The sequence below is a fragment of the Lactuca serriola genome, chromosome 6, assembly GCF_051521515.1.
Source record: "Lactuca serriola cultivar US96UC23 chromosome 6, Lser_US96UC23_V15, whole genome shotgun sequence".
Lineage (NCBI taxonomy): Eukaryota > Viridiplantae > Streptophyta > Magnoliopsida > Asterales > Asteraceae > Lactuca > Lactuca serriola.
In genome coordinates, this window is record NC_136413.1 from 127346608 (window position 1) to 127418696 (window position 72089).

Below are 72089 nucleotides of genomic sequence, written 5' to 3' on the forward strand. Positions count from 1 at the left end.
TGTCTGCCAAGGCGAAAAGACATTTCTGTCCTTCATTTCTGGTAAACATGACGGAGTTTCTCTTTGGGTCAATCTTCCCCATCTGCATCATGTTGAGATCACGGGCAGAGCCAACAGGAGATATGGTAGGCTTTTTCTTGAATACACTCGCTATCTCCTGATCCATCTGGGCAACTTCCATGACATAGCATACTAGCATCCTCTTAAAGTGGTCGATGATCGGACCATATTCAACTTCGTTTGTAAGAAGGATGTTGTGCAAGATAATCCAGTTATGGGGATTAAGGTTGGGAAGATCTGCAAGTGAGATGGCATGTTCGGTCTTGGCAGATCCCCATAGTATCTTGAACCGAACGTTGGTGAAGTTGCCTTCCCTGTACGGCTTTAGGACCCGAACATTGACGATTTTCTGAGCGCTCCAAGTTTGATATTGTGGTTGAGTTGCCCTCAGATAAAATTCGACTAAGTCCCGATCAACCTTTGGATGAGGATGAGGGAACTCAGCAATGTTGTCAAAGGCATGAAAGATAAACGCCTTTCGGGTCAGTGGCATATCGAACTCAGAGTCGACAATGTTAGAACGATCTAAAGAGATCACAGGTTCTAGCCACAAGATACTGGGTGTTTCGATGGCTTCTTTAATCAGTTTCTCAAGAGTCCAAGGAGAAAAAAGGGTTTTCCTGCTCTCGAGAAGGTCGTGGGCTTCTTTCTGTCTCCTTTCGGCTTCTTCAGCCTCTCTAGCCACACGAGCACTGATGTTAGCCTCTTTATCTCGACCCTGTCGCTTCAAAAGGTCAGCAATTGTCTCCTTATCATCATCGTCACACTCCTCAACAATTTTCTTACCTTTGTCTTTCACACCGGAACATGAGGCTTGGCCGACTTGAGGTTCGGTTGTGTGAGTTGCTGAAGTAGGAGGTGGTTGAGACACTTGTTCTTTTTCTCCCCCTTGTTTCGGAATGGACACGAAATCATGGAGCCCTTCAAGTTTGCTTAGGAGAGATAGGGCGGGAGCAAGCTTCTCTGCAAGGGTACCCCTTACAGAATAATTGAGGATCGGGTCATGTGCTTCAAGGATGTTTGAGATAGCTGAGTGGACATCCGAAACACACGATTTAACCACCTCTCTTTCAGATCGAAGAGACTCAATCTCCTGTTGAGAGTTGGAGAGTTGAATACTCTTGAACTTCAGAGCGGTAGTTTTCCTTGCGAGAGCATCCATGAGGGTGTTCTCAACAGCTAAGTCTTGTTGAAGCTTGGCAAGGCGCTCCTTAATGGTTGTTCTGAAAGCTGAGTTGTCGTCAGAAATAGTTTGACGAAGTGAAGCGAACGACTTCAGCTCCGATGCAACTGTTGTAGCCAGCTGGTTAACAATTGGTTCCAGTGTTGTTTTGGTGGCTACAGCAGTTTCCTGTAAAGATTGTAACAGGGTAGAAGCATCAGTAAATAGTTTATCGACTTTTTCGGTCGCTGCCTCACAAGCTTTGGTTGAGGCATCAATGGCTGCAGTGGCGGAATCAAGGGAAACTTGATGAGCTTTGGAAAAAGCATCAACAATTTTCTGAATGGCAGCTTCAGAGATGGAAGATTGAGATGTAGAAGATGAGGCGATGAGCGAATCGATTTTATCATGTAACTCCTTAAGATGTTTCTTTGTGACAGGAGCATCGTCATCATCATCACTCTGAACTTGAAACAGACTGTAATAGACCGAATCGAAGGTTATGTCCTCCCCGCCAAGGAGTGGTTCTTCACTCTCTGTTGTATGAGTAGGAGAAGGTTGTGGTGAAACTTGAGGTTTGGTAGTAAAGGTAGGTTCGGGTTGGGTGGTGTGTTCAGTTGTTGGTATGGGTTCGGGTGCTGAGGTAGATGTGGGTGCGTCAGTAGGAGCCCCCGTATCAGATACGTTGGTTCTTACTTCGGCAGTGGTGGTGGTTGCTTCGGTAAAGATGGGTGGTGGTACTGGGATGGAAGTGGATGGTATTTGAGTGGTGGAGGTTATGGGGGGAATGGAAATAGGAATTGTAACTGGTGGAGAGGAAATTGGAGAAGTGGAAATATGAATCTCTGGTGTAGGAGAACGTGGTGGAGTGTTACCACGTTGAGATCCATCAGAATCAGAACCCTCTTCCTCATATTCGCTTAAGGACGAAGCGATGATTAGCTTTCGCCTTGGTTGGGTTTTTTCGCTTCTTCATAGGAGGGGATTGGGCGGCTTTGGTGGGTTTCCTCTTCTTGTGAGATGGTCCTTTCGCTCCCTTTGCAACCTGCTTGCCCTTATCAGCCTTCTTTCCTCTGGGACAGGCTTGTCAGCATCATGAATCGACTTGAGCATTTCTGGAGTAAGGTCTCTCGGACCAGACCGTCGGAACTCCTTGTACATTTTAATAATCCGGCTGTCGGTAGGAACACCATCATACATTGTTTCAGGGATAGAACTGTTGAAGGGAAATTTTGATGCGTCAGAAACAATGATCTTCGTGGTATTGAAGGTACCAATCGAAGACATTGGAGAACCGGCAACAATGGAGACGTGGTACTTGTCCATCACCCATTTAGTGACAAGAGTCCAGAACCGGGCATATGAAATCTCTGAATGGCGTGAAGTGGAAGATAGGCTCTGAATGAGCTGTTGCCAAAGGACCGACCCGTAGTCCATATTGATACCGTTGTAGATTCCGTACATGATGGAAAGGAACAGACGACTTGCCCCATCTGATCCAGCACTCCTTTCAGACAGCCCCTTGAAAAGCACTGTAAACATCCCATTCCACTGAGGGGGCAGGCACGATTTCTTGAATTTCGTGACCGTTGTGAGCACCTCAGTGTACCCCATGTTGTAGAACATGTTAAAAAGATGACCCATTGGAATGGTTTCAGGGTTAACCCTCGACGAATCAAGTTCAAACCCTAATAGTGAGCAGAATCTCTGCTTGGAAATCGACCCCTTGTGCTCAAATACATCGAAGAAAATCCGGTCGACGACCTTCTCGTAGTGAGCAGTCGCAAATATCTGGGACAGGAACTCCATGGGAACTGCTTCAGCTCTGGTGAGAGCAGGAGCAATCGGCGAGTACTTCAAGCATTCGATAATGGGAAACATGAAAGCGTCGTATGCTTGAGGAGTAAGATCAATGATCAAACTTTGCTGGGGACGAATCGGCAAGATGTGTGAAGTAGCATGAACTGATGAAGAATCCGCCATTGTTGTGAAGAGAATAGGAGAGATGATGAACAGGAGAGTGTTGGAGGGTTTTCTTGCTCTCTGGAAATATGGGTGCAGTAAAGAGGTAAACAAGGGGTTACGTTACCTTTTATACTGTGGGTTAAGGAGAGAGAAGAATCTTTCCCAAATCTTCGAGTGAAAAACGAAGAGTTTTTCGGAGGCGATTGACGCGTGACAGTTGTTAATGCCGATGATTATGCATGAGAGAGAGTGTCAGTCCCGATTTACATGCCTTCCCATCAAGCGCCATTTTCAGACGAAACGGTTCCAATTCGCACGCGTGGCCTTCTAGCGCCGTTTGAAATTAAATCGATTGGATTCCCGCCTGAGTCAGCTTTTTGTAATCTTATCCCTTTAGAGTTAACGACATCTTTAAAGCGAAATATTACCCACGTGGATTAATGTTGACCACAACCCGTTAATAACTGCCAACCGCATTAAAATGCCTTGTAACTAATGAAACCTGAATTTTGGAAAATCATAAAGATTTTCGTGCTAAGTGTGTAAAAGAAAAAGAAATAAAGCAACACATTTGAGGGATTGTGTGATGTCAATAAAGACACGAAACAATGGATCCCGGGCACGAATCTCTTCCTTCAAAGTCAAGAGAGACCTTAAAGTGTTTTTGTGGTTTCCCGTTGAATAACGATCAGACACTTATTAAGAAGTGTTGAAAGGCTTCTTTTAATTAGGCTTAATTGGGTGGGTTTTGTTTCAATTCAGAATTCCTGATCTTGATATAAGATAGAAATCGAACGAAGTACTTGTGAGACCAATGTAGTCTATTGAACAAGTACGTTGGAGACAATTTAAGTGGCAAGGTAAAATAATGTATGTAAAATCTCAAAAAGATATTAAAACTAGATTCCGAGGGAAGAAATGTTATAGGAATTAACAATTTCATAGAAATCACTCAAAAGGAAATTAGAGATTTTACTTTGTATCCCCATGGAGAAATCCATCAATTCATTAGTGAAAGCTAGACCAAGTTTATTGTTCACCGTCAATGCATAATAGGTATTGAATTTTGGGTTTCACTTAGCACGGAGTGACACGAGGCTAAGATCATTAACACAGAAATTGTGTAACCATAAACCTCAGTGGTAATTGTTGAGAGTCTCAAGGGTTACGTTTGTGAAACGAATAAGATGGAGAAAAGTAGTATAGACGGTGTAAAGAAACCAAAGTACCTTTGCTGTTAAAATAGGGACCAAGCAGAAAACTCTTATCTCATGTGAGAAGAGAGTTAGGTAGCTCGTGATTAGAATAAATATGAGAGCCTAATTGGGAAGACAGGGTTTGTGTGTACCAAGTCAGTAAGGCTATTATTCAGAATCAGGTGAGGCTTTGTACACATACAGCAGGATGCTTCTAGGGACACTTAACTAGTGAAACAAATTCCCCACAAATAGACGCACAAAAAGATAAGACATAAAAAAAAATAATGGAAAAAAAATATTTTTGGAATTTTTGATAAAAAGAAAATTGAGATATATAAAAAAAATTGGGAACCGAACCCAAGCGTTCGGTGTATTTCAGTTGCCAAAAAAAATAAGTTTGAAAAAGAAAAGAACTTTGACAATAAGAAAAATAAATTTGAGAAAATAATACAAAAGAGTTACAACCAAAGAAACTACCTTGGAGTGATAAGCGAAGAGTAGATGATACAACCGAACCCGAGCGTTCGGTTTATTTCGGTACACCAGAAAAAGACACGAACCTGAGGGTTCGGTCTATTTCGGCATACATGAGACCCGAACCTGAACGTTCGGTCTATTTCGCTTCTAACTTTCGATCTAGAGAAGTAATCTTTGGTACTGACTCCGATTCCATCATTCCTAGCCCTTGTAGAATTTTGTTGAATGAAGCTTCAGGAAGAGCTTTAGTAAAGATGTCAGCCAGTTGATCAGTGGTTCGAACAAAGTGAATTTCGACGTTCTCGTCTTCCACATGATCCTTAATGAAGTGATACCTCAGTGCTATGTGCTTAGTCTTGGAGTGTTGCACTGGGTTATGACAGATCCTAATTGCACTTTCTGAGTCGCAATATAGTGGGATCCTTTTCATATTGAGTCCATAATCCCGGAGCTGGCTTTGGATCCAAATCACTTGAGATGTACAGGAGGCAGCTGCGATGTATTCTGCTTCAGCTGTAGACAGAGATACACAAGTCTGTTTCTTTGATTGCCAGCTGACCAACTTCCCGTTAAGGAATTGGCAGCCTCCAGTGGTGCTTTTCCTGTCTAGTTCACAACCTCCAAGGTCCGCATCTGAGTAGGCTTGAACGAAGAAACCTGAGTGTGATGGATACCATAAACCGAGAGAGGTAGTTCGTTTCAGATACCGGAGTATGTTCTTCACTGCAAGCATATGAGGTTCATGAGGATTCGCCTGATATCTAGCACAGTAACATATAGAAAACATTATATCAGGCCTGCTAGCAGTAAGTTACATTAAAGAACCGATCATCTGGCGATATAACGTTATCTCAACTGCTGGTTTATCCAAGGATGGTGTGAGCTTGGTGTCGAATGCCATTGGAACCTTAACATTTGAGTCTCCCATCATGCCAAATTTAGCAAGAAGAGTCTTGGTATAACCTTCCTAGTTGATAAAGATGCCTTCGGGTCCCTGTCTAATATTTAAACAAAGGACAAAGTTAATTGGACCCATTGAGCTCATTTCAAATTTAGTCTCCATCAGCTTTCTGAATTCAGCTGTTAGGTTGGGATTCGTTGAGCCAAAGATGATATCATCGACATAGATTTGAACTATCATAAGGTGGTTACCTTCCTTCTTACGAAAGAAGGTTGGGTCAACCGAACCTTGTTTGAATTTAGACATCTTTAAAAACTTGGTTAGCGTTTCATCCCATGCCCTAGGTGCTTGTTTCAGACCGTAAACTGCTTTGTCCATATAGCAGTGATTAGGGTATTTTTCGTTAACGAAACCTGGAGGTTGCTCCACGTACACGGTTTCTTCTAGTTCTCCATTCAGAAATGCGCATTTTACGTCCATTTGGTAGACCTCAAAGTTCTTGTGTGCAACATAGGCAAGAAATATTCGGACAGATTCCAGCCTAGCTACTGGAGCAAAAGTTTCCTCATAATCAATTCCTTCCTCCTGGCAGTATCCTTTCACCACTAGACGAGCTTTGTTTCTTATCACATTGCCTTCTTTGTCCATTTTATTTCTGAATACCCATTTGAGACCAACAACTGAGGCGTCTTTAGGAGTGGGAATGAGTCACCAAACCTTATTTCTTTCAAACTCGTTGAGTTCATCTTGCATAGCTTGAACCCAGTCAGAGTGATCAAGAGCAGTATTTACTGTCTTCGGTTCAACTTTTGAGACGAAAGAGTTAAACATGCAGAACTCTACTTTTGAGAATAGAGATGCTTGCTTTGCCTTCAGTTGAGATCGGGTCAGGACCTTTTCGGAGACATTACCCACTACCTGTGAAACGGGATGATCTCTGGTCCACTTGACAAGAGGAGGGTAATTTGGATCATAGGATGGATCCAATTCAGCATTCACCATTTCTTCTAATTCAGACTGGCTATCATCGTCGTAAAACATGTCGTCATTCTCCCCCTCGACTGATGAGCTTTCAGGTGCAGCTGGACTTTCTGGTGCTACAGGACTTTCGGGTGGTGTTGGGCTTTCATGTGCGATTGAGCTTTCGGTTGCAGTTGAGCTTTCGGGTGGAACTGGAATGGAATTCTCCCCCTCAGTTTGTGAGCTCGGTTGTTTTGAAGAAGGGGGATTCTCCCCCTCAACTGAAGCACCATGCTTTGGAGGTTCGTTTGGAACATTTTCTCCTTCACCCATTCGTTTGGCGGCATCTTCGACGATTTGCTTCAGATAGTCGACTTTGTTGTCTGCTGCCTTGGCTTCCGATAGATTAGCTTTCTCCGGTTCATCGAACAATTCCACAAACTGCTCAAACAAATTAGCAATTGAGGCCGTGACTTGACCTGTTTGAGAGAAAATTTCCCCAATAGTTTTTGCAGAGGCCTTCAACTTCTTGACGTAGCTGTCATCGAAAGTCACATAATATGTTTCTTCAATCTTCCTCGAACGCTTATTTAAAACCCGATATGCTTTTGAAGTGAGTGAATATCCCAGAAAAATTCCTTCATCAGCTTTAACATCAAACTTGTTACGATGGTCTTTGGAGTTGAAGATGAAGCATCGTGAGCCGAATACATGGAAGAATTTAACGTTCGACTTCCTGTTGTTGATGATCTCATAAGGAGTAAGAGTGAATCGCTTATTGAGATAAGACCTGTTCTGTGTAAAACATGCTGCAGCAATAGCATCAGCCTAGAAATATAAAGGTAGAGAAGCGAAACTTAGCATGGTTCAGGCGGCCTCACACAAAGATCGGTTTCGTCTTTCGACAATTCCGTTTTGTTGAGGGGTGTAGGGTGCTAAGAATTTGTGACTGGTTCCTTTTTCTGCCAAAAAGTCTTCAAATTCTTTATTCTTGAACTCCAGTCCATTGTCGCTCCTGATGTTGCGAACAACTTTCCGCAGTTGCACTTCAACCTGCTTGATAAACATCTTTAGCTTGAGAGTGGCCTCAGATTTGTGCTTCAGAAAGAACACCCATGTAAAACGTGAAAAGTCATCAACAATAACAAGAATATACTTGCTACCACCAATGCTTTCGATAGATGAAGGACCACACAAGTCAATGTGAAGTAACTCAAGTGGTTCAACAACTTTAGTGTTTATAATGGATGGGTGACTTTGACGAATCTGCTTCCCCATTTCACAATCAGCACACAAATGTTCTCGATCAAACTTGAGCAATGGAAGACCTCGAACATGCCCTCCGGTGACAAGCTTGTTGATATCCTTGAAGTTAAGATGGGAGAGCCTTCGGTGCCACAACCAGATTTCGTCAGAATGTGCTTTGGATAACAGACAGATAGCTGGATTTCCTTTGATAGGTTTGAGATTGAGAGGAAACATTTCGCCTTTATGCTTTGATTTGAGAATTACCCTTTTTGTTTTCTTCTCTATTATTTCCGAACCCTCATCGTCAAATGAAACTTTAAGACCAGTACCTCCAACAAGCTGAGATACACTGATGAGGTTATGTTGTAGCCCTTCAACGTATGCAACCTTTCTAATTGTGAAATCACCATTGGTTATCATACCATAACCTTTTATTGTTCCATATGAGTTGTTCCCAAACTTGACATTCCCACCATTCTGAAGGGATCGAAACTCCCTTAGCTCCTCCTTCCTCCCTGTCATGTGACGTGAGCAGCCACTGTCAATATACCATTCTTCGTCGAACTGCTCGTCACTAATAACCTGCAAAATTTAAGCAGATTTAGGAACCCAAAGTTTCTTGGGTCCACGTGAACCTTTCACAAGAATAGGAATAGTAAGAGAAATGTCAACAAGATATGTTCTTTTTATTAAAGTTGTTTCATCTTTCTTCTTAATAGTGAATACTTTAATTTTGTTAGGATTTGTTACATTCAGTTTAGATTCAGGTTTTGGCGTTTGGGTCTTGGACTGCTGATGATCATTCTTGACTGAGGAAACTTTCGATTTTCCTTTCAAATCTGTTGAAGATTTTGGATTTTGAGTTTGAACAGAATTGGGTTTAGAATGAGGTTGAGAGGAATTAGAACTAGAGAATATGGACTGAGAAGTTTTCTTGACTTGAGATTCTAAGTGACCCTTTTGTTTTTGGTCACTAGTGGGACCAAACCTTGAACTATGGTAGCTTTTGCTTTCGTAACCGAACCTATGCTTTCGGTTGCTGGTGCTTTCGGAACCGAACCTGTCCCTTCGGTTGTTGTTCCTCTCTTGTGGCCTGACAGCACTTTTCTCTGACATTGAATTTTTGTCATGATAAGAGAAATGGGCGTTTTGAGATCGCCAAAATTGTCTTCGTTCTGAGAGATTCTTTTTGTATCTCAGATTCCTTTGCTGCTTTTGATCCTTCACTTGCTTCGGCTGTTTGTGGATGTTAGCCTTTTGATTCAGCTTCCTGTCAGCAGGTTCACTTTTAACAGATGATGTTTCGCTTTTAGAAGTGACTTCTTCTACAATAACTTCTTTTGTATCACTAGTGCTTGGCACGTCGAAGTTGTCAGGCTTGTTCAGTGGCTCTGGAACATATTTGCCTTTGGTTTTCCAGGACGTACGCTCTGACAGACCAACAGTTTCGTCAGCGTTATCTATAGGAGCATACCAGAAAAACTCATCACATCCATCTGCATTATCTTCATTCACTATGGCAGTGAGTTCGGCTGTTTGATGTTCAATTACTCATGTGACCTTACATACTTGATTTGGTGTTGTTCTCACCTTTTGGTATACTACAGCCTTTTCTTCAAGAATCGGGGACTTATTTTGGGACAATCGAGCAAACTCCACTGAATTTTCAGAAATAAGATTTTTGTGGTTTTCGGGTTCGCTCTTGACAAACTCAGAACAGTCGACTTCATCCTCTACAAAGATTACGCTCATGTCATCATCCTCATTAAGTTCAGATGCGTTTTCAACATCAATTTTGTTTTCTGAACTTAAATTGGCATTTAATGAGTCAAATTTTTGTATGGTTTCGGTCCTTAGTTTCAGCTTATCATTTTCATCTAAAAGGTTTTTCAACATGTCCTTATGGTCCTTGGACTTTATGAAAGATTCAATTTTGTCCAGTCCATACATATAAGTCGGATTCACATAATCAGACGAAACTACACTTTCACAATTATATGCTTCAGCATCAATTTCATCCTTCTTAAACTCAAGGAAGGGTAAAATCATGCGATGAATTTTCTGCCCTATTTCACAATTCAGATGAAGTTGAGTGATGTTAGCATAAAGACGTTTAGCAATTAAACAAAAAACATTCCTCTGTTTCAAAAGTTTTGAATTGTCTCTTTGTAAATAAATGTTTTTGTCCTTAGATTTAATCAGCTCCGACTCCTTCAGCTCTATCCACATCCTCCGTTCCTCACTCTTGGATGACACCCTGCTTATTTGGTCAGTTAGGTTAGAATTGGTGACCCGTGTTTGAGTTAAACAGCTATCTAGATTTGAGATTCTTGAATTTAAGCTTTTTAATTCTTTTTCATATGAATTTTGTGGGACTTTGAATGAAATAAAAAGGGATTGTACCTTCTTGATCAATTCATCAAGCTCATTGATTTGCACACTGAGAGGTTTTGCTGTGAAGCATAAGTCCTCTCTCTCCTTGGTGTCCTCTTTTCCGCCATCAGTATTGTATCCCCTCATGTGAGATGCATCAGTCACCATTAAACATTTCCCACTGCTCTCGTCACCTCTTGCCACATATGCTTTTCCATGTGAAGGCCTTCTCACTTCATCATCCTCAGAGTCGGTAGACCATACTTGCACGCCACCGAACTCATCATCCGCTGCCGAACCCTGTACAATAAGAGCATTCATGGAAGGGTTAGTAGCATTTTTCTTCTTCTTGATCTCATCCAGCTTTTTCATCAACACAGCTTCTTCATATTTCTCCTCATCCTTCTCTGCCATTTTCTTCAGGACACAGTCTTTGGCATAATGGTTCTTTCCTCCATAGTAGTAGCAGTTCACACCAGAATCTCCCTCAACCTTCGCTTCTTTCTTTGATTCTTTAGTCTTCGGTTCCTCTCTGACCTTTTCAGAACTATAGCTTCCCTGCCAATTTCGGTTCTTATTGGTAGGGAACCTTTTCTTGATAAACCTCTTTGGATTAGACACCATCATTGCATAATCTTCAGAAGTAATATCATAATCTTCTAGATTCAAATCTTCATCATCAACCGCATTTTTACCTTTAGACAGGAGGGCTAAGGAACCCAAACTTGAAACCACATTCTTCTCTTGCATGACAATCTTCTCTTGGGATTTCAAAATTCCCACCAGCTTTGCCAGCGAATAGGACTTGAACTGCTCATGAGCTTTGACTGTAGACACAACCGCTCTCCACTTGGGTCTTAGGCCATTCAAAAAGGTGACCTTCTGTTCAATCAGCTTCCTTTTTATATCATGTTTGATCATCTTGCTAAGAAGATGATTGAAGCCATCGAATGTCTGAGTAACAGTTTCATCAGAATTCTGCTTAAATTCACCAAACTCAGACAACAACAACGTCTGAATGGAATGCTCCAAATCTTCATCTGTGGAATAAAGCTATCGCAACCTATCCCAGATTTCTTTGGCTGTACCGCATGAGCTTACTAAACTGAATGTATCAGATTGAAGAGCGAATCGGATTAGTCTCAATGCTTTGATATTGCACTGAAACTTTTCTTTTTCGTCTTGAGCGACATCTTTTACGTCTTTTAAAAGATCATTATATTCTTTCTGAGTTTTGATGATCTTTGATGTCCCTGAGTGGGCGAATGGTCCAGACACGATAGCTTCCCAAATAAGATATCCATTATCTTCAGATCCGATGACATAATCTTCAAAATGATGCGCCCAGACTTCATAATCCTAGGTGTAGAGAATAGGAATCTTTGTCGTTGATCCAATGCTATTTGAGATGTTGATAGGATTGGATTGTGACTCGTCCATGCTTGATCGTGTAACCTATTTGAAAGATCAGACTTGTAATACGTAATATTAGGGCAAAACAAATAAATGCTGAGTTACGTCAATTATGGAATGACGGCTCAATAAATATCAGTTAATGCGGAAAAACCCTAATCGTAAACTCTTTCACAGAAAAGATGTGTATCGATTACACAACCTCCTGCTCTGATACCAATTGATGAGTTATAAAAAACTGTTAGATCGATTAGCTCTTCGTAACAGGTAAGTAAAGAACGTAAAAGCAAGGAAATAAAACACAAGTATGGATCACAAGGAGTCGAATGATTAGATTACTCAATCCTCAGCAGAGCTCGACTAAGAACTTCTGCTGTAGAGGACTTCTAGGGTTACAAAAATTAACGATGAATATGCTGAACAATACTTTTCTAATCGTTTCTAATTACCTACCCTCTCGGATGCATGCAAACATCTATTTATAATAAACCCTACAAAACTCACGGATGGACAGGCCCATACCGGAGATAAACATGGACTAGCTAACGAGCCCAATAGACGCAACACAACATTAGACCTAACATTAAGAAATGTCCAAATGCTCACATTCTTCATTCCTAGAGTAAAGATAGTTCTAGTATAGACTCTTTACTCCACCAAATCACTTGATTTTAACTTTAAACATGACCCAAAGCTCATGTAGTTCTTCAAACTCCATGGAAAAAGTCACAAATAGACCAAAACTCAAAAAAGTGGACAAAAACACCAAATACTAATAGGTCTAATGAAAAAACACAGTAAAGTAACAATCTTTTTAACTCACAAGGGTCTAGAAGGTGAATAAAGGATGAATACTCCAAATGCATATTTTCAAGGACCAATATTTTTTGTTCTTCTTCTTTCTATAGCACAATACCACATAGATATTAAGAGAGTATGAAATGGATTTAGGAGAGGATGAGTTCCAGACACTTCAATGGAGGCTAGGGTTTCATTAGGATTGTTCTAGAGGAGGTGGAGGATGAACATGATGAACTATTAGGGTTAATGGCCTTTAAATACCCCAAAAACCATAAAAAACGTGCAACCTAGTGGGTCGGGGGCGCCCCACGCTCCTTCGACAAATTCATGACACTACAAGAAAAAGACCCTTTTACGACGCGTAAACCACGACACTCGTTGATTTATGTTATGCAAAAGGGAGTGACATTAAAAAAGGGTCATCTCTTCAAAAAAAATTCAGGATTTAGGTCACGCATTATTGCGAGACCTTAAATTAGTGTCTCATGTAAAAAAATTAAAAACACGGAGGGCACTTTATCTAAAATGTGCGCCCTCTGTGAATGTCGCTTTATATTTTTTTTAAGGAACGCGCGTCTCTCTTCTCTAAGAGGGAAAATGAAATCACCAAAAATTTTGAACCCCGCTTTTTCTCCTACATTCGTATCGATCTGTTCTCTAACATCTCATCTGCTTCGTCTCCGCCCCTCACCCACCTCCACTTCCTCCAACCCACACCGACTCTTCAAGTCTGCACAACGTAAGCTAGGGATTTTTTTGATCGGAGGTTATGGTGTGGAGGAATTTGGGGAAAACAACGAGAAGGAGGAGGAACAAGGTTAATAATCTAATTCCATTCCTATTTGTGTTGCTTTTCTCATTGATGTTCGACGTCTTCTCCGGTGGTGATGGTCGTCGGACAGGTTATGGTTTTGTTAAAGGCGCCGTTGGAAAAAGCGATGGAGGTTCTGGTGCGATTTGGTGGATTACTGGTGGCGGTGTTGGTTCTAATGGTGGCTATGGATCCCAATCTAATGTCAGAATAGCTATCGCCATGGCAGTCATGGCTGGCCTCCCCGTGGCCACCACCCTCGTTTACTCTAATAGGTAAAAGACGAAGAGAACATGTACAATTACTTCAATTAGTCGTCCTAATTGAAATAGATCAATCGGAACACTAAATTTCTAATTTCATTCCCTTGGCTCGTATAGATTATAGATATAGTTACTTCACATATAGAATTTACTAGAAAAAGGAAAGATGTTGGCCTCACAACAGAAACATCATGTATTGAGAGCACTTCGGCGAAGTCACACTTCGTCACCATCATCTTCAAATTTGTCCTCTCTGACATCGTCATCATCGTGGATTCATTTGCGATCAGTTCTATTAGTCGTTGCTTCCTCATCATCATCCTCACCAATTTCTAGGTCAGTTCCCTCATTCGTCTTTCCTCTCCTTTCTAGATCTCGATCTCCAACTACTATCTTTTACTCCAAAAAAAATGCACCGATCTCTTGTTTCTCTACTTGCTTAGCCGATCTGTTCTAGGTTTTTTACTTTTGTACACCTACCTTTCACCAGATATTGTATTCCTCCTTTTTTTTTCAAGTTTCTAAGGGAAGAACCCCGCTTTTACAAGCCCTAGGTGTGATTGCACTAAGGTATGAAAAGGATGCTTTTACCCTGCCCTATTTCTTCAGTCGTTCAACAAATAAGAGGGCATGCAATTTCTCAATCATATCTCAACTTCATCTTCTCAATCAAGAAAAAAGCTTATGATTTTTCCCTTTCAGCTTATAGCTATTGGCTTAGAACTAGATGATGTTTGGGAAGCTATATGTCAAGCACATGTATCAGGTATCCAATTATTAATACATACAGGGACTATTTCACGTTTCTGCTCTATTTTACCTTTAACCAATTAACTGTATTTTTTCATCCTTTTCTTTTCTTTTGTTTTGCAGTTGTTTGAGTTTCTATTCACACCATTTGATGATGCTAGTAACCCTATCATAGCTCAGGTAAAGATGTTTAAATTAAATCCAGTTATCTTAATTCTTAACATTAAAGAATCAGATAATCATAATCATACCGAAAAACCCTTTAATTTAGTGTTTACAGTTTTAATTTGACTTTTTGGACTTAAATTTTTTTAGGCAGCTTTCCTTGCAACATTAACGGAAGTTGAGATTGCAGAAGCAGCTGCTTCTGCAGCTGTAAAGGCTTTGACCGAAGTCAACTATGAAACTAGTAAAGAAATTCTTGAATCATCTGCTGATGATGCAAAAGATCAAGGTAGTATATATTTGAGCACTATAAATCAACTTTTCTTTTTCCAAATTCTCTTTAAATCATAATTGTTTTTTATCTTCCTTTTCTTTAATACTTAACTGTCTGTTGTTGTTGTTGATGGTCAGAGGATGTCTTTCTTGCAGCTTCAACAACAAATACGAGAAAAATGCCAGGAGATTTGGGATAGACAAGTTCAAAACCTATCTGCTGTTGATGGTGAAGAAAACGAAAGCTACATTGAAGCACATAGTGACCTTGATTCATTTGCAGAAGCTTAAGATTGGGAAGGTTGGTATCACAGAGGGGATTGTTAATGGAATCCATGAGAGGTGGAGAAGGACTGTGCTCGTAAAGATTGTCTATGAGGATTTGTCTAGATTGAACATGAGGATTTGTCTATTCTTTTGTAGTATACAGTTATTGCTCACAAACACAACTAAATACTACCTCCTTCCAAACAACTAGTCTAAAATTCAAAATCAACTCAAATGCTTTAGTTTTTCTTGAAAGGATTGGGTCCAAGGTTCACTGATTGGTCCAAAATTCTCATCATTTATATTTTTCTGATAGAATCTATAAGTGGTTGTTAAAAGTAAAGATCTTTGGGTGATCGAATTCTTTGCACCTTAGTAATTAATCATTCCACTCTTGAACATAAATTCATAAACCAACATTGTCTCTTTACTTTCTTATAACAAATTTCAAAAAGTTAATTACTTTTTATAAATATATGTTATTTCTTTCAGGTGTGGACATTGTAAAAATCTTGCACCTGAAGGGAAGAAAGCTGCAAAGAATTTACAAGGAAAGGTGAAGCTTGGACATGTGAACTGTGATGACAAAAAGGTATTCTTGAATTTCTATCCTTTTTATCTAAACCAATATTATTATTTTTTATTATTACTAACTGATTATGTTTTTTTCCTTTCATTCTTTAATGAGCAGGTTTAAGGTACAAGGGTTCCCAACTATATTAGTATTTGGTGCAGATAAAGAGAGTCCAATCACATATGAAGGAGCAAGAACTGCATCTGCAATTGAATCATTTGCCCTTGTTCAGCTAGAAACAAATGTTGCTCCTTCTGAAGTGACCAAGTTGACTAGCTTAGTGAGTTTTCTGAATCCCTTTTATAAATTTTTAGGATTTCCCTTTTTGCCCCTGGTAAAATCATGAATTTTCCATTTGAGGATGTGATGGAAGAGAAATGTGGTTCAGCTGCCATCTGTTTTGTTTCCTTCTTCCCTGATATTTTGGACTCTAAGGCTGAGGGAAGGAATAAGTATATATAGATACTTCTATCAGTTGCTGAAAAGTTCAAAAGGAGTCCTTATAGGTATAAAAATCTGATTATAGCATTTTACTTAAATAAAAATAAGAGTAAATTACAAATTTGGTCCCCATGCTCCACATTCCACTCAATTTATATAATTATACCTTACTCGTCACTTTTTCATACTCAAAATGGAACAAACAGAATGCATTCTCCAAATTAAACAACACAGGGAACAATGTGCTTACTTTTGTGAACTATCCATAAAGATCGTCTTGTAGTGATTGTAAACTACCACTGAGAACACCTGTATGTATGTATTAATGGAATTATAAGCAGACATCTTTTCATATCCAGCTAAATATTTAATTTAGGACCAAATACACAAATTCTTTTTTCAAATTATTTGTAAACTGTTCCCACATAAATAAGCTTCATTATTTCAAAATGGTAAAGAACCATATATCAAAATCACAAGAAAACAAATTTTATTTTAGGCCATCAGAACATTACAGATAGAAGAAGGATAACCTTTTTAGCTCTTTCTTGACCAATAACAAACTTATCAAGTCCTTTACAGATCTTCTTTGGAGTTGGGAAACTGTTACCAAAATTAGACCCTCCCCAATTCCCATCTCCAGAACCTGACCTAAACCCGTCGGTTGTTGGGTTACCCGCACATAAATATTATTTATGTTGAAAATTCATGAATTTGATGAGTGATGAATTAAGCTGGAGATTTGTTCTAGCTGTCGTGATTGTGTACAGAATCAATCAGGGTACGAGCATTGGTCTGTATCGTGTGAGCATACAATACAAAATGAAAGATGTGCAAAAGTTACAACCATCCGAAGCACAGTTTTACTATGGGATTATGCAAATTCCATGGATTATTAAACCTCTTTGGGGTCTTATGACTGATATTGTTCCCATTTTCAGATTAAGAAAATGCCATATTTGCTGGTATGTTCCACCACTTTTCAAGTGCAAAATCAAACGAACATGTGTTGAAATTTTACATTTTTACCAAGTTTTTGTATCAATTTGATGGATGGTTATGTATATTCTCAGGTTTAATCGGTTCCATGGCCAATGGCGGATCCTGGAATTTTTTATGTTGGGAGAGCTTGGGGCCATTTATACGATAAGGTCGAGCTAAATGGTCAAAATATCTAGTCTGGTCTTGTGGTTTTTTGGTTTTTTTACCCTTTATTTGGCTCGAATTATGGTTTTTAAGGTTAGCTTTCGTTATATATTGCTAAGTACTTAAAAGTACATAAATAATTATTTTATAGAAATACATTTTAAACGAGTTCAAAATTGATAAATATAACCACAAATGAAAACATCTTAAAGAGTGCGTCCGCCCCTGTCCATGGCGATACTAGTACCCGCTTTTAGCACAAATAGCAGCATACTTTTACTTTTTTTTTTTAATAACAAGACATGTGATATTTAAATTGCAAATTTGTGGAAGGAATGGCTCCGGTTTTCTCCAGAGCTGCATGGCATTGTGGAAGGATCCCCAAGGGCGTGCACTTGTGAGTTGGTATGGGGGCGTTTTGGTCATTGAAAAAGGAGTCAAAGGTGGAGATATTCTCAGTGCTGGTATATGCGTTCTATATGGAGGATTGTAAGTATAAAAAAATCACCATTGTTTCTCAGTTTAACTAGGTGTTTGGTTCATTACTGTATTATTGGATTACAATCGAGGGCTTAGGTGTTTAGGTGTTTGGTTCATTACTGTATTATTGGATGATGTCTCCTACTTCTCTCATAAGTCGAATGGTATACACGAAGTAAAATCAGGCAAAATGTAGCTAGAGATTAATCTATGCTCTCTGATATAGTGATAGTAAAACTTTTATATTAGCATACATGTGTTAACTCATTTAAGATTTAGGGTGTAGATTACTTTCTTATTGTTCGGAGGTTGTGGAACTAAATAAGATGATACACATAGATATAGAATCATTTCTTGCTTATTTAAGTTTCATTTAGTTCTAAATGATAGTAAATGACCATTTTACCCTTTTGTCTAGAATTAGTACCTAATGAAAAAAATGACTTTCTTGTTTGACAACTGCTTGTAATACAAGTTATAAACGACAATAACTTGTAAATATATAAGATAGTTAATGGAAAATGCTTTGGGGTTTTGACTTTTCAGGTGAGTTAGCAAATAACAAGCAGCTTGTTGATCATTACAGCTCCAAGCATCCAAAGGAGAAGCGTCCAAGCAACTCTGAATGATCTGATCTGTATGCATTTGAATTGATGCAATGGTTTGTGTTGTCTGTTTTTGTTTTTCATTTGCATGATGATGATATGTCTAGTGTTTCTTTTGCTTTGACATTTTCATTTCTGCCAAAAACAAGTATAAAAAAGCTTAATTGATATAGAGATGCTTTTGTTTTGTGATGTGTGATTCTAAATAAAGGGATAAATCCAAGAAAAATCTACTCAATTATTATAGCAATTTTGTTGTTATAATTGGGTTGATCTTTCAAAGTATGATGTGGTAAGAAGAAAAAGATTGGAAGTATAACGTTGGAATTGGGTAGACTTTTTTTTTTTTTTTTTTTATCATATGATGCATCAATAATAAGGAAAAAATAAAATAAAAGTATAATGTTGTAATATAAAGAAATGGAAGTATTTTGCTATTTCTTGTATTTAGCCCTTACATAAAATTGTTTGTTAATATGGGTAATAAAATAAGTCTACTGAGACGATCAATAAAACTTATTGCAATGGTTGCTAAGGCTCCAAATTGTGAATTAAGTTAATTCAGTATGTTTATGTGTTTTTTGGGCATTCTGATCATGTAGGTGTTCAAAACAATAGAAAATTTTTAGACATATTTCTTTATTTTAAGATTCATTTCACCATTTTTTTGATTACATACATAATGGCAGGTTGGTGACTCGGCAGGACCTAAATGTAAAGTCGTATTACAAGAAGTTACTCAACTTGTTGAAGAAAATTAAGCTTGCATCAAATAGCACAGCATTGAAGACCACATTTGGTGCTACTCAGGTAATAGATATGGGGACAGTGTTTGACTTTATGAACTGTCATGTTTGACTACTAAAATATCATTTTCCTAAGCTTAGTGGCCTAATTGGCATTGGAAAAGAAAATAGACAAAAAAATATATAGTTGGATGCCATACCAGCTCTATCATATCATCTTGTATTGTATTGCATGTTAAGTTACTGATTTGCCATGTGTAGGTTCTGACAGCTCTAGCAACCTCCTTCCATGCCCTGAAGCCTTTCAAAGTTCCTGCATCAGGTTATTCTTTTTAGAAAGGAAATTGTCAAATGAGATTGTCAAAGGAGAATTTAGTCATGGGTTTCTTTTAATGTTGTACATGTTTTGTTTTCTATAATAAATATTATGAAATATTAGCAATGTGTTACATTTACTTACTATTGGAATAATTATTTGTATTTGACATATTAGTGAAATGAATTATCTTTGTTATTTATGGTATTTTATTTTGTATTATGAGATTTTTAATGTATTATTTAATTTGAAAATTAGTAAATCTATAAATGATATTTTTTTAAACATTTAAAATTATGATACGCAAAAATGTGTGTCATCTTCCTTTATGACATGGCCTTTCTTGACAGGGGCTTTGTTGATACGCATTGTGTGTCATTAACATGCACGTCATAAGGTTACGACACGCGAAGGCGTGTCGTCTTCCTTTATGACAGGGCCTTCCTTGATACGCATTGCGTGTCGTAAACGCGCGTCGTAAATGCACGTCGTAAATGAGCGTCGTAAATGCGCGTCGTCTCTCTTTATGACAGGGCCTTCCTTGACGTACATTTGCGCGTCGTCTGAGCCTTTTACGACGCGCAATGAGCGTCGTAAAAGGCTGTTTTTCTAGTAGTGTGATTTTTTAGTTTTCGACTTCAACTTCAAAGAATCATAACTTCTTCGTTCTAGCTCCATTTTCAGTGATCTTTATACGCATACAAAGGTAATGACAAACCCTATTATCATATCTAATTAATCTTCACATAACACATATCAAAATAAATTTATTAATTTATACAAGAATCCCGAAATATCACTTTTCCCATTTTACCCTTTGGCTCCAAAGCATAATTCAAGCGGTTAAATCACATAACCAATATTGTCATCATCCACTAGGGTCTAAAACCTATTCCCTTGAAGCCCAAAACATTTATGAGATCAAATTATAGTCTACTATCCTGAAATTAGGAACATCAAAAAACTGGATGTTACATTATGTAATTTTTATTTTTTTTAAAAAATAAATTATATTAAAATTAATGGTCTCTATCAATGCATCGATTAATCCCCACTTTGAACGATTAATCCCTTAACCTTGGCTGACCGCCCGACCATTATCTAGCGCCTTTTACAACCTTGATATGTGTGTGTGTACATATGTTCGTATCTACGTGTGTACATATGTATGTATGTATGTATGTATGTATGTATGTATGTATTTGTATACCTATGTATGTGTGCACCAAAAGACTTCTAACCTAACGGTATCAGATGTTGCCCTCCCTCTTTGAGGTCGGCGGTTCAAGTCCCATCGTGGACATATGTGGAATTAAGGAGTAGTTTATGAGTAAACTAGATCTGTTGTTCAAAAAAATGTATATATGAATGTATGTATGTATGTATCTACGCATGTACACACACACACACACACATATATATATATATATATATATATATATATATATATATATATATATCAATTGTTGTTGTGTTTAGTGTTTTACAATTTTCAGAGCATGAATAGTAGCCATTTAGCTGCATTAGTCAACAGTTATTACTATGTTAAATTATAAATTAAAAAGTTGCTTCAATAAAATTGTAACATCTGGATTTCCAGGTATTTTATTTTATTTAAATATATGGAATTTTAGAGAGGGACTCGACGAGTTGGTGCCTCAACTCGTCGAGTAGGATCGCACCTGGTGACATACTTTAATGACTGGACTCGACGAGACGGGGAGCTGACTCGCCGAGTCAGTGCTGCTGAGGAAAACCCTAATTGTTCGGGTTGTGACCTATTTAAAGGCCCTTATGGCCTTCATTTGGGGACACACTTCCCCTTTGAGAGACCCTAATCGATCCAGAGAGCTTAGAGAGAAAGAGGGAGCCATTTTCATCATCTTGGTGCGTTCTTGCAAGGAAGGAGGAGGTTGTTCAAGCCAAATCGTGTAGAGGAGCTCTGATCTACTTCTATCCCATTCTAGGCTGATGTTTAAGGTATAAATATGTACCTATTTTCGTATTATTAGTAGATGTCATGAAATTAGGGTTTCTTTACCCTCTTTTAGTTGAAGATATTGAGTATAAGAAGTCCTCTTGAGGCTTAGACTTCAGATCTGGACCTTGAGAGGTCCAGAGAATCCCATGATTCAAGCTTTATGCAGTCACATCGGATTATTGAGCCTAAAACACCATTATGAGGGTTATTTTGACAAAATAGAGCTAGATGTGCGATGCATGGGCGTAAAGATCGAACCTTTACATGAATATTGGATGTTAGGAGGTTAGATCTATAAGCTAGAGTCACGGTAGATGGCTGAATGAGAATTCAATGGGGGTTGACTCACCGAGTCTGTTGGATGACTCGACGAGTCGTAGTGGGTTTGTTCATATATCTTTGACCCATTATGAACTATTTGAGTTGAGGGGTAACTCGACGAGCTAAGTGGACCCTAGGATGAAACTCGAAGGAATGCAACTGGACTCAGCGAGTCACGGGAGTGCACTCGGCGAGTCAGGTCGGCTTGGACAGATGGAATTATGCAGACTTTTGTTGCCTGATGGGATGGGTCAATAAGGGATATATGAGGTCATGGAGGGGTAAAATGGTCTTTTACCCAAATCTGTAAGACAGAAAGAGAACGAGAGGGATTTATGAGTAAAAAGGTTAAAAAGGATGGAAAATGATTAAGATGTTTGTCTATTATGATAGGCTGAGGCTAGTTCAGGATCCCGAGAGCTTGTCTGTTATCTTCTACTTACAAGGTGAGTCTTCTCACTATACTTTACCTGGAATAGTAACTATGTGTGACTGGAAGGTCTTATGTGCTTGTATGAATTATACGATTTGATATGGTATGTATATGCTGTATGGGTTGGACCGGAAGGTCAAGCAGGGTTAGACCGGAAGGTCAAGCAGAGTTAGCACCAGAAGGTCAGCATGGTAGGACTGGAAGGTCTACCAGGATTATGGGATCGGAAGATCCCACTGAGACACAGTGACCGGAAGGTCTTGTAGCCTAAGCTGGCTAGTATGTGCATGTGGTTTTTTGGGGAACTCAGTAAGCATTTATGCTTACCATGTTACGTGTTATGTATTTCAGGTACTCCCGAGGATCGGGGGAAGGCTCCGACATAATTCTACATCTGCATAGAGATAAAGTGGTAAGTGGTGCTCCTGGATTGAATAATTGTTTTGAAAACTTATTAATTAATTTTTGAGAATTAATGATATGACATTTGACTTTATGATATTAAAAATGAAATTTTGGTTGAAAATTTTTGGTTGTTACAAAAATTCTTTAGTAAATTAAATGAATTACATAAGTAATTTCTTTATTAAACAACAAAGATACTCCATGTTAACTCTTATACAATAAAATTACAATAATGTTAGTATATACAATTATCAATTTGTAACAACCAAACTTATTGGTAGCCAAATAAGTTGGTTAGAACAATTTTTGGTAAGTTACTGATAGCAAAAAATTTGCGTCTAGCTATATTTGGTATGATATACAGTTTGGAAAAAAAAAATTGTATGGTGCCTTATTCATTCCTAGTATTTACAATTAATTAATTCATTTGTTTAAACTCAATGCCTTGTAGAATAAGTCCTTCAAGTGACTCGTTAGCGGAAAGGTTCAATCCGCAATCCATCAAAATCTTTTCAGAAGTACTGGAGGTCTGAAATTCCCATACTTCTACATCCATGGTGGTTTGAAATTCCCATATTATAACTTCCATCCAACCATCATTCCGTTTTTGTGGAATGCCTTTCATTTTGCGTCTCTTTAGTGGGTTGTAGGTGTTTTGATTAAGCTTTCCTCTAATAATTGGGAGTTGAGGACAAAGTAAATAGATATACCATGAATGATGGCCATAACTCACTTTCAAAGGCAACTCAAAACGAGAATGGTATGCTTGTAATTTGTAAACAAGGTAAACTGCATACGTTTTTTGAGGTGACGGCATTCTGAATAAGCAGTATATCGAAAAGTTGACACGAGGACTATAAGCCACTACTCCAAATCTACAAAAAGACATCATGTTTAACAAAAATGAGAGAATAGGACAATGTATTCATGCAAGTTTAAGTGTAAAAGAAAACAGGTTGGGCGAATAGAGGAAAGAACCTTGATTCAGGTAAAGACCGCCAACTCCACTGTCCTTTATTCAAAGCCACACTTGCTGGTAGCATATAGCATTTCTTCCCATCTTTTGCAAGAGAAAACCACTGTAATTCATAAATGTGTAACTACTTGTGTTTTGGAATTCTAGAGTTCTTCCCATTAACATAGTCAAACCATGTTCATAGCTAGACTACATATGAGAAATAAATAAGTTTACCAACTATATGTTTCAGAAATATACCTGGTCCCCATCATTGATGGGGAACCCTTTGCAAAGAACAGAGTAGAGATCCTTCTTTGTTGTCCATTGCAAACTATCTTTTGACGTTTTGATTATGTCTTCATAATCACGTGGCAACTTTTCTTCCCAATATGTGTCTGAATCAGATATTGTTTGCATATCTATTTCCTCATCCCCTACCACTTCTTGTTCCACCTATACAACTTACACATTAGATATTGTAAAAAAACTATTCTCCGAATGTGTTTTATTTGATACTACGAACAAGGTGACCCATATAGATTCTGTTACACTAAAAACAATATATAAATAAATAATCCAGTATTTGCGATCTTACTCTCTCCAGTGGCAGAAACGCGATGCCTTCAACTATCAATGGTTCCTCGGATAGAAATGTAATTTCATGATCAACATTTCTGTTGTCGCTAGTAAACTGATACAATTCTGCCATCAAACATCCATCTTCTCTCTTCTCTACTAAGTACGAAGTCCAAGATTTTGTCTCCCCAGCCAATCTGTAACAGAGGCCTAAATAGTCTGTGTACTTCAATTGGAACACAAGGTTTACAGTGTATGTGATATACTGTGACAAAAATTGTGGTCTGACATGTGTTTTGAATTCCATACATAATGGTTGATGGCCATTCACTGCAAATCTGCATGAAGATTCTATAAATCTGCACGAAGTTGCAGCAAATAACACATTACTATGTAATCATGAAACAGTCTCAAAAACATGGAAACAAAAAGTAGAAGAAAATGTAACCTTGGTTTAGTTCGCTGATAATAATACTCAGATACAGTGCGAATAGGAATCAAACATTCTGCCGCAGATATTGTTTCACAATGTTCTCCATTCTTATTTAGCCAAAACCTCTATCCATTAAAAGAAATCATATGTTAATTCGGCTGATGTAGGATATATCATATATATGAGTACATTTACAAGAGTAGGGGTGCATGGAATGTCATTTTAATATATAATTGTTGGAGCAATTTATACTTTACAAGCATTATTTGGTTTTAAAAGTGCGACAATCCTCAAATTAAGCTATTATATAATTTCATGAATCACAATTTACCATTCACAAATAAAAATATAAATTGGTGGTTTATACTTTATACAGACATAGCTAATTAATCACTACAAGAAAAATTTCAATTTAGCTACCGAAAAATTTCATAGCAAAAAGTTGAAATTCCGTAGCTAAAGCTGAATAACTACGGAATTTGCTACGAAAATTTTCACTTAAATTCCGTTGCTTTTTTCCTCGTAGCAAATTGTTTAGGTACAAAATTATAATTCCGTAGCGGTTTTTCTATGACAATTTCTACGGTATCTATTCGTTGCAAATTTAGTTGCGTAGCAAATTCCGTAACAATGTTTTTGTAGCAAATTCCATAACAATTTTTCCGTAACCAATTCCGTAGCAATGTTTTTGTAGCAAATTTAATAGCAATTTTTCCGTAACCAATTCCGTAACAATGTTTCCGTAGCTAATTTCATAGCAGTTTTTCCGTAACTAATTCCGTAGCAATTTAATCGTTGCCAATTGCGTAACAGTTTTTCCATATCATTATTCAGTAAATTCGGTTATTCAATTCGACTATTTATATCAATCTATAAAAATACAAATAATATAATACTGAAAGTAACAAAGTATTTTTATAGAAACTAAAAGAAGTATCCAATATATAAAAAAATACATATTTCAAAATAAAAAAAGTACACATTTACAATCTGAACATCTTTCTCTTTCTGTGGATGATTTATAATTTCCTTTTTCTTTCAATTCATTTTTTACTTGACAATAATCTTCACCTTCACTATGTGTTTGACCTTTCATCAACTTTCTTCTTTCAACTTTTGAAACATACGCTTTTGCACTCATTGTTCCTTCTCTTCTTCATTATTATTTTCAGATTTTGTTTCTAAAGCATCAAGCCGGTATATTTTCGCTGATGTGGCACCAGATTTAAGTTCAAGAGCTTTCTCAAGAAGATCTGAAAGTTCAGGAGACACAGTTAACAGAAACTTCTTGGGAATTGGTATTATTGATGCCATAGGTGGTAATTTCACAAACCGAACCAAATTTTGAGGTTAAATCCATTATTTTTTGGTTATGTGTTGATAAATTGGAAACATTTATGTGATATTTTGAATCGGGTGATTCGTTTTCAGAACCGGAATCGAATAATTCTTTGAAAGGCTCACTATCTTCGGAATCATTGATTCCGTCTTCTTCACCCCTTACTCTTCTTTCATTCATATGAGACCCCAGTGACGTTTCATGCAACCAAAATATATTGCCATATCCCGGAAGATATTCACCGGTAGCAGTTGTATTGCTGACCTGATAATGGTATACCAACTAGTAAAAATATTTGAGTTCTAGGCTTGACTATGGCAAACCTACATCATAATTCCCAAAACACCCTCTTAAGAACATGCCAAATACCAAATTTAATAGATTGTTGGTTGTTACTTACTGTGAAAGATCCTGCTTGATTTAGTGTAAGAGGAGGTATAGAGTTATCAGGTTTGTGATTTTTAATCACAGTACTAGAAGCTCCATGTAAATCTGTATGCACATACCTGTTTGTTTATCATCAAAAAGTTTAAAATTAGCATAAAATTTTATCAACAAATAGTATAGAAACAATATATACTCACAAATCTCCTTTTGACATGTAACGTTTGACTATCATTTCATTTTGTTGAGCATCACATACACTAATAAGCAAATAATTCTCATTGCTTATAAACTAATTGAACTTTTCAAACCAGTGCACTTTTCGTATCTATGAAATTGTTGCAACAAATATTTCTTGATGATTTCACCATAACCATAGTTAGTACAAAAAAAATAAACTTACAGATTATTATAAATTACATGATGTTAATTTACCTGAGAAAGTTGTTGATGTGTCTTGTTTTCAGTAGCCTTAAAGGCCTTTGCATGAGATGTAAGTGTCTTTTCTTGTTTGCTCTCTTGTTTCTTCTTTTTCTCATACCACATTCAAGCATTCACATGTGCAAAAAGTGCTATATCAACTTCCACCTAATATTTTTTTTACTAAAATGTGCATAAAAATGCCATCATATGCTTTTGACATCTTTAGAAGTCTTCAAAATGATAATGGATTCGGTTATCAATTGTTACAACACAAATCTGTATATATCCAATGCAATTAATCCATTATATAGTTTACGGTAGTAATAGATTCTTCATTAAAGCAAACTAATTCAGGCCCAAAATCCTACTAAATAAGTAAATATAAATCTATCTAAATAATCTCATCATTCATAGACCGAAGACGTGTTCAGTGATAATTAATGAAATCACAGGATAATAACATCGCTAAATTCATCGAACTTCATAGATTTTTTCTCAAAATTTGAAATGAAATCCAATTTATAGAAGATAATAGAATAATACAGAAAAAGAATAGATAGTTGAATACCAATGCCTGGATCGGTATCAATGATGATCTTGTCAGAGTCCCCACCATTGCCATTCAACATCAGTGGTGCAGAATCCATGAGAAATTAACCGGGAGAACGGGTGCAAAAAGAGGCGAACGGATGATTTTGGTTTGGGAATCTGTAGAGCGATTACTCTCCTAATTCCTAAAAAAACAAGATTTATTAAACATATTATACTATAACATTGCCGAAGAAATTACATATTATAGCGTTATAACGACAACTTAATATGCACCATTTAACTCTTATTCAATGTGCATTGAATAAAAAATGATTGTTTAACAATTTTAACACGAATCTGATGTATAAACCTAACTCAATTAACTTATTGGACTATAATTGAAGTAATAGTGTGTGTGTGTATGTGAGAGAGAGAGAGAGGGAGAGAGAGTACCATTGTAGCTTGAGGTAGGTGAGAATAGAACGATTACTAGACTGGATCTGATGGATCAACTCTGCCTCTGTGCTCATAAGATGCTCCTTTTCATCCGAGATCGCCTAATGTTGCTTCCAGATGTGAAATATTTATGATTTGGGGAAATATATCTAAAAGAGGGAAAAGGGGGAACAGGGGAAGGGGTATTGTATTGACCTAATGCGCATATGAGCAATGATTTGGGGAAACTGTATCATGTAAAAAATATAATGAGATGTAATTAATCTTTTCTTAAAATGTATAAATTATTATAAAACCTATATAATTTTTATTTATGTAAAGTAATACTGTATATAGCTAAATCGTCTCGTATACTTACTACATTAACTAAAATAACTTATATGTTTAATCAAATTACTAGTTTCCTATCCGAGATTATTTTGTATCATAACCTTTTTAAATTACCATGATATCTTTTTTTTATATATAATATTAGTAGTTTCTCTTTAAAATAATTTTCTATATTTTGCTATAGAAAAATACTTCGTAGCTACTTAACTACGGAATACATCGTAGCTAAATAGCTATGGATTTTAATTCCGTAACAATTTACAAATTCAAAAACCAACCTTATACACAAATAACTACGCTCAATAATTCCTTAACAAGTTTTATAGTAAACTAGCTATATAATTTAATTGTGTGGCAAATTTTCGTAACAAAATAACTACGGGTTTCAATTTCATAGCCACCTAACTACGGATTTGGATATCGTAGCCAATTCTCTAGCCAAATAGCTACGAATATTAATTTCATAGCAAGCTTTGTAGCGAGTTTCGCTACAACCAAAAATTTCATAGCATACTTTGTAGTAAAATAGTTACGGATTTCGAGTCCGTAACTACTAATCAAGGTTTAGCTACACAATGTAATTCGGTAGTCATTTCCATAGCAAATTACTTATGGCCAACCATTGTGTAGCATATTTCATAGTAAAATAATTACGGATTTTGATTTCGTAACAGCTTTACGTAGCTATTTATGATTTAGCTACGAAATGCACTTTCGTAACTATTTCCGTAGAATAATAGCTACGGCAAGCCATTCAGTAACATATTCCGTAATAAAATAGCTATGGATTTTGATTCCGTAGCAACTTTCCGTAGCAATTCAAGATTTTTCTTGTAGTGAATTACCAATCTGCCCCGGTTAAGGAAGATTCCTTTTGAAAGAAACATCTTTAGCTCTTCTAAGGATCTGTAGACAAGAGGAGGTATTGCAGTCTTAATGATCTCTTCATAGTTCAATGATTCTTCAAAAATCTCCTGAAATCGAAGAGCGATCTCAAGTTTTTCCACAACCTCACACATCTTTGGCCTTTCATCACGTGATTTCTACAAACATCGATAAGCAATGTCTGAATATGTTTCCAATGAACTTGGATCAATCTGTTGCTTCAAATCTTGAAAGATAATCTCATCCAATTTCTTTTGTTTGTAGTTTTTTTTTCCACAAATGCACTAAACTTCGTAAATGACCTTTGTTATATTCAAAACATAGTCTCCCACACAATACTTCAAATAAGACCACACCGAAAGAATATACATCTGATTCTTTTGTTAGAATGCTAGTGGCCAAATACATCGGATCTAAATACCCAAAGGTGCCTACAACATTGGAGACAAGAAAAGTGTGCTGCTGATTAGCAGGTCCAATTTTCGATAATCTCATGTCTGAAACTTTAGCATTCCAATTCTCGTCAAGTAAAATATTGGAACTTTTTATATCTCGGTGGAGAACTCTTTGTTGTGTCCCTTTTGGATCATGAAGGTAGCTCAGTCCCATTGCAGCCCCAAGGCATATCTTTAGGCGTTGTCTCCATGTGAGGGTAGGTCTACTTAACTGGAGATCGAGGCTTCCATGAGATGCATGTTCGTACACGAGGATCTTCTCACCATCTTCATCACAGAATCCAAGGAGAGAGATGAGATTTTCATGTCTGTAACGAGAAAGCATTAAGACTTCTTTCCAGAACTCAGAGTCTCCTTGCCCATATCTACGATCAAGACGTTTAAAAGCCACCACATTTCACTACTAGAAAAACAGCCTTTTACGACGCTCATTGCGCGTCGTAAAAGGCTCAGACGACGTGCAAATGCGTGTCAAGGAAGGCCCTGTCATAAAGAGAGACGACGCGCATTTACGACGCTCATTTACGACGCGCAATTACGACGCGCGTTTACAACATGCAATGCGTATCAAGGAAGGCCCTGTCATAAAGGAAGATGACACACATTTGCGTGTCGTAACCTTACGACGCGCGTGTTAATGACACGCAATGCGTATCAAGAAAGCCCCTGTCAAGAAAGGCCATATCATAAATGAAGATGACACACATTTTTGCGTATCGTAAATTTAAATGTATAAAAAAAATAAATTTATATATTTATTAATTTTTAAATTAAATTTGCATTTAATTTCTCATAATAGAAATAAAATACCATATACAAAAAATACAATCCATTGCATAATATAAAATAAAATTTCATACTCAAAAAATAAAATAAATTGCACAAATTGTAATGTCATACAAAGAATCATTCAAATGTTAAACAAAAATAATACATTGCTAACATGGGTTATACATTCCTATAAAACTAACAAATAATCATACAACTCTATTTCTTACTGGAAAGGAATGTCAAACATGATTTCAAGTCTCCCTTAATCTTGATTACTCACCTGCTTAAGTAGAATGTTGTTGTTGAGAGGGTTACCTAGCAACAGAGAAAAACACAACACCTCTCCCACAATCACAACATCATTTACAGAGAAAGGGTTGTCAATTACTTTCATTAAGACTTTCATTCAATCACAAAAATATTAAATAAAAGGGTGAAACAGTAACTTACTTTTGATAAGTTGATCTCCCTTATAGCAAACACAGCTAAAGCATTGAACAAGACCCTATTTCAAAATTTTATAAATACACAAATCATGATACCTGATATTGGAATACACACTTTGAGACATGAATAAATACGAGTAGATTAACCTGGATACATAGGAAGTAAAGATGGAAGGTGACAGAACTCCGGGGGCATTGGGTTGGTTCCTTCCCACTCGCACACACCAAGCCAGAACTCCACTTAATCCAGTACCAAAATAAGCCTGCATTCAGAAAGCTGCAGGGGTGAGTCACAATTCAAGAATCTGTTAAAATTTGAGGAATAACATGTTCAACCAAAACAATATTAGAAAACAGGGTTAAATGTGAAACATAGCAATGTAATAATTATCAAGGTGCTGGAATACTTGAAATCTAGATTATTTGTTTGTTTGTACATCCAGACGATTTGATCACGAACATAAGTCATGTTATCAACTTTCTGAAGAAGTATACCAAGACATTTGTAGGAGAAGAATACTCTCAGTAAGATAATTTAATTAAAAAAATGTAATGATAATGATAATGAGTTCATACCTGTGAAGTAGTGCAGAATGCTCATCATCATATGTATAAAGCTCATACTGCTTTGCAAAAGCATTTCCAAGAGAAATGACCCAATCAATGTCTTGAACAACATCCAAAGTTTCTGCAAGAAACTGCAAACAAAAAAAGAAATAAATAATAATGACATGAAAAGGAAGACTATCAGTCTATAACCTCAACAATAAAACAAAACAAATTATTATTAAAATCAAATAATGATAATACAAATTGTTACAAATTATGGGACAGCAGGGTCTTCTATGATGACATATAAAGCAGCCCTATTACAATATTACCCTTGTGGGACAGCAGGGTCTTCTTCTATGATGACAAATTGTGGGACAGCAGTACATGACTAAATGCATGTAGATTGATAAGGTTGTTTCTTTTTTACTTAATAAAATCAAAATGACTTGTCGTGCTAAGTGAGAGGTTGGTCACTTTATGTATTAAGACCCTCCCTATTACAATATTACCCTTGTTTATTTTTTTATTTTATTCAACTTTTGACAATCTCATGAAAAAGGCACTATCGACCTCGTTTTTTTTCAATGTTCACAGAATTTTAAACAAAATGTTGGCATCTATTTACCTGTTGTTGTTTGTTTTAGAATTTGGAGAGAGAGAGAGAGAGAGAGAGAGAGAGAGAGAGAGAATCTTCATGCCTTTATGGTGTATCAAAGGAGGGCGCAAAAAGACAACCCAGTTACCATCCTAAGCAATTAGTGGTCCTAGACCAATGACTTGAGAAGATGCCAGGGGTAAAAATGTAATTTAGGATCAACTTCCTCAGAAAAAAAGGAGCAAACATCACCATAATCTCCAGCCTTTAGGATCAACTTCCTAAAATATGGAACGAATTTAACATCTTGGAAAGATAAATGCTGTAGATAATTCTCTTGAAAAAAGGAGGTTAATCATAAATCATAATCTTACCTCAACCCAATCTCCAGCCTTTGCTACAATTCTTTTTATAAATACAACACCAGAACTATAGCCAAATTCCTACAAGATTATTGATACAAGACAATGAGCAAACAACAAAACACAGAACTAATCAAAGATACTTATAATCAAGAAGTGAAATCACACCTGAAGAATGGGAGGAGCCTTGAAGATCACAATATCTGAAACTTCTGGCTTCCGAAAGATGTATGAAACCTAAATCAATAACAGGCAAAAACTCAAAATCTTGCATACAATCACTATGTGAATTGAAAAGCCAAAATGGCGAAATTGGCAACCATCATTCATATATTGTGTAATAAGGTTAGAATTGGGATTATACCTTTTCGACCATTATGCGATCACCCACATCATGGGTAGGGCTCATGGATGCAGAGGGGATGGATCTTGGTTCATCCAACTGCGATCGGAATAAGATACTGACACTCAAAGCGGTGAAGGCAACCTTAGCATCATCGGAGCAAACACTTAATAGTTTTGAAAACCAATTGTTCCTCTCAACGATGATTTTGGTACTTGCAACATTGCAGGTTTTCACGCAATCAGTAGTAGTCTGATTGGACTTCGTTACTTGGGAGCCACTTCGACCTTGGAAAAACGAAATTATGGAAGACGCCTTCAACGGCGAAATCCCAAAAACCCCAGAACCACCACCAACGCCACCACCGGTAGCCGTTGACTTTACCAACGAGATCAATCCAACAACGAGGGGAGAAGGTTTGGAGGAGGTCTCAACGCCAAGAAAATCACATGCGAGAGTGGCATACGCCGAAACCGAACACCTTGAACTCGCCGTTGCTGCTGGACCGTACCCGGCGACGGGATCTCGGTCGGGATTCTGGAATATACGAGGACGAGAAAAAACCTCATGAAAAATTCGGCATGTATTGGATTTTCCGGAGGCGGTGGCTAGGTTTTGGGCCACGTAGCCGGAGTAAGAAACAGTAAATCTGATCGCCATACACGCAATTTTGATTAACAACAAAAAGATTTGGAAAATTGCTTCTTCGGTGATCAACTGTTGTGACGTGAAAAGAAAACTCACAAAGAAAGAGATCCCATTGAAAATGAAGAAATCAGTGAGATTAGGAGGGTGAGGTGGAATCGAAGGGTAAGATTAGAACAAGAAGGGAAGAATCGGGAGCTGAAAATTGGGGAAAATGATGAAATCGAAAAACCCCAAAGCTGAAAACAACCTGAGATTTCCTCCGGGAAGCGATGGAGAGATCTCAAGGGTGTGGAGACGAAAGAGACTTCCGGTGAAAAACATTGTGGGTAGGTCTGTGTTCAAAATTGATAGATTCTTTTTCAAAATTGATAGGGGGTTGTGATTCTTTAGGCTTCAAAATTGATAGATTTTTTTTTCTATTCTTTCAAGTTTGAATCAGAAAATGAGAAAGAGTTAGGGAAATCAAGAGTGCAATGCTCGTCCTTGTTAGGTTGAAGATGAAAGATAGATAGAAGATAGAAAAAAAAAGGCGGGTTTTCAAAATTTTGGGGATTTCATTTCCCCCCTTGTATACTAAAAGCACGTTTCATTAAAATATAAAGCGACAGGTACAGACGATGCGCGTTTAAGATAAAGCGCCCTCCGTGTTTTTAATTTTTTTTTCTTGAGACACTAAATTAAGGGCACGCAATAAAGCGTGACGTAAATCCTTAAATTTTTTGGAGAGATGACACTATTTTAAGGGCACGTCCTTTTGAGTATCGTTAATTATCGCGTGTCGTAAAAATCGCGTCATTAAAGGTCTTTTTTCTAGTAGTGTTTCTCTCCTCACAGTGAGAGCTTAGTACTCCTTTGTACACATTCCCAAATCCACCTTTCCCAATAACGTTGTTGTTATCAAAGTTGGTCGTGGCTAACTTTATCTCTTCCAGTTGGAATTTAAGATGTTTAAACTCTTCCATGAATGCCTCCATTAGAAAACAAAAACTCTTGATTATAACTATAATCAGAATTGAACTAATAAGACTAAGAAGTCCTGTTAATGACAAGATGATCTAATAGTGTATAGAATCCACAACCCACTTACAGTAAAAGACAAAAGCTAAAACTTTATCAAAACAACTGAGTTAAGAAACCTTACTTACTGAGGTTGAGAGAAGGAGAATTGAGATAGAGTTTAAGGACTTTGTATTTGCTTATAAAAAATAAAAAACCAAATTTCCCACATTTAAATTTTCAGAAGTTTCACTAAAGTCCAAATGTTTCTCAAGTTGACCCTTTTAGAATTTAGACCCTAATTAGCTTTTATTGTATTGTTACTTTGTTATAACGTAAAACACAGAAATTCTTATTTATTAAGTGTTAAATATTGGACCTCGTAATGGGTGGTCTAAAATCCAAAGATCTTATATATTGATTTGGCCTCAATTTAATATATACGAGTAATATTTGACATATTATAATGGTTAAAATATCATCAACAAATTTAGTAAGTTCTTAAGATGCAATGATATAAATGATGATGTCTTAGTGATTAAGCACTAGACTCTACAGTCCACACGAACTAGCTTTTTAGTTTGCTTTTGATTTTGGCACTTTCCAAATACCAATAATTGATGAATTGGACGTTAACGATAGCCCGCTTTATCGATAACACGTGCTGTATACATAATAGGCAATAGCTTTTCTGGTATAACGTTTTTTTTTTGTTCTTTTTGGTGTCAATCAACATTATTTTCCTTTATCTTATATACCACTAAACAACCATTACATAAAGTTGTTACATTCACATCTTTCTCTTTGTTCGGCTTTTACCTGTTCCACTTCACACTTATCAGAATCAGACCGCACATAACCCTAGCTTTGGATGCAGCAAAGCAAACTAAAGAGATTTACTATTCAAAATGCTTTACAACTATGTTTATTAATAATATAAAAATATATAGAACTTGTAAAGATATTCAACATATTGATTTTTATAAAATCCAAAAAAACGTCGGTGAGTCACGTATCTTGCCCCTACCCATTTTAATTCATACTAAAAAACTATCCAACTAAACCAAAACGTGTTTATACTTGTACCTAGTTCATTGAATCCGCTCATTTGAGTTCCACCGGTGAACATTTGTACTCCATTGAAAACAATAATATACATATATTATGGTAACATGGATTAATTTATTAAGTTTATGATGAGCAAGTTAATTAGCTATCACCTAATGGCTCACCTGGTAAGACATGGCTTCTCATAGGAGATCCGAGTTCTAATTATGTGGGTTTCAATCAAGGTGGCCAGAAGGGTGTAATGCAGCGGCGAATATCATCTATAAGAAAAATATGAATAAGTTGATTTACTAAATCTGTTGCATAAAATGCATTATTCATCTTTATTATATTAAAAATATTTAAAATTTGTTATTTAATATTTAATAGCTATTGCAATAATCATCACATAAATGCAATAACAATAATTATTCAAAAATGACCCCCCACAGACACATCAACATCTAATTTATAAGTTGATAGCAATTGACATATCAACATCGGTCGCACTCCTTGTTACCCAAAAGTCTTACCACACATGCAAAACGTAGACATGGCTACAAGTTGATAGCATATGACATTTATTCCCATTTTTTGCAAGACAAAGCACTAGCTAGCAATCAATGGATGTGTAACTACTAGTTATCATTATCCGGGAGTCCTTAATTCCCTTTACTTTGGTAGAGCTGTGTTCACGGGCTCAACAACAACCATGCACACATGAAAAGTAAGCAACTAAAATGACTTGAAAATCATATCTGATCTACCTCTTCACAACTTTTGCGTGGAACCCTTTGCAAGGAATAGAGTAGAGTTCCTTCTTTGTTGTCAATGCCAACTATCTTTTGACCAGTTAATTATCTCTTCGTAATCAATTAAGAATTTTTGTTCCAAATAAGTGTAAATGTTATATGGCATATATCAACCTCCTCATCCTCTTACATTTGATGCTTTACCATAAAACTTACACATTAGACTTTGATCGACTATGTAAGAGAACTCTTATTCTACATTACTAACCCGGTATTTGTCTGCTTATTCCCTCCAATGCCTGACATTCGATGCCTTCTACGGTCAATAGAAGTCGGCATCTTAACGTAATTTCAAGATCAAAGTTTCTCCACTTGCGTAGCAAACTGATACAATTTAGACATCTTTTCTCTCATCTACACAAAGTATTATGTTAAAAAAATTTTCTCCCAGCCAGTCGAACACAGTATTGTATATATTTACCCTGTAAGTGATATGTAGGGAAAAAATTATGTTCTCATATGTGTTTGAGTTCTGAACAAAATGGAATTTTGGAAAATTGTGTCCATTAGGAGCGCTCAAGTTGGTTTAGCTGATTTTGCTTTTTGTTTTATGATGCATGCCAACATTTAATGTAAAGGGAAATAACGCATACATGTATGTGTTGGTTCCTAATTAAAGATCTATGAAAAAACAGTTTGTTAAATCATTTTTGGTGACCCGGTGCATTGCAATTGAAATATATAGTGCTTTGCGAGTGTAAAACAAGAATAAATTGAGAGTGAAAATACCTTATTGACTGTTTACTTTACAATGAGGCGGTTCAAGACTATATATAGATGCAAGATCCCTAGACAAAGGAAACCGTACGGGCCCATGGGTTAGCTAGGCCAAAACTAATATATACGTTATTTACATTCTAATACTTACCCTCAAGATGGATCATATATGTTAATCTTGCCCATCTTGCAGAGATGCGAGAACAAAGTAAAGCTTTGGTGAAGACATCAACTAGTTGACTTCCTGTTCGAACATGAAGAGTAGATATGGTTCCATCTTCTAGCTTTTCACATGTGAAATGATAGTCTCCTTCGATATGTTTAGTCCTTTCATGAAACACGTGATTGTTTTCAATACATATAGCTACCTCATTATCATAATACAAGTTCATTGGTTTTGATTGAGCAAAACCAAGTTCATCAAGTAGATTTTGTACCCATATCAGCTCGCATGTAGTCTAAGTAGTCTCGGCCCTGACGGTAGGCGACCACCCCAGGACCCATGCCTCTTTAGGGGCCCAAAATTACTACTCTCTCCGTCACAAAATTATTGTCCAGACAAAAAAAAAATAGATTAAGAAAAACAATCATTAGTTTTGTCTTTTTGAGTAAAATGACCCTCTTGCCATTTTCTAAAAACAATGGGAAATGTGTATTTGTAATTATTCAAGTTTACATTATTAAATGTCAGGGGTAATATGGTAAAAGTGTATATCTACTTTTGGTAGTGGACAATAATTTTGAGAGAAACTAAAATAGTACGGTCGACAATAATTTTGGAACGAAAGGAATAAAATATATGGTATAATTATATAGAGAAAAAACTAACTTATCTAAAAAATTTAGGATAGATACTCTTCTTTAGATTAGTTCTTTTTATAATGTTTTGACCATATTTATGTTTTATTTTAATATTAATAGGTAATTCTACAACGGTTTATCTATTTTCGATTTAAATTTTATTATATTTAAGACTTTGGGGACCCATTTTTTTCATTTCTTCCTAGGCCAACTATATCTTTGGACCGGTCCAGAGTCTAAGCCAGAGCCCAATATTCAGATTCAACAATCTGTCTCTTAATTTTCCATGAAACTAGATCCCCGGACAAACACACAATAAACTATAGTAGACCGCCTAGTTGTAGGATCCCCATTGTAGTCGACATCTGTGAACCCTTCGATGACATGAAGTAACGCCCATGTTTCGAGGCTACGTATTGATACGATGATGTAATAGTTAGGATCAACAAATGTAACTCATCTTCAAGTATTAAAGAGGAATTACTTAAATGTACATGAATTATGTGAATTTATATGTATTAAACTTGTTTAGAAAGATATAATAAATTAATAATGAAAATAAGCGTCAAAAATAAAATAATTGATAAATCCAATAACTATGAAGAAACTTGTAATGGTCGTGACAAGGATTCCGGAGATATAAAGAACGCTGAAATCCGAGTTATAACGAAGAAGTTATGACATGTCAAAGTTTTACTACTAAACCGGTATGACACTGCATAACATAAAAAGTCAATTTTTGATAAATTACCTTTTAGTCTTCACAATCTAAACGAAAGTCGTAGTATACGTTAAACCGAGAGCGTGCATAAAAAGAATGTCCAAATCCGACTTCGTATGATGAAGTTATGATTTTTCTAAGATTTAGTATAGTAGTGCACAACTCAAAATTTGAATTTTAGATCAATCAATTTTTGGCCGACGCAACCTGAATGAGAATTGAAGATCTCATTAATAAAAGTTCAACGATAAAAAGACACATGAAAACAGACACTGTATGTAGAAGTTATGAATTTTACACGGTCGTTTAACAGTGTAAACTTCTCATACTGTTAAATTTGAAATCGGTCATAGGTTAGCCGATGAGTTCAAAAGAAGAGTTGTAGATCTTGTCAATACATACGTGTGGATATAAAGAACATCAAAAACATAGCTCGTATGCGAAAGTTACGGGATGACGTGGCACAATATAAGCCACTACTTGACCTCCATCAGAATGGTGACCCTTGGCACCTACTCGACGAGTTGGAGGCCCAAAACTTTTTGAGTCGAGCCAAAATTCAGCTATAAATAGAGGTGTGAGGCTTGCTTCATTCTTCACACCATAAACCCTTTCTTTCTCTCTTTATTCTCTCTCTAAACGTCCCAAACACCCCCAAGCCTAGGAAACTTCCTTAGCGCTAGAAGAAAGCCCCGGAGCGCCTGAAGGCACCAAGAAAAAGAGTTTCTAGGCTCGAAACTCTGCTCCCTCAGAGCCCCGTTTTCAACCAAACCTCCTGGTTTCGTCAAAGCGAAGCGTTGTCGAAGTTGGAATCACCACCTTATCAAGTGAGTGCATAGTTACTTTCATCATACACATAGATATGAATTATTTTATATAAATTACGTGATATGTGTGCATATTATCTGTATATCTTGAGATCTATGCTGAATGAAAGATTTAAACATTTTTTTAGATTTAAACCCTTTTTTCAGATCTGAACTGTAAAATTATTTTATATCTTGAGATCTATGTTGGATGAAAGATTGAAACCTTTTTTTTAGATCTAAACTGTATATGTATTTTATATGTTGAGATATATGCTGGATGAAAGATTTGAACCTTTTTTCAGATCTAAATTGTATATATATTTTATATCTACAAATATGTTAGGTAAAACATGGGTAAATGAAATAGTTGATGAGTGATGCAATAAAATAATGAGAGGCCTTGATGTTGACGATGATCCAGTCATCTAGCAGAGTATAGATGACGACCGTATATTTTTCTAGACAGTCTAGTGAAACGCTTGCAGACTCACAACCTGTAAGTGTTTATTTGAACCACGCGTTCACCAGATGTTGTGACATCCCCAAATTCATGGCCATAAAAGACCGATTTTTTTATGCTTTGTGTTAAAATCAGAGTAATATTTATAAAGAAAACAATTGCGTAATTTGTTCCCAAAACAAAATATGATAAGAATCTATCAAAACTTTTCTTGAAGAAAAGTATTTTCATTAAATAACAAAATCTCAGTATGTCATGTTCCGATACTAACCAAAAGCATAAACAGGACAATACAGACCTTACAACAGTTATTTATAACTACTGGTCTATAATCCAAAATCTCTCATGAAGTCATCAGACTTATACTCTTGTGCCATTACCTATGTCAGACCCCAAAACCGATAAGGGCGGAATACGTTCCGGGGTGGAGGACGTCATGTACAGTATCATCACAATTGCATAATAGTAAAAGCAAGAAACAACAACCATTTCATTTACATAGTGAGTTTAATTACAAGCGTGTTCTGTAAGTTTTAATAGACACCAAAAATATAACAAAAATAAGAGATGGATCTTGTATGCTCCATCTTCTCCAAAATGATGCACCAGTACCTGTCTATCTTTGACCTGAGGATACAAGTTATTTTGAAAAAGAGTATCAACATAAAGCTGGTGAGTTCATAAGAATTTAGTGACATTGTTGAATAAAAGTGTTTCCAACTTATAGAATAAAAACTGAAAGTTTATGTTTATAAGTAGTATAAATCCCTAGAAAATCCTATATTTTCCAGACAAGTACTTTGTAAGTTAAATCCTTTGAGTTGTGTGTAAGCATTTTCATTGAAAAACCTTAAGTCGCAAAAGTATAGTAATAAATCTTGTGTGAGTAACATAGGTGAGGAGAAGTTATGCCTGTTATCAGTAATAGTGGTGCATACTTCCATTAGTAATTTATATTTACTTACTTCAGGATGTTAGTTTAGACTTAAGTCTTAGTGTATTATGTTGGATAAAGAGGGTAACCCCTCAGGTGACCAGACTGATGTAGCAGTAGAGAACCCGATGACCTTCCCGATCATGCGTAGTGTAGTGAAGTAGTGCCACCCCTGAGCCTAGCCAGCTCAAACTGTAGCTAGCAGTTGGGATGTAATAGTGTCTTTTCCGTATAGATCTATACGTGTAGTGATGCCTTCCATCCGGAAAGCCCTGGTCACATCGTGTAAGCGTAGTAGAGTGTCTTATAGAGAGATAGTGTGTTATACCCTGGATTCATGTGTTCTTTGGTATTATAGTATAGTAATCTTTTGTATAGTTCTTAGAGTGTTCTCTTATACGTGTATTAACTTGTCGTAATAGCCGTTATTGTGAGTATAGCAGTAGTAGAGGTAACAAGTAGTGGTCTTAGCTATACCTATTATAGCTAACTAGAGTGTATGGTTTCCGACCTTTGATTAACAAAGGTAGTGTATGGTATGAAGACTTTCATATCTAACACTAATATATATGATATATAACTAAGAAATCAATGACAGTCGGACGGATAACAAATACCCTAAGACCACATCAAACAAGAACAGGAAATAAGGCGAGTTATCGGTCCTAAGCCCTTCAAGTCTTACTTATATAAATATATTAATGTAGATATATTTTTAAAAAGAAAAGTAATTTAACACAGTTTTAAAAGCAGTTAAATAACAATTAAATCTTAAAATGCATTTGAAAATCATCTAACACAGTTTTATTGGAAAGTAGTTAAAAGTGTACAAAATCCCTTTTTGATGAAAATTTGCGAATCACATATGATTTTAATAATAAAACTTGTATAATTTATACTTGTATCCCCCCTAAAACATGTAAAAAAATTTAGAAAGGTTTATTGAGGGGGTATGAACTCACTTGAAATGAGTAAATCGGGTGAATGTGTCGGATGTGCGTTTGGTGACAAGTGAGGACTTGTACACCCTAGTAACATATGAGACATATGTTTTACAAGTAATTAGTGAATTATACTCTGATTAAAACATTTAGACATCCTAATTTGATTTAAGGTCTTATGGTTGAATGCTAGAAGGTTAATGAGTTGTATGGAAGGAGTGTATGACCTCACATTAGAGTTTACTCTCCTAAAACCCACCCTAAGTGAGTTTACGGTTGGGAGGCCACATCCCCCATGAGTTTACGGCCGTAAACTCATGGGAGGAGTGTTTTTGATTGCTTTCAAGTCTCATGTGGATTTAAAAGTGTTTCTAAGGAATTATACCAGGCTATAGGGGTGTTTAGGGGTCCAAGAGCATACTCCCTTGGAGTTTACGGCCCAAAGGCCACTCCTTGGGAGTTTACGGCCGTAAACATTAGCGTTTATGGTAGTAAACTCTTGTACACCCCATTCCTTGATTTCTAGGCCTTTTGTTTAATTTCTAATAAATTCTAGTAGATGTTATAAGGCCTTTTAGGGGTTTAAACCCCCCATTTTTCATGATTTAGGGGAGTTTATGGCCTAAGCACATGCTTGGGCCGTGAACTCTATTTTACCCTTCAAATGTATGTTTTTGAGTGTTCTAAGTCCGAAATGGCAAGTCCTTAATCCATATCTTAAGCCTAGGGGTGGTTTGGAAGTGTTTTTGGGCATGTTTTGCATGATTAAAGGGTGTTTACGGCCTAAGCATGTGCTTGGGCCGTAAACTCTCTTTTATGCCCTAAAAATTGATGTTTTATGGTTTAAACACTCCTAGGTTAAATCCCCAACTAGTTTCTAAGCTTAAAGGAAGGAAATTTGGCCTCATTTAAGGGGTTTACGGCCTAAGGAGGTTCTTAGGCCGTAAACACCTTTCTCTCAGATTTCTTGGACGATTTTGGGGTTAGAACAACACTAATTAATGTATAGAACAAGTTAGGGTAGAAGATCTTACGTTTTGGAGTCAGAAGCTTGCGGTTTTGAGTCGAAAATGAGCTAGAGAGAGAGTAGAGAGAGAGTGGATCTTGAGTGGTAAAAAGATTCTATGAAGTGTTCAACCTTCTTTATATATGTCTCGGGCGTTGCACCCGGTATTCGACTACCCGATGCTAAAGCTTAACGAGGTTTAAACTTTTTACCCGGGTTAAATGGTTGAAATGAAAATAACATTTTCCAAATAAATGGAAATGAAATTTATTAGTTTTATTTGTTTTGTTACAGCAATAACAACATAAGATATAAATACATAAATAAACATTTATTTATTTGACGATCCCAATATTAACGGAATTTTTATGAAACGACATATTCCATTAGCGGAAACGGTCTAATCTAACGGAACAAACTTTGGGTTGTCACATCATCCCCCCGTTAAGGGAATTTCGTCCCGAAATTTGGAATTCAAACAGTTAAGCTATTACAGTACTACTAAGCGAAGAGATGGGGAGATTTGAGTTTCATTTGATCCTCGCGCTCCCAATTGAATTCCGGTCCTCGTTTGGCGTTCCATCGGACCTTCACAATTGGGATGCGATTTTGATTCGTTCGTTTGATTTCCCGGTCCATAATCTCTGCAGGCTCTTCCACGAAGTTGAGGATCTCGTTGACCTCGATCTCGTCAAGTGGAATCATGAGAGTCTCGTCGAACAGGCATTTCTTCAAGTTTGAGACATGGAAGGTGGAGTGTATGTTACTTAGCTCGTGGGGTAGGTTGAGTTTGTAAGCTACGGGGCCGATTCTAGCAAGAATCTCAAAAGGCCCTATGTACCTTGGATTTAACTTCCCACGCTTTCCAAAGCGTATCGTGCCCTTCCAGGGTGAGACTTTCAAAAGGACACGGTCTCCCACCTGGAATTCCAAGGGTTTTCTTCGTTTATCTGCGTAGCTTTTCTGTCGATCCCTAGCGGCTTTTAATCGTTCGCCAATATGCACAATCTTTTCGGTCGTTTCTCTGATAATCTTCAGACCCATGAGAGCGCTGTCAGGAACTCGTCCTTTAGCTAACTGAGTGTCACCCACCTCAGCCCAGCACAGAGAGGATATGCACTTCCGGCCGCAGAGGGCATCAAACGGAGCTTCCTTGATGCTCGTGTGATAACTATTGATGTAGGAGAACTCCACCAGGGGTAAGTGTGTATCCCACGCCTTACCAAAGTCAATCACACAGGCTCGCAACATATCTTTTATGGTTTGGATCGTCCTTTCACTTTGCCCGTCAGTCTGCGGGTGATAGGTTGTACTCATGTCCAGCCTCGTCCCTAATGCTTTTTGCAGTGATTGGCAAAATCTCGAAGTAAACCTACTATCTCTATCAGAGATAATAGATATAGGGACACCATGCAGCCGTACTATTTCCTTAATATATATTCTTGTGAGTTTCTCCATCTTGTATGTTTCCTTGATGGGTAGGAAATGCGCGGACTTGGTCAATCTGTCGACGATGACCCATATGGTATCCAGTCCACCCGTTGTCTTGGGTAGCTTAGTTATGAAATCTATAGTGATCCGCTCCCACTTCCACTCCGGTATCTCTAGTTGTTGGAGGAGACCTGATGGCTTCTGGTATTCAACCTTGACCTTTGCGCAAGTAAGGCATTTACTCGCGAAGGTAGCAATCTCTGCTTTAATGTTAGGCCACCGGTATAGCTTTTTGAGATCCAGATACATTTTATCTGAACCCGGGTGAACAGAGTATCGAGTGTTCTACACTTCCTTCATGACCGAGTCTCTGAAACCTCCATGGTGCGGAGTCCAGATTCGGTCCATGAGATAATAGGCTCCGTCACCCTTGACCTCCAATTTCTTATCCATTCCACGTAAGGACTCTCCCGCTACATTCTCGTGTTTTAAGGCTTCAAGTTGAGCCTCCTTAATCTGTGCGGATAGGTGCGAATGAATGGTCATTGTTAATGACTTGACTCTTCAACCGAAATACTCTTTTCTGCTTAGAGCGTCTGGTACTACATTGGCTTTCCCCGGGTGATACCGAATTTCGCAGTCGTAATCACTGAGTAGTTCAACCCATCGTCGTTGTCTCATGTTGAGCTCTCTCTGGTTCAGTATGTGTTGGAGGCTTTTATGATCAGTGTATATTATGCTCTTTGTTCCATACAAGTAATGTCTCCAGATCTTTAGAGCGAATACAACCGCCCCTAACTTGAGGTCGTGCGTGGTGTAGCTGATCTCATGTGACTTCAGCTATCTTGAGGCATAGGCGATGACCTTGCCTCGTTGCATCAAGACACATCCGAGCCCTTGGTTCGATGCATCGCAGTATACCACAAAATCTTCTATTCCTTCTGGAAGGGATAACACTGGTGCGGTGCATAGGGCTCGCTTCAGGGTCTGGAATGCCTTCTCCTGTTTCTCTTCCCAGTCAAATGTCACTCCTTTCTGTGTCAACGCGGTGAGAGGTTTCGCAATCTGAGAGAAGTTTTCAATGAATTTGCGGTAGTAGCCAGCGAGGCCTAGAAATTGACGAATCTCCGTAGGTGTCTTCGGTGCTGACCAGTTCTCGATAGATTTGATCTTGGATGGGTCCACGTGGATTCCTTCTTCACTAACCACGTGTCCTAAGAATTCAACTCTTTGGATCCAAAATTCACACTTAGAGAACTTCGCGAATAACTTCTCCGATCGCAGGGTTTCTAGGACTCATCGTAGATGATTCCTGTGTTCTTCCTCGCTCCGAGAGTAGACGAGTATATCATCAATAAAGACGATGACGAATTGATCTAATTATGGATGACACACCCTATTCATCAAATCCATAAATACTGCGGGTGCATTAGTTAGTCCAAAGGGCATCACTATGAACTCATAGTGCCCGTAACGGGTTCGGAAGGCTGTCTTCGGAACATCCTCCTCAAGCACTCGCAACTGGTGGTACCCGGACCTAAGATCAATCTTGGAAAAGTAACTCGCCCCTTGCAGTTGGTCGAACAAGTCGTCTATACGAGGAAGAGGGTAGCGGTTCTTGATCGTGAGTTTATTGAGCTCCCTATAATCGATGCACATACGGAACGATCCGTCTTTCTTTTTCACGAACAAGACCGGAGCTCCTCAGGGTGAGAAGCTCGATCTTATAAAGCCCTTGCTGAGCAGCTCGTTAAGTTGACCGGATAGTTCTTGCATCTCGGCAGGTGCTAAACGATAGGGCGACTTAGCTACGGGGGTAGCTCCTGGACTAGGTCGATTCTGAACTCAACCTGACGTTTGGGAGGTAAACCTGGAAGGTCCTCTGGGAAGACGTCAGGGAAATCGCATACAACGGGGATGTCTTTTGGATCTTTCGCTTTCTGGCTTGTGTCGACGACGTGTGCAAGAAAGGCGCGGTATTCCTTACGCAAATACTTTTGGGCTTGAATACTTGAGATGATACGAAGACTCGTTCCGGGTTTGTCTCTGTAGATTAACAGAGTTTCGCGATTTTGTGGATTTTGGCAGATGGCTTTGTCGAAACATAGAATATCAGCGCAATGAAGACTCAACCAGTCCATGCCAACAATGACATCAAAACTCTTGATCGAGACCAGTATGAGATCTATTGGGAATGAATGATCGTCTAACGTGAGGGTACAACCTATGTAAATTTCATTAGAGCTTTCGGTCTTTCCATTAGTCATTTCTACGACGAATGTTTCTTTTAGTGGTTGCGGGGATTGTTTAAGTAAGTGTTTAAAGTTTTGATTTATGAAGCTTCTTTCTGCACCATTATCGAATAAGACACATGCATAAGAGTTGTTAAGAAGAAACATACTGGTGACTACTACGGGATCTGCTACTGCTTCGTTGTGGCCAATAGCAAGTAGTCTTCCTGTTCCTCCCGCATTTCCAGCCTTTGGAATTTATTTCTTGAAGTGGCCAGCTTCACCGCAGCCGTAACAGGTCTGGGTCACTCCCGAACCGGGAACTTGCGAGATAGGTTTGGGTGGGGCTCTACAAAACCAGACAGTATGGCCCTTCCGGCCGCAATTGGTGCATTGCAATTCACGGCAGGGGCCGTTGTGATGGTAGGGGCACTTAGGATACTTGGGCAGGTTCCCAACATAAGCTTTTGCCGATGCAGGAGTGGCTGGAATGGTGGCAGCATGGACAGCCACAATTTGTTGATCGTTGGAGGAGGGTCGAGCTTTCTTGCCCTTTTTCTTATCCCAATGCTTTCTCTTTTTGTCAGTTGATTTGGGTGGTACAGTGGTAGTTGGAGTTGCTATTGCTGGAGTGGAAGAAACCTCATGATTGATTAAACTCTGGACCAATTCCTTGGCGCTGTCAAAGGTTGTAGGGCGTGAGGCTAGAACTTTTCCATGATACGGGGGCATTAAGCCCCAAATGTATTGCTCGATCTTCTTGCTTTCAGAAGGGATCATGTTGGGACACATAGCCGCCAAGTCGCAGAACCTGGCTGTGTAAGCTGTTATGTCGGTCCCTTTCATCTTGAGGTTCCAGAGTTCCTCCTCAAGTTTCTGAATTTCGCCCTTAGGGCAGTACTCCCTTCTCATGAGGTCTTTCAGTGTGTCCCAGCCCATGGCGTTGGCTGTTATCAAAGAGAGTGAACTGACATGGCCGTTCCACCATATCAGAGCCCTGTTAGTGAGGGTGGCAGTAGCGAACTTTATTTTGCTCTCCTCGGGGCATGAGCACATTTCAAAGACAGCCTTAGTTCTCTCGAACCACTGAGACAATGTTAGGATTCCTCCGGTACCATCGAAGAAGGTAGGTTTGCAGTTCGTGAAGTCCTTATAAGTACATCCCTGCACTCGTTGATGGACTTCGCCAAATGTAGAGTTGCCACCGCTCGCATCACCAGAGTTCATTTGAGCCATGGCTGTCGTCACAGCTGCGGTCACAGCCGTTTGAAACAACACTGGATCGAACTGCGGAGGAGGAGGTGGTGGAGGAGGGGTTTGAGTTGCTGGTCTGCCTCTGTTTGGACGCTTGCGTGGAGGCATCTTTCACTGGAAATTTATAGAAATGATAGCAATAGTAAGAGTCTATTGCTAATATGAATAGAGTGTTTTATGGATTAATTCAACATGTTCCAAATATCAGAAAGAGAGTCATAGGAATAGAGTAGTTAACTGCCAATTTACTGGTATTAATGATGTAATACAAGTTCGGGAAAAGTGACCTAACAGTAGGTCTTACATCAAACCAAAAGGAAAATGTTGGCAGTGTAGGGGCCTAATTAGAGTACTTTCAAAGTTAGAAATGTTTACAGACAAGTGCTCTATTGAGCATAGAAAGGAAAGGCTAGTCCTTAAACAAAAGAGTGAGATGATTAGACATCTTCTACGGGCGACGGGCACTCGTTAGGCAAACCCTCAAATCAGCTAGTTGACGCATAACTTCCTGAAGATGTCGTTCATGAGCCCTTTGACGTGCTCGGAGTTTCCTAACTTCGGCTCGGGATGCAGCTAGCTGTCGCTGCAGAGCCTCGTTGGTCCTCCTTGTCCTATCCATAGCTTCTTCAAGTTGGCGGCTGCGAACAGTGTTGAGATTCGAGTTGGCATCCACTTCTACGACTCGGCCTATGGCTGCTTGACCCTGCTCGACATTCCTGGAGATCCTTCAGATCATGATGGGTAGAACTCGGTCCGCTGATCCTCCCTCTCTTATGTTGTAGAAACTTCGGTCTCTCCATCGTATGGTAAAGGCTGACCATGATGCTCGCTCCATCGGTTCAAGGTTATTGCCCACATGGGAGTGGGACCCTGAAATGTCGGACGGGGGTTGGGATTTGGAGCTTCAGTGGGTAGGTTGTTAACTTCTGGTTCGGAGCTGGAGCTATCCGAGAATCCTTCAGCATGATGATCATCCAAAGGGATCGGGTGATCATCATCTGACTCCTCATCCAGCCACCCTCCATTGCCCTGGTTTGGATAGTACGGATCACCGGGATGGTGGAAGCCAGCCATGATATCTACGCGAGAAAGGGGGAATAGAAAGGTTAATAGACGTACTAATCTAGGATACTTATAAGATGAATTGTTATTTAGTTGACCCAATACTTGCGTAGTGCATACCAATTACATGTAACCGAAGCAAGATAGTCCTTCGAATAAGCAACCCTAACTTCAGACCCCCAATTAAACAAGAACAGAAAATGAAGCAAAGGCCACAGATTCTGAGTCTATAGTGCCCTAGTCACATGTAACCAAGATGTATCCACTTAGCAACAATTGTCCTACCAGTAACGACCCTTTTAGTTATCACATATGTAGTTAGTAGTATATAGAATACTCCTATAGTATTCTTGTTCTAACGTTCTTGTGGTAGTGTTGGTAAGTTTTTAGACTTGTTGCAACACCACAATCACTCTTAGGCACATGTTAGTCACTTCTGGATAAATGTAGTTGGTCAGGCTACATCCCCCCAGGAGTGACTATATGTCTCTAAGCTTAATTGTGTTGTTCAACAATCTAAATACTTTTGTTTTGTTCTAGCATGATACTGACCCTTCTGTAGTGGTGAGTGTATATATATACTTAATTAAATATTTTAGTATTTAGAAGTATATATTCTTGGTCAGAGTGTTTTAGTCCCGAAGTGTTTATAGTTCGTATATCTGTTTATAGGTTGATATACTTGATTCACTATAAACAATGCTCTGATACCAATCTGTCACACCCCAAAACCGATAACGGCGGAATATGTTCCGGGGTGGAGGACGTCATGTACAGTATCATCACAATTGCATAATAGTAAAAGCAAGAAACAACAACCATTTCATTTACATAGTGAGTTTAATTACAAGCGTGTTCTGTAAGTTTTAATAGACACCAAAAATATAACAAAAATAAGAGATGGATCTTGTATGCTCCATCTTCTCCAAAATGTTGCACCAGTACCTGTCTATCTTTGACCTGAGGATACAAGTTATTTTGAAAACGAGTATCAGCATAAAGCTGGTGAGTTCATAAGAATTTAGTGACATTGTTGAATAAAAGTGTTTCCAACTTATAGAATAAAAACTGAAAGTTTATGTTTATACTCCAATCTTCACTGATTCCACAAGCCCACCCACTACTTCAGCCACACCTACAGTCTCAGTCAACGTATTTGATACAGGGGCTAAAACTTCCGGCTTTTCAACCCATGTTTCACCTCCCATCTCCCATATCCTCACTGATGATCCAAACATGGCAGCTTTAGTCCCTTCATGAGAAGACTTACTAGCCGCTTCTTGCTTCCAAGGCTTCATCTTCAGAAGCATATTCCAAAGGAGCTGTTGAATCTCTATTCGAACACATAACGAAGGAAAATGCAGATAATGCTTCGAAGATGAACAAGGCAGTGATTGATTCTGCCGAAATCTGCAAGAAAACGACCGAAAAAGTCAATAAACTAATTTCTGACACAACTGCATTTATGGAAGCTTACCAATCCACCTACGACACCAGCATCGCCTTTGCGTATGCAGCTCTACAGAATTTAGGCTCCATGTTCAAAGCGGAGAAGGGTGACTGGCAAGATATTCGCAAAGGCTTACAAAAGGATCATGAAACATTTCAAACCTCCATCACTTCGCATATCACAAAACTTCAAGATGATTTGGCGATGGAGAGTAAGGTCATGGATGCTCTCGCTGTGAAAACAGAGAAGGTCAAAGTGTTGGGTCTTAAACTAGAAAATGTTGAGAAAAAAGGTCAAGGATCTATTATCTGGGAGGGCAGTCATGTGAAGCTGCATTTTAGATCTTACATGCTTACTCTCAGATATCATTGAGAACAGGGACTCAATGATTACCATCACAGTTCGGAAGCATTTAGCTAAAAAAGTTCATATTGTATTTGCTATGGCTCACCGCCTGGAGGGTGTTTCACCATGGAAGCTTGATCCAAAACGAGGGGGAGAAGGTGGATCTAGAGTGTCAAGAAACAAACCTCCTAAAGCCCCAACCAAACCCATTGTGAGGAAAGAACCTAAGGGAAAGGAAAAACTGATTGGTGAAGAGCCCATAATTGACAATGATGAAGAGTAGGAGCCTGATGAAGCTGAGCTTAAAAGGCGGAAGGCTCGTGTTACAAAGTTGAATGAAAATCAATGTATCATCATGGAGGTTGAGGAAAAAGAAAGGGCCAAAAAAGAAGCTCAGGCTACACTCAAAATCAAAATGGTCTTATTTCTCAAGTGGACCCTAAAGCGAATCCAACATGATGCTATGGATTTGCCCAACCAGCATTGGTTAGATCTTGTTGCATCCTTTAATCTTCAAATTTCTCAGGATTCACAACTGGATCTTCCCATTACTCCTAAGGCTATCAGGTTTCGTGCTTTTGTGAAGGTTACATATGCTCCTATCATACATAGCGGTGTTGATCACATGTTGTTCTCCTTCTACTAGAAGCACATGAAGCCCCAATATGAAACTTGGTGTGCAAACAAAGGTATTATTGTGAAAGTCGATGGGCCAATTGAGACTGGTACCTTTCCCAACGCGAAGTTTAAAGTAGCGAGAGGTTCGGATAGTCAGGTCTACGAATTCACACTCATAGACTTGCCCTGTCTGAATCCTTACAATTGGATCGTGCTTTACAACATGTTGCTAAGAGAGAAAGAGAAGAACGAACCTATTATGTCCCATCTCCAACTGATGATCAAGTCCTACATTCAATAAGTTGGTGAGATGGATGTGGATATTGCCACCGTTTTGAGGAAAAAGCCTACTGTCGTTCCCAAGGAAGCTCCAAAAGACTTTGAAAGACTAAACCCAGGAAAGATATACAAGGACAGATGGTTCGTGGTGTATCAGTCTAGAGAAAGAACTGGAGCTGACTTTCGCAAGTCATGCTTCTTTCCCGATGACAAACATTTGTACACTTCTTCTTGTCTGGAATTTATATTTGACTTGGTTACCATGTGCAAGGGAAACTGAAAGGACGACATCAAGTGCTTTTTGGATATGATTTTGTGGTATATGCTAGTTCGCAAAGTCCTGCTGAGCTTCATTCCTAAAATCTATGCAGTATAGAAGCGTATCACCGGTTGATTGGGCTTCTAGTTTAGTGTTTTGTATTCACGAGTTGGGCCTGTCCACTTGTCTTTATTTCTAGGGTTAGATTATTTATGGTGCATGCATGCATCTTATTTTAGTTAACTATGATTATTTTAGTTGTAACCCTAATCATGCCTCTACAGTAGCAATTCTTCATAAAGTTCTTCTGAGGCGTGACTTTGAATCATTCAACATAAGTTTGATTATTGTTGTGGTCTTGCTTTGACTGTTTGAATCTAATCAATCTTAAAGGATTATCATCCTAGCAAAGATGTTATTCCACTAGACGATCAAAGGTGAAAGATTAATCCCTTCTTCGTGCTCTTGTGGAATTTCACTTCCTCCCCCTCCTCCAATTATTCTCCTTAACCCACATGTGCAAAGACTTGAAAAGGGAAGGTCATTCAAGCCTTATTGGCAAGAAAACACAATGATGGAAATTATTTATATGCTTATGTCTTGGAGATGAAGTTACATATTGACAGGCTGAGAGTGTTGGGTGTCGAAGTATCGAGTAAGTTGGTTGTTGATTGGGTTCTTCAATAACATCCTGAGTCATATAGAGGGTTCGTTAAGGACTACTATATGACAGATCACGACATGACCCTTATCGATCTTGCCTATTTGCTTGCTGGTGCTGAATGAGAAATGATTTGGCCCACTGGTAAAGCAAATTTGATTAGAAGATCTACTCTCCAAGCTTCCATGGACATTGATAATGGAAACATTAGAGGTCCAGAAAAGCTTTCTCTTCCTAATGGAAAGAGATCGGCCATGGTCATGTCATTTGACCAAATGGTAAATAGAAAGGCTAAGTCTGAGATAGTCTCGTGTACTATTCCCAAAGAGTCCATATGTTTCTATTTCCAAGAGAAGGGGCATTGGTTGCGAAGCTGCTATATTTACCTGAAAGTTCATAAGGATGGTAAAGTCAAAAAGTTTGACTCTACTTTAGGTAAAGTCTACTATCTAACTCTATTACGTTCATATTTGGAGATTCTTAATACATAATGTAATGTAATTACATTTTGATGTTTTGTAGAATCGAAGAAAAGAAAAGAAGCTTAGAGGAAGAGTAAGTTGATTCTGATCACGAAGAAATGGATTTCATTCACATGGCTCGATGATCAGAATTTTGAGTTGTTGCTTAAGAGGTATGATAGATTGCTAAGGAATAGATAACAACATAGTTTTCATTTGTATTTGCATTGTAAGGAAAAGTTTTTCAGCAGTTTTATAAATAAAAGAAAATTTTTGATTTTATTTTATTTTAATGTTTCCTTGCAATGTCATTTGTGAAAATTGATGTTTGTATGTTTCTATTGTTAGCAGTACGGATTTGATTCTTTCGTTTGCGGTAGAGTCAAAATTTAACAAATAAGGAAAGATTCTCATCACCCAAGTTTCAGTATGATAGAAAATTGGTATCATACAACTTGTATTGTGTGATGAATGAGAAGCTTTGTCTTTAGGATATTAAGACTACTTCCTTGTTCACATGAATATGTGAGTTAAGTGAAGGACTAGGGGATCGAGTACACTTGGTTGTGTGCTGGTTAGGTCCACCACAAACAACGATAAGACTACTCTTCATGATTTACTAAAAGTTTAGTAAATATGGTTACATTTATAGGATTAAGTATAATTCTGAATCATTGAAAAAGTTTCAATGTGTAGCAAAACGAATAAGAAGAATCAAATTAGGCAGAAAGATAAAAGTTTCTTCAATCTGAAAAGAAGGGAAAGTACTTGAGTATTGTGTTTTATGATTATCTTAGTGATTATGAAACCGTATCACAATTGATTCTCTAAAGACATCTTAGTGAGGTTGTATGACTAAGAAGAGGAATCATGAATTGCTTAAATAGTTAAATCAAAAAGGTGAATCATACTTCGTTCCCAAATCAAGTCTTAGAGTCAAACTCCAAGATTGTAAACTAAGTGACATAATGTTAAGGAAGGTTTATAACACTTGTCAGATGTAGAGTAAAATGTTTTCTACTCTAGTACATTTGAAATTGCTAAGTTGTGATGTCTTGGATAACACAAAGACCAACTAATAGCAATTATGTGTTTTTCTTGATAAGAATCCACAATAACTCTTGAATATTTGTCTTGTCAAGGAATGGTTCATGACAAGAGAATCTTATATGTCAAGTGGTCAGTGCGAGTCTTAAAGATCTTGGAAAAGTTTCAAGAACTAATCAAGAATAAAACATATTGTTTATCACTAACGCATGACTTAAGGTTTGTCACCTATCGTGTTGACATATTCTTGTTTTTGTGCCTATTCCAGTTAAAGTTAACTATGAATTTGAGTACTATGTGTTCTCAATTGATTGCATAAGGCAAAGCACCTGGATCAATGAAAGTTTCATTGATCAGTATGGGTGAGCTGCTTAGCTACTTGGAAGACATGGTAGGACTTTGTGCTACCAAGTGGCAAAAAATTAAGATTGAACAAGTTCAGTCCATATAAATTTCGATTTATTAGTCACCTTGTCTTGTGATTATGGTTTTGACAAATTCAGATGGATAGGAACACATACACCATAAAAATCTATGTTTCATAAGGTTCCTCTCCAATTCATGAAAATGATTGTGAGGAAACGCTTTCACTAAGTAGATTTTATGGGGATAGCAATTGTGACATTTGCATTCTCAAATTCGATTATAATTACGGAAACCCTCTTGATAGTTCGAATTGGGATAAATGGAAAAAGTCTAAAATTTGAGACTTATTGTTATAAGTTGAAAATTGTTTTGACACACATGTGAGTTGTCTAAGTAAAAGTGTATGGTTTTGAGAAGCCTAGGTAAAGTCTTATCGAAACATTTCGTATCAAAAATTTGAACTTTGGTAAGGAAGTCAATAAGTGTTTATTTCTAGAAGTCTAGCTTATTTCTAGGTACATTTCAAAGCTAGTGGGAGAATAAGAGTTATGCTCATAAGAATGCAATTATTATACTAGTGGGAGCACAATTATTACGTTAAGTGTTGCGAGTTAGCAATGCTAATTATAGAAAACTAAAGTTTCAATTCGCAAAGTTGCAGGATTTGAACAGTTGTTTTTCTATAATTAAGGGAGTGGAATTCATACTTCAATTCAATTCTAAAAGCTTAGATTGAGATTTTAATCAAATTTAGTCAAGGATATATATGAATACCATGTTGAAATGCTTCAACATTGGAAACTCTATATGTGGAAATATTATAGCAAGAGACTGGTAAAGTATCACGTCTTTATGTGAGACATTATGAATCGTATCCCATATACTTTAGGTATAGGATTGATTGTATATGATATAATATTTATGTGTTCTAAATTTTCCAAATGCCTAGAGAATTAAGAGGGAAAAGCGACTAGAATGAGATATGAATAAAATGGTTAAGCAATTGTCGAGGATAATATGAGGTTTATCGAAGAGTGGTTTCTTATAGACAGTTGGAAGTATATTTTAAATTTTTCTGAAAAGAGGTAACTCTTGTTCAGAAGTGATAGTCAATATGGGAATATGGAAATGTTTCCATAATTGGAAGTGATTGATCTCCATTGGAAGACTTTTTAATGTTTGCTTGAATGTTTAAAGGATGTTTAAAGGAATGCACTTTGAATGTGAGACTTCATTTCCATGGAATTGATCTCCATTGGAAGACTTTGCAATGTTTGTTGTTGAGTCTCTGTGACTTTTATGCATAGCCATTATAAGAGGATCATTGCATGTAAGTTTAGAATCTAACATATTAGAGTAAATCGCAAGAATTTGGTATTCTTCCATTTACGGTAAGGATGTGGAATTGTGAAATTTCATTAAAGATGTGTTCAATTGATGTATTTCACAAAGAAAGGAACATAGGCAAAAATAGTGCGCATGCTTGAAGCATGTGATAACTATTGTTTTAATTCAAGTATTAAGTTGATTAATTGAAATAGTATACAATGAATAATGCGTAATCAATATGGTGATTAAATAAAAGGTGTTTTATTTATATTCATAAGTTCTGAGACCGTATGCGATTTGATTATTCTTGTGTTTCACTTTACATGTTTTTGACTTCCTGAATAACTAGGTTATTCAAACCATCCACAGTCGATCATACTTTGGAAGTAGGTATTGAAGCTAGACTGTCATCAATGGGTCTGTAGATTTGTCTAAAAGGCGTTTATGCATAGCACAAGTTTGTTGCAGTGTTCATGAATACTCCTGGAATAAGATTCGAGTATTAGATTACACCCATGCTTATCTGAATCACTTCATGGATTTTATCACGAGTGATTGTGAAACGATAATATCTTATATTCTTGAAACGGATATGTATAGTAGCAGTTTACAACTCGGTTGCACATTAATGATATGGAAACGCACCGGTAACTCGATGTTATAAAACATATCATTGTGTGTGATTTGATGAGTAAATAGAGCAAGCATATGAATCGAAGTTTATCCATTTCTTTTACCCTTAGATAGATAAAATCCATATATGTTGGCCCCTTGATGATTTAGTGATGACAACCCTAAGTGCTTGGCCAAGCCTGGACTGATTTAATTTGTTCAATTAGTCGGTTGTCATAAATCAGAAATCGGGAAACAATAGATGGATAGAGAGGATGATTATAATCCATGTCTCATGTCCATATAATATCAAGAATGGAGGAATATATGATCCCTTATCTTATGGATGCGTCATTGACTAGGTTAAAGGTCAACATCGACTTTTAAGAGCTACGATTACTAGTTGGGATTTTGGAGTCGTACTTGCAATAATAGTTATTAGACTTATCCAAGTGGGAGACTGTTGTATTAGGTGTATAAGCCCATAACTATAATTGGTATGTACTTGACCCGAGTGTAGCATGGTCCATTTGGGTTGCATATCACCATGACAATTTGATAGGATGGACTTTTGAGAAGAGGTTATTTGTGATTTATTGATATACTATAAGTTCTAATATATTACTATGAAATCATATGATTTAATTAGTATTGATCAAGAATTAATTTGGAATTAATTTAATGATCAAAAGACATTAATTAAATTAATGGGTTCTAATTGTGTAAATTAGTTATATATATATATATATATATATATATATATATATATATATATGTGTGTGTGTGTGTGTGTGCGTGTGTGTGTTTTGGACTTATGATACATGATGGACTAAGTTTATGGAAGAATCCATAAAGAGTTAGCCCACTTGATTCATGGATCATGGATAATAAGCCTAGAGTATGGATTAGGGTTTACCCATGACTCTTGGATACCTAACATATATATATATATATATATATATATATATATATATATATATATATATATTTGACCCCATAGCTAAAATCGGATGCCCTAGTGTTCTTGGAGTCCACATAACCTATTTTGAGTGCAAGAAACTCTCTCAAAAATTGTCCTCTGTCCTAGGTGTGTTGTGATTCCATTTGAGGCATTCACACTATTGGTGATAAGTTCTTAAAGGCCAAACACAACAAGTTCTACAAGATACATAATGAGGTAAACTCCTAACTAGTATTTTATGTTGTTTATGTCATTCGTATGCTAGTTCTAAGCTTAATTCTTTGGAAATAATATTGCATTTATAATTAACGAAAACATAGATCCAAAGCATTTAGGGTTTTATGTGCAACATATGATGTTGTAGTAACCTAAAATCCATCAGTTTAGGCACTCCTCGGTCTGAATATCATGTAATGGAACCACTGTTGAATCATCAACCAGATACTTATGTAGCTAAGAAACATAGAAGACGTTGTGGTTTTGGCTAAGCTCCCCAGGAAAATCTAAAATGTGGGTTACCTTTCCTACCCTGGCCATTACTCAAAATAGACCAATAAACTGAGGACCTAACTTTCCCTTCTTCCTGAAGCATATAACTCCCTTCCATGATGATACCTTCAACAAAACCATATCTCCGACCTGGAACTCTAACTCGGATCGTCATCTAGCATCATAACTCTTCTGTCCTCTTCTGTCCGCCCCAGTTGTCTGTAACCTCTGCTTGATTTGTTGGATAAGACCTACTGTTTGAAGGACCACCTCAGTCCTCCCCATGACCCTGTGGCCAACCTCTCCCCAGGAAAATGATGTATGACACTTCTTCACATAGAGAAGCTCATAAAACGGTGCACTAATACTAGAGTGATAGTTGTTCTTGTAATAAAATTCATCTAGATGGAGGTAGGAGTCCGTACTCCTACCAAAATAGATAACACAAGCCCTTAACATATCCTCGAGTGTCTAAACGGTCCGCTCACTCTTACCATCAGTCTGAGGATGATAAATAGTGTTAAAATGCAGTCTCACACCCAGCTGCTCATGACACCTTTGCCAAAATCTAGAAGTAAACCGTACGTCACGATCATATACGATAAAAACCGATACCCCGTGGCAAGAGAAAATTTCGAATACATACACATCGGCCAATTTCTCGGCCGAAGAACTCTCTCGAATGGAAAGAAAATAGGCACTCTTAGTCGGACGATCGACAATGAGCTAACTAGAAGCGAATCCCTTGGCCATTATCGGCACCTTGGTAATGAAATCTACGGTGATCTGTTCCAATTTCCTCATGGGAACCTGTAAGGTTGCAAATTTCCATGTGGTCTCTGGTGCTCAACCTTAACCATCCAACTGGTCAAGCACCCTTCAGATTCTGAGGATTCAACCACATAGGTATTTTCAATCTAGTTTTGCACTCTTGCAGTAATAGGCAAATCATCCTCGATGGAGCAGTATTGATACTTTTCAAAGAAAGAGCGGGAATAGGAATGATGATCCCATGACTTTCAACATAGCCTTCTTCACAAGATAAGATCAATCCAAGCCAACGTCGATAGGGAACATGCACTGGTCTCGTGTTCCCAAAAATACATTCAAACATCTGATCAAGAAATATTTGAGAAACATCTACTTTTTTGTTTTAAATGATGGAGTACAAGATCCTTTGCTCAAAGAGATTCAGTTGATCCAAAACTCCAGTCTTTTGAATAAGACATTTTCCAATCACACATGTTAAGTATTTCCCTCCTACAATAAAACATTGACGACGAGTGTTCCTGTAGGGATCACGAGTGAGGCCCTTGAGTTTGAAGTTATACCCTAATTTTTCACGAACAGTCTTGCTGCATGTTTTTTATTCAGAAGGAGTTTTAGAGTAACTTTCAAATCAAGGAAGACGAAGAGTAGTTCAAATGTATTCCAAAATAATATTAACCCTATATTGACCATCTCTAATGGTTCTAGAGGTGGTTCGAGTGCCGATATCAATAGAGCATGTGTAGTAGAACTCACATAATTGTTTAAGGTAGAAAGGTTCTGAAAAGTTGCAGAATTCATATGAAAGTGGACCGCTTTTGACAAATTTGACAAATTATTTCTATTCCAGAGTTCACGAACTGCTTTGGGACTTCATCTGACAATGCCACATTTGTTGATAGAATGATGATGGTAACGTCAGAAGCATGAGGACTTTTGATGATGTCAGCGCTGGGAGCAAACTCGTACAAGGGCTTTGACATGGGGAAAAATGTGAAGAATAAGATGATTGGGAGCCTTTTGAAAGAGAATTCCAATTCGTCTTGAATCTCTTGTAAAATTGACCTAGACCGAAGAATTGCTAATTTATACCCAATAAGTTTCTTCATTTTCAAATAATCATGAGAGAAGAGACATGCACCATAAAAAATATCATATTAGTGAGAGGGTTGATTATTATCTAGTTGTTTGAAATATCTCCTGATAGTGTAGGTTTAAACCACCATTAACCGACATAGTATTTCAAGATCTCATCAGTATGTGGTTTCATATGCTGAATCATAAATCTCTTTTATTAGAAGAAAGATGGAAAGAGTGGATATGTGCATGTAATATATCACATACAATGATATACCCATTGGCATAGATTTTTCAAGCTCTCATCAACGCATGGTACATTACGCCGAATCATAAAACTTTAAAGAAGAATGTAAGGGAGAGAATGAATTGGTGTGTGTGATAGCCTAAATTACATAGACTAACCATCGTGACATGCTTTCGAACTTTTATAAGTGTGTGGTTTTACACAGTGAATCGTCAACCTCTGTTAAGAAGATAAAGGTGAGAATGGATTGTTTCAGTCACGCTGAGGTGAAATCATTGTGAATCATTAACAGTTTAACTCATCAACAAGAAGTGGTTGAAGCTTATGTATCGTAGAGTAAGTTACAAACTAGAATTAATGATTCACTATTAATTCATAATGGTACCATATCTATCTCAAACTAGGAGGTTAGGGACATGAACAACCCTTTATCATCTAAGGACCACACAAGTATCCCTTACAATGATGACTATGCAATCAGGGTAAGCCATTGGGTTATACTCAATGTTTCAGCAGTTAATGAGACTTGATGCATACGGTAAGCATGCTTCTAGGGTAGGGTCAGGTAAATACGATTTAACTAAAAATAAACACCCTATAATTTTTATCAAAATTTTTATTTGGACCAGGTGATCCCACGTTAAGAGTTTAGACAATGCTAAACAATCAGTATGAGAGGGTGACAGAATGTTATGGTCTCACTGATGAGAAACTTAGAGAGATTTTGTCACATACCACAACATGTTTCTAGGGACAATGATATGTCAAAATTTGCATAATAGGCTTAAGTTGCCACCATCGGATTCCTTTACAAAATGGTACAAAAGAATAAATAATATAAGAAAACAAACAAAAGAATTAGTCAAACAAGAAAACAATTAAAACAATGAAATATGTGCAGCTTTTTCAAAAAGGTGATAAAGACTTGTTCCATTAAATCTTTAGAATTGAATGGTCATTAATGCACTTCCATTTTATGAGTTATATACCACTTGAATTTTGGCTATAAAAAAGAACAAACAATATTAACCATATCACATAAAAATAACACAATTCATAGTAAACAAAGAGAGAAAGAGAGAGAGAAAGAGAGAGAGAGAGAGAGAGAGAGAGAGTGCCTTTGATTGATGAGGTTCTGTAGATTGATTTGGAGCTTCATGTTCACCAAGAACAAATGAAGAACATGAACCAGTCTTTGTAACCAACGAGTTAAAAGGATCCAATCTTTGTAACCTTTGAGTTATGATAGTCATAAAGACAACACTCAAAGGTTTCATTCATTTTGATCCCTAAAGGAAAAGAAGGTGAGATGGTTGTCTCCTTGAAGAAGCCTTGGGATCTTTGAGGTGATGACATTGTGCTGAAAGCATCTCTAGAAATTAGTTGTGTTGGGTCACCTAACTTTATCTCATCTCATCGCAACGGAAATAGGTTGTTCAAGATAGAAGATATATGTGCCAAGAGGAACACTTGGTGGCACAGTTACCCCCCATCTGGTATCATCAGCATAAAACAACATGCCAATCAGTGTGTGCATAAGCGTTAGTGAAAGGGCAGTTGTTGCTGAAGAAAATATGCTAAGTCAGCGTCAACTGATTTCACAAGGAGAGCGACGCATTCAAGGTATGACATGTTGATCCCTTCAAAGTAGATCAGACAGAGGAGGTCACTATTGATGGAGAAGATCATATAGGAAATGTTAGTAGAAAAATAAATCGTATTCACAATGTATACTTCGTTGGTAAAAAATAAAAGAAACTTTCTAAAGCAAACAAACCAAACCACAAATTAAAAGTGTAACAACTTATGTTAAATATTTTAAAAGTAACAAAGCATAATAAAAAAATAAAGTATCAAAATCAACAAATCAAACCGTATAAATATCATTCTCTCTGAGAGCAGAAAGCACGATTTTATTTATTAGAATCAAACACTTTTCCTTCATGACAGTTGAAATGAACTTTGTAACTAGCGTTACAAAGTTGACTGAAGGAGATGAAGTTGCCTTTCAGTCCTTCTACATAGAATATATCCTTCAACTCAATCGACATGCACTCAAAAGTTCCAACACCTGTTACAACACTTCCACTATTGTCACCGAAAGTCACCATTAGACCATCCTTCTTTGTAAAATATGTTAGGAGTGACTTGTAACCGTTCAATTTTTTCAAACTTCCACTATCGAGTTACTAAGTTTGACCTAGATTTAGACTTGATTCAGTGTCAGCTTGAGAACCATCAACGTCACATATGCCATCTGGGGAATCATTAAAGTCATGAGACCCTTAACATTCAGTGCCTCATCTTCAGATGTCTCCTTTTCATACACCCATTATTCGTGATCCTCTTGTTTTGCAATGAAAGCTTATGGTAGAGAGATGTTTCTCTTCTTCATATGAGCCACCAACTTCTTGTACATAGTTCTCTGGGCTCTATGCTTCTTTTTTCTCTTTGAAATCCATGGAAAAAAAGGGTTAGGGATCTCAAAATTAAAGCAATTACATGAGCTTTTCTTCTTTGAAGTGGAACTTTTCGCTGAGCTGCTTCCCTTAAATTGAGCTCTTCTAACCCTGTTTGCTCTCCTTTATTCATAACACTTGATGATAAGTGCAGCACAGGCAACAAGCTCATCGGTGAGATCGTCATCAGTTTTTTCACCCTGATCTGAATTGTCTAATTCGCTGATGGTCTCCCTTGTTTCCTTTAGAGACACCGATGCAATAAACTTTTGCTTGTTTGAGTCTTTCATGATTTCCTTAGGCATAGTTTTGGTCTCTTCATAATTTCGTAGATAACCGAACCAAGGAATTCACATCCTTGGAATCAATATTCTCACAATTCTTAAGAGCATAAACGTGATGTTCCTAGCTTTTCCCAGGACAGTCGAGAAACTACAGAACCAATTGTGATGAGTGTTTAACGATTCCCAGCCTATGTATATCATTAACCAAACAATTAAACCTATTCAAGGTTTGATTAAGACACTCACCTTCTTGAGCATAGAAATGCTCGTATCTCCGATTAAGATTGTTGATGGCCCTAGCCTAAACTCACACAATACCTTCATAAGGTACTGTCATCATGTCCATCATCTCTTGGGCTAATTCACACTTCTATACAAGATAATACATGTGGTATGGAGGAGAATTTACAATAGAGGACATGGATTTCACATCAAGACTGAGTAGTCTCTTGTCATCTTCATCATAACTTGATGTTGGCTTTTGCTTAAGGGGGCCAACGGGAGCGTTGTTTTCCATGGGTTGGTACATAGCAACATGTGGGCCTTTTTCAACAATATTTTCAGTTCATAGTCAATGGTTTCAAGAACCACCATGGCCTTGGTTTTCCACATGGTGAAGTTGTGTTCATCGAAAAAGGAATTTTGTTGAGACCAAATGATTTGGAATTACTTGAAATCGACATGATAATTTGAGTGTATCGCAAACCTACTCTGATACCAACTAAAACTTTGTGTTTGATAGGTTACACTTCAAGTATGAATAAAAAAAGTAAAATTAATCTAAGCAAAATAATCAACAAAAAGTAAATAACACGTAAGTTCTATAAAATTTTCCTTTCACCAAGAAAAGAGGTTTTGTCTTCACCAAGAATAGGGGTTTGTCACAATGATGATTGCCAAAAAGTCGTGTTGGACAAAATTAGGGTTTGCCCTAATGTTGAGTGTATAGTAATATATACATGTATATCCCATGATTAAAAGGATTGAGACTAATCTATACTAATGATCATATACTTATCACCAAGATTACAGATATGATATCTATTATATATTTATCTATAATAACTACCTAATATACAACATATTACAATTGGATAACTATAATAAGTGTTAATGCTGTTGAACTTGAGACATTGGTGCTATTGATTTGTAGACGCAGAAGCTGATAGATCAGCATGTCATGTGTTTGACTCATCATGTCATAATATGTGACCTTACGGCTGTGGTGGTCGTTGTGACAAAATGTTCTGCTGTAACAGGCGGTGGGTTCCATAGATTAGCTATGAAATCCATCGTGGAACCAGCTGCTGGGGTCGTTGGATTTTAAGTAGGTGTTTGCCTCTTTGGTGCAGATGAACCAGTGTCATCAAGGGACACCATGGGTCTGACCAGGCTAATTTCACCACCATTTGGCAGTACGAGTCATCTATCTGCCATTGCCAATATTTAGTGTTGTTTTACAGGTTTTATAGCGTTAAGTACACGCCCGGATGACACCATATGTTGCGATATATTGTCGTTACTTAACGTCGTTACTAGATACCTTGTCTGCGTTAAGCCTAAGAATCACAACAAAGAAAGAATAAAATTCAGTCGTCGTCCAAAAGGGGATCCCAAAACGAAGCTCCGACGGTCTACTCAATATCTAAATGAGAGAATTAGGGTTTAGTTTAAGATGGAGAAAGAGCCCCCCCACCCCTACCCTTTTCTTAGAGGATAAGAGTTCTTTTTATACATGTTGTCGTGGAGACAGGACCCCGACTACTAGAGGGTAGCCTACTGAACGCTACACCTGTCACTCTAGGAGGGGTCTGGTACTATTTTTTCATGTTGTGGGAGGCATCTGGTCCTATTGGTGGATCGTGCTCCACTAGATCTGGCCTTAACGCTATGGCGCTGAGACATAAGTGTAGGGACACAGAGGCGAGAGACCGGACCTAGAACCTGTCGAGCAACGACCATTGACTAGTTCATCCTTAGATAAAGGTCTCATTATCTTTGATGTATTACTATTGGGATACATTAACATCATGCAAACCCGATTAACAACCTCAATGTCATTTATCATCTCACATTGATGTGTTGGTAACCCACACACGCTCCATCAAAATGATAATTTACGATTTGTACCATCATTCAACTCTATAATCCAAAATTAGTGTGTCAGTTAGCCACATATACTCTACTAATGAATTACAAAGAATGATGTGTTGTTTCATGGATTATCCATTTCACATTTTTCCTAAAGTAACTATAGTGGGATTGTAAAGAAGGTTCTAGTATTTTATATCATTACACTTTTAATGAGGTTATACCTTATCGAAACTGTTCAGCTAACAACCCTCCATTACACAGGAGAACGGTGGGTGAAACGGACACTCATTCAACGGTCGTTTTATAGGTTGTTTCCTTATACCCTCTTTACAGCATGGTTTTTTGAATGAGGCCTACTATTGATTCGACTAACTTCGCTTATACATATAGTAATTAAACTTTTAATATATATATATATATATATATATATATACACACACACACACGCACACATATGCTCATGCGAAAACCCAAATAATTTGTGAAAACGCGAAAACAAGGAAAACCTATGAGATTCTGCACCTCGACCATATATTTTGGACAAGAATCCTTCCAAACTTTGAACTACATTATGATAAATGCTGATATGTGAGAAATTGTTTAATATTAGCGAAGCATGTTTTTTGGATAACAAACTTATTATCTTTAATTTATTGATAATAAAGTTAATTTCTAAAGTACATATGTTTGTGCAACATCCCAATTTTCAAAACCAAAATTTTTGTTCTTAATTAAGTAACTTATAAAGCAGTTTATTGAAAAACATCATCGATTAATATCATCTCATAAAACCATAGTCACGTGTCTCAAAACCACGTCATACAATAATAATAATGTTAGAGTACAATCCCAATAATCTCATAATGCGGAAATCATGTGTGAGTGTGTGTGTGTGATGCGCTGCTACCGTGTTGGCTCCTTCCCCGTCAAAGAAGAGGTACCTAAAAACAAAACTGAAAACTGTAAGCTCAAATCTTAGTGAATTCCTCCATCATACCACATACCAAACATAACACATATTGTCTTGCATATAATGGTACTGACTACCCCTTCGGTCTCTCTCAACCGGTAACTTGCCTAACATATCAGGGTGTTAGCCTACCCCTTCGATCATGTCGACTGGTACCTAGCCTAGCATATCAGGGTGCTGGCCTACCCCTTTGGTCATGTCGACCGACACTAAGGACTATTTCACCCCTACTTCTACCACATAGCATCCTAGTGCATAACATATAAATCATATACTACCTAGCTTATTCGGGTGATTGCATATCCCTTCGGCCCTAGCGACTGGTACCAGGGTCTATCCTACCCTTTCTACCATTATCACATATCATCATAGCATACCAATACTTATCATAACATACCAATTAATTATCACAAAGAAAATCATCTAAGAAACATCTCCTACTAGTGGGCTGGAATTGTAGCCTTAGACCCACTTCTACTAGAACGTAACTCACCTCCATGTCGTGTAGAAACCGAACTATCCTCAAGTTGGAACCGACTCCTCTCAAACTGCTACGCATAACAATCTTTCTTAATTACCATTTCATGCTCATAACCTTTTCAAGGGTCAAATCAGTTCAAAGTGAAGGTCAAGGTCGAGTTCAACACCATGGTCAAAGTCCACTTTTAGTCAAAGTCAACATTTGGTTGACTCAACTCACCGAGTTGTTCCACCAACTCGTCGAGTTTCATAATCCACCAAAATCCTGGAACTTCAATCCTACTCATCGAGTTCTCCTTCATAAAGAATCGGGACCTTTTTGCTCTTGACTCGCCGAGGTCGTACAAAAACTCGTCGAGTCCTTCTTCATACAAGTTGAAGTGTTTAGTCAGTGACTCGCCGAGTTCTTACTTGAACTCGTCGAGTTCTTCTTCATATAATTTGAGACATTTCCTTGAACATGCCGAGTTCATCCTTGAAATCTTCGAGTTCTTTTGATCTTCAAGTACATATTTACGTCTATCTTGTTGAGTCCTCATCTAGACTCAACCAAATAGATCAGAATAGAAAAGGTTGGGGGAACTATAACCCAACTCCCCGAGACCTATGAGCTACTCGCCGAGTCCTCCAAAGTCCAAGTCGATTTCTGTCGGACTTAATGCATCCATAACATAGATTTGGCCTCCTAGGGTCGATATTACACGTAACGTTACAAACTTTACGTGCATGCAAGGTGTTATGAGCTAAGAACACCATTTACAAGTCTAATATGAAGTCTAGGCCAAAGAGAAGGCCTAAAGCATGTTAATTTCATAAACTTTATGGCTAAAGGGCCTGAAAGGGATCTAGATCTGAAGTTACAACTTCATATTACACTCCATACCTAAAAAGGTTCACAAAATCGCTAAAAGATAGCCCTAAACTCAAATATAGAGATATCCACAAATAGAGAAGTCAAGGAAGCAAATTTATACCTTAAAGTGACTACAAATGGATCTTGAACCCTAGATCTACTACTTCCTTCAACCATCTAGCTCTTTCTTCTTCCTCATCTAGCTTTAAGAACACATAAATACTCTAAAAATGAGTCACACACTTGCAAAATCTCAAGGGTCACGTGTTAGGTTTTTCTGGACTAAGGGAGACGATGGGGGATGCATGGGAGGCTGGTTAATGTGTTTAAATATGTTATAAACCCTAAAATTTAGGGTTTCACCCATATAGGTCTACTCGTCGAGTCGGGGCTTCCGACTTAGCGAGTAGACTCTTCCACTCGCGTCCAATCTTGCGCATCTACTTGACGAGTTAGGCCTCCAACTCATCGTGTCCTTGAATGTGCAAAAACTTTTAATAAAAATACATACCGGGAATCGGCCGTTACAAATCTCCCTCTCTTATTTTAGACTTCGTCCTTGAAGTCTGCTGCTGCATCTGGAAAAAGCTCGGGGTAGTGCTCCCTCATCTCGTCCTCTGGCTACCAAGTCGTTTCTGAGCCCTTGCGGTCCTTCCATTGCACCTTCACCAGCTCGACCCTCTTGTTCCTCAGATCCTTCGACTTCCTGTCGAGGATAGCTACTGGTCGCTCAATGTAGTTCAGGCTGTCATCCACCTGAATATCCTCTAGAGACACCACTATAGAGTCGTCTACCAGGCACTTCCGCAGTTGGGAGACGTAAAAGGTACCAAGAATCAGACATAACTCGGCTGGCAGGTCCAGCCAGTATGCCACCTTGCCCACCCGGACAACAACCTTGAAAGCACTGATGTACTTGGGGCCTAACTTGCCCCGCTTCTTGAACTGGATGACACCTTTCCAAGGTGACACCTTCAGGAGAACCATATCCCCGACCTGGAACTCTAGGTCTGAACGGCGCTTGTCAGCATAACTTTTATGCCGATTCTGAGCAGTCTTAAGCCTGCTCTGGACCTGCTGGATCCTCTTCGTCATCTTGAGTACCAAATCGGTACTCCCCATGAATCTCTGCCCAACCTTTTCCCAGCAAATCAGGGTCCTGAACTTCCTCCTATACAACATCTCGAATGGAGGGTGGCTGATACTCATGTGGTAGCTATTATTGAAGGAAAACTCTGCTAAGGGAAGGTAGGTATCCTAGTTACCATCGAAGTCTAAAATGCATGCACGTGTCTGCTCGCTCTGAAAATCCATCTGCGGGTGAAAAGTGGTGCAAAAGTGCAGACGAGTACCCAACTCTTTATGGAATTTCTTCCAGAATCTGGAAGAGAATCGCACGTCTCGATCTGAAATCATGGAAATTGGCACTCCGTGTCAAGCTACAACCTCTCAGATGTAGATATCAGCCAGCTTCTCGGCCGAGACGCTCTCCTAGATCGGTATCAAATGAGCACTCTTGGTCAACCGATCCATGATGACCCAAATTGAATCCACCACTCGTGCGTTCTTGGGATGCTTTGTAATGAAATCCATAGTAATATTTTCCCATTTCCATATACAGATATCCAATGGTTGTGTCTTGCCGTGAGGCCTATGGTGCTCGGCCTTGACCTTCCTGCAAGTCAGACATCTCTCGACGGACCAAGCTACATCCGCTTCATGCAGGGCCACCAGTAATCAGGACGAAGATCTCTGTACATCTTCGTCACCCCGTGATGAATTGAGAATCTAGATTTGTGCACCTCCTCCATCAAAACTTGGTGCACCCCTCCATGATATAGAACACAAACTCTACGGTGTAGTGTCAGGAACCCACGACTATCATAGTCGAAGGAGGAAACTTGACCGCCAATTTGATTTCTCTCCCGATGTTCCTCCTTCATAGCCTCCTGCTCGGCCTCTCGGATCTGCTCCAATTGTGGAGTCACTACTATCATCTGCAAGAAAATGTCTCTAATCGGGACATCCTTGCGGCTAAGAGCATCGACCACAACATTGGCCTTCCCCGGGTGGTAGAGGATGTCACATTTGTAATCTTTCACCACATCTAGCCACCGACGCTGCCTCATGTTCAGATTCAGCTGATCCATGAGATACTTCAGACTCTTGTGATCTATGTAAATGGTACAATGGACCCCATAGAGGTAATGTCGACAAATTTTGAGGGCGAAGACGACTTCCCCCAACTCCAAATCATGCGTCGGGTAGCTCACCTTGTGAGGCTTAAACTGCCTCGAGGCATAGGCGATTACGTGCCCTCTATACATCAGTAGTGTCCCTAAACCTGATATGGAGGCATCACAGTACACTACGAAATCCCCCACGCCTTTTGGCAGGGCCAAGATCGGCGCCTAGCGTAACCTCTGCCTTAGTTTCTCAAACGATGTCTACTGCTCAGACCCCCAATGAAAGACCACGACCTTCTTCATCAACCGAATCAAGGGTACTGCTATCTTGGTGAAGTCCTGAATGAACCTCCGGTAATAGCCTACCAATCCAAGGAAACTCTGAATCTCAGATGGAGACTTCGGAACCTCCCATCTCCTCATGGTTTCTACTTTGGCCGGGTCAACCAAAATACCGTTCGGGTTGACAAGGTGCCCCAAAAACTGCACCTCGCACAACCATAACTCATACTTAGAGAACATGGCGTATAAGCTCTCCCTCCTCAAGGTATCCAGCACCTCTCGCAAGTTCTCCTTGTGCTGCTCTTGTGTCTTGGAATAAACCAAGATGTCATCAATGAAAACTATCAAAGACCGATCCAGCATTGGTCTGCATACACAGTTCATGAGATCTATGAACGCGGCATGAGCATTAGTGAGCCCGAAGGGCATCACCACAAACACGTTATGGCCATAACGAATCCAAAAAGCAGTCTTCTGTAAATCCTCGTCTCTGACCCTCATCTGATGGTAGCCTAAACGTAAATCTATCTTGGAAAACCAACAATCCCCCTGTAACCGGTTGAAGAGATCATCAATCCTCGAGAGTGGGTAACGGTTCTTCACCGTCACCTTGTTCAGCTCTTGGTGGTCTACACAGATGCGACCTGTCCATCTTATTCACAAATAGGATCGGGGCTCCCTAGGGTGAACTGCTCTACCTGATAAATCTCTTGTCTACAAGCTCCTGTAGTTGTGTAGACAACTCATGCATCTTAGTATTAGCCAATCGATATAGTGCCTTGGCTATCGGAGCCACACCGGGAACTAGGTCGATCTGGAACACCACTTGCCTCTCCGTAGGTATCCTAGGCAGCTCCTCTAGAAATACATCCGGGCACTCTCGCACCCTGGCACATCAATCACAATCTCTTTACCCGCTTCCCGGGTATCCATAACATAGGCGACGTACCCTGCATAACCTTGCTAAAGGTAGTGCCTAGCCCTACCTGCTGAGCACAAATTTGGTCCTCGATGTGGCCTCTCGCCCTGAATCACCCGCCCTCCCCCACTTGGGGTCCTGATACATACCAAATATTGCGTGCAGTCGATCACAGCCCCATTAGGGCTCAACCAATCAATTCGTATAATAACCTTGTTCCCACGTAACAGAATGGGCACTAAATCTACGAGGTAGCGCTCGTCATATAACCTCAACACGCAGTCTCTGAAAACCTATAATTTTCTGAGAGATCGGTCGTCAGCAATCTCGACCTCTAGAGGATAATCTAACATTCCCGAAGACTCAGAACACCTCTTCCTAAGCGCAAGAGAAACAAATGATCGGGTTGCCCCTGGATCGAATAACACATGTATCGGGATACCATTCACATAGAACAATCATGTCACCTCATCAGGTGCATTACGCTCCTCCTCGGCGGTCAGCTGGAAGGCTCGACTCCTCACCACCGGAGCATCTCTCTTGCCCTGTCGGCCATTCGTAATTCGTAGGGTCTCTAGAGTTGGCGCCGCCATTGGCACTGCTGCTATCAATCTAGGGCAGTTGGCCTTTTATGGCCCTTCTCATTGCAATGAAAGGAAATCAGGTCTGATGTCTGAAAGGTGGGGGTTGGGGCAATACAGTCCCTACCAAAGTGCCCAAGCTTGCCACACTTATAGCAGCCCGAAGATCCCATTCTACAAACCCCCTCGTGAGTCTTGCCGCATTTCCCATAGAGGCTCAGGCCCTGCTGACCCTTCGACCTAGTGTCAGATCCCTTGGGTTTCTTTCCTGAAACCCCAACAATTTGTCCAGTCTCTGCCTTCCTCTTTCGAATGTGCTCAATATCAATCTCCCTCTCTCTCGCCTTGGCTATCATGTCCTCCAAATTTGGACATACGGAGTAGCTGACATGTTTCCGGATGTCAGCTCTAAGCATATCATAGTAGTGGGTCTTATTCATCTCCTCATCCACTGCATACTGAGGCACCAGTAAGGTCCTCTCCCTGATCTTGGCATTCATCTCCGCCACTGATTCTGTCGTCTGCCTCATATCAAGAAACTCTTTGGCCAACTGTTGAATCTCCACAGCTAGCGCAAATTCCACCCTGAACCTGGTCAGAAAATCTAACCAAGTCGTAGTGTCAACCACTTGGTCTCCTAACGAATCACTGACTGCGTCCAACCAATCTCAAGCTCGGTCTCTCAAACAACCTGCAGCATACTGGACCTTTGACCCCTGAGGGTAGAAGCTCGTCAACTGTGCAGACTCGATGTCTGCAATCCACCTCCTAGCGACAATGATGCCCTTTACCCCGTGGAAGTCTGGCGCACCACATCCCCTGACATCCATGAAGGAGAGTGTGTATGTGTCCCTGTCTGAGTGGCATCCATGTCACTCCGAAATGCCCTGAGGCGACCCTCCATCAGTTCGATAATCCCTTCCTTGATCGACCCGAAAATAACTGGGGTCGACTCAAGGATTCCTATAGTGATCTCAGAAGCAATGAACTCACGTAGTCCCTCATCAACTGGCTCGACATCTAATCCTAAACCTGATCCTGACCCTGAACCTCCTCCTCCGTGTCGCGTAATCATCACCATTCTGAAACAAAACACATAATTTTCAGGGTCATACATAACTTCGAGAGGTCTCACATACTACAAGTTCCACGGTTCTGTCTAAACCCTCCTGACTTGAGTATGAATCCACTGCTTTTAGTAGTACGGTCCCATACTACTTCCACATCTATCTTTACTTTCCTCAAGGATTGCTTTGACTTCACCAAGTCCCTTCTACTATTACTACTCTTTGCACTAATCTTATCCTAGGCTTACCCTAGGGTAAAACTTTCCGACCTACTCTCCGCCATCAACTGAATAAGGAATCCATGATACCTTTACCTAACTAGCTTGCGAATACCATTACATATCACTAAAACTAGATAATTCTTCGAATAAGAGGTCCTACCCTACAACGGTTGGACTCAAACAAGAGTTGTGCAATAGGGCTAGACCTAACCTTCTGAAATTATTTAGTCCTCGCAATATGTAACTTATCGTATTCTTTTACTAATTAGCTAAAGATAACTAGAACTCCTAAAAGCACAAAGCAACCAACATTTGAGCATTGAGTGACCACACCAAGTATATCCTATTCAGGTCATCATTTTATTGACTAATAAGTTCTAGCATGTATCTTAATAAGCACATATTGCATGCATATAAGGCATCTTCCAAGATCCTCATCCCTAACCTAGCATGCAGTTCTTTCTGAAAACCTTTTTATT

The 72089-nt window shown here is 38.3% G+C and overlaps 2 protein-coding genes, 1 long non-coding RNA gene and 1 pseudogene across 4 annotated transcripts; all 4 read right to left on the reverse strand.

The window, feature by feature from the left end:
* Positions 1-22954: 22954 nt before the first annotated feature.
* Positions 22955-24029, reverse strand: LOC145060136 (F-box protein PP2-B5-like). Its single transcript, XM_079007857.1, has 4 exons — positions 24018-24029; positions 23753-23947; positions 23515-23615; positions 22955-23411 (listed from the first exon to the last, which is right to left on the reverse strand). Exons 1-4 carry the CDS (start codon positions 24027-24029, stop codon positions 22955-22957), a joined length of 765 nt encoding a protein of 254 aa, XP_078863983.1.
* A 1367-nt stretch (positions 24030-25396) lies between these two features.
* LOC145056787 (uncharacterized) lies at positions 25397-27837 on the reverse strand. 2 transcript variants are annotated; one of them, XR_013685918.1, is made up of 5 exons: positions 27634-27837; positions 27218-27383; positions 26662-26925; positions 26243-26348; positions 25397-26165 (listed from the first exon to the last, which is right to left on the reverse strand). It is a non-coding gene; the product is annotated as an uncharacterized LOC145056787 (long non-coding RNA). The 2 variants fall into 2 exon arrangements; XR_013685919.1 differs by having other exon boundaries at positions 26427-26925.
* A 983-nt stretch (positions 27838-28820) lies between these two features.
* Positions 28821-29703, reverse strand: LOC145060137 (putative receptor-like protein kinase At5g38990 pseudogene; annotated as a pseudogene).
* A 1061-nt stretch (positions 29704-30764) lies between these two features.
* On the reverse strand, positions 30765-33164 carry LOC145060138 (thylakoidal processing peptidase 1, chloroplastic-like). Its single transcript, XM_079007858.1, has 7 exons — positions 32963-33164; positions 32397-32845; positions 32201-32269; positions 32045-32113; positions 31100-31221; positions 30931-31044; positions 30765-30828 (listed from the first exon to the last, which is right to left on the reverse strand). Exons 1-7 carry the CDS (start codon positions 33033-33035, stop codon positions 30765-30767), a joined length of 960 nt encoding a protein of 319 aa, XP_078863984.1. The 5' UTR covers positions 33036-33164.
* Positions 33165-72089: the final 38925 nt, after the last annotated feature.

Coding starts and splice junctions, on each gene's coding strand:
- LOC145060138 (XM_079007858.1), bottom strand. CDS start 33,035: ATGGCGATCAGATTTACTGTTTCTTACTCCGGCTACGTGGCCCAAAAC. Junction 32,270..32,396: donor ATCGCATAATGGTCGAAAAG/GTATAATCCCAA, acceptor TTATTGATTTAG/GTTTCATACATCTTTCGGAA. Junction 30,829..30,930: donor ACAAATAATCTAGATTTCAA/GTATTCCAGCAC, acceptor AAATTTTAACAG/ATTCTTGAATTGTGACTCAC.
- LOC145060136 (XM_079007857.1), bottom strand. Junction 23,616..23,752: donor CCATCAATGATGGGGACCAG/GTATATTTCTGA, acceptor TATGAATTACAG/TGGTTTTCTCTTGCAAAAGA. Junction 23,412..23,514: donor CGGTCTTTACCTGAATCAAG/GTTCTTTCCTCT, acceptor GTCTTTTTGTAG/ATTTGGAGTAGTGGCTTATA.